Source organism: Chenopodium album, chromosome 22 (genome assembly GCF_948465745.1).
Source record: "Chenopodium album chromosome 22, dcCheAlbu1.1, whole genome shotgun sequence".
NCBI lineage: Eukaryota > Viridiplantae > Streptophyta > Magnoliopsida > Caryophyllales > Amaranthaceae > Chenopodium > Chenopodium album.
Window position 1 is genome coordinate 30,194,419 of NC_137855.1, and position 72,089 is coordinate 30,266,507.

General features: G+C 36.8%; 5 protein-coding genes across 5 annotated transcripts in view; 2 read left to right on the forward strand and 3 right to left on the reverse strand.

Moving 5' to 3' along the window:
* Window positions 1-14,683: 14,683 nt before the first annotated feature.
* LOC145604156 (uncharacterized) lies at window positions 14,684-16,107 on the forward strand. Its single transcript, XM_081660105.1, has one exon. The coding sequence runs from the start codon at window positions 14,684-14,686 to the stop codon at window positions 15,890-15,892; it is 1,209 nt and encodes a 402-aa protein (XP_081516231.1). The 3' UTR covers window positions 15,893-16,107.
* Window positions 16,108-16,369: 262 nt separating this feature from the next.
* On the reverse strand, window positions 16,370-27,632 carry LOC145604771 (C2 domain-containing protein At1g53590-like). Its single transcript, XM_081660722.1, has 12 exons — window positions 27,182-27,632; window positions 26,631-26,705; window positions 26,280-26,423; window positions 25,447-25,542; window positions 25,179-25,310; window positions 20,822-20,974; window positions 20,681-20,722; window positions 20,314-20,362; window positions 19,214-19,306; window positions 18,950-19,136; window positions 17,569-17,692; window positions 16,370-17,452 (listed from the first exon to the last, which is right to left on the reverse strand). The coding sequence occupies exons 1-12, from the start codon at window positions 27,305-27,307 to the stop codon at window positions 16,421-16,423; spliced, it is 2,253 nt and encodes a 750-aa protein (XP_081516848.1). The 5' UTR covers window positions 27,308-27,632; the 3' UTR covers window positions 16,370-16,420.
* Window positions 27,633-44,265: 16,633 nt separating this feature from the next.
* LOC145604157 (uncharacterized) lies at window positions 44,266-45,990 on the reverse strand. Its single transcript, XM_081660106.1, has 4 exons — window positions 45,821-45,990; window positions 45,570-45,644; window positions 44,953-45,232; window positions 44,266-44,847 (listed from the first exon to the last, which is right to left on the reverse strand). The coding sequence occupies exons 1-4, from the start codon at window positions 45,988-45,990 to the stop codon at window positions 44,266-44,268; spliced, it is 1,107 nt and encodes a 368-aa protein (XP_081516232.1).
* A 10,948-nt stretch (window positions 45,991-56,938) lies between these two features.
* LOC145605545 (persulfide dioxygenase ETHE1 homolog, mitochondrial-like) lies at window positions 56,939-64,312 on the forward strand. Its single transcript, XM_081661614.1, has 9 exons — window positions 56,939-57,363; window positions 59,389-59,517; window positions 60,998-61,105; window positions 62,117-62,251; window positions 63,025-63,066; window positions 63,187-63,246; window positions 63,351-63,404; window positions 63,857-63,881; window positions 63,980-64,312. The coding sequence occupies exons 1-9, from the start codon at window positions 57,106-57,108 to the stop codon at window positions 64,069-64,071; spliced, it is 903 nt and encodes a 300-aa protein (XP_081517740.1). The 5' UTR covers window positions 56,939-57,105; the 3' UTR covers window positions 64,072-64,312.
* Window positions 64,313-65,767: 1,455 nt separating this feature from the next.
* The window catches only part of LOC145605651 (uncharacterized), an 8,488-nt gene continuing 2,166 nt past the window's right edge, over window positions 65,768-72,089 (reverse strand). The window contains exons 4-5 of the mRNA XM_081661723.1: window positions 71,032-71,114; window positions 65,768-66,194 (exon numbers count right to left, since the gene is read on the reverse strand). Of these exons, the coding sequence (XP_081517849.1) occupies window positions 66,102-66,194; window positions 71,032-71,114 (176 nt within the window). The 3' untranslated portion in view covers window positions 65,768-66,101. The remainder of the gene's footprint in view (window positions 66,195-71,031; window positions 71,115-72,089) is intronic.

A 72,089-nucleotide genomic window follows, 5' to 3' on the forward strand; every position in this document is an offset into this window, starting at 1 on the left:
TTAAAACTACTCCAGCCACCACCGCAGCAACACCCCCGCGCCACCGCCGCCTTCCCCCCAACTCACCGCACCCCTCCCCGAAACCACCACCTGCGTCGCACCATCAGCCCCAACCCACCTGAATCCTCCCCCTCCCTTCCCCGCAACCGTATCACCTCCAAAAACCACCAAACCCAAAACTCGTCCCCCCCAAAAGCGACCACGAATTTGGCCTTAAAAGGCCGAAATCGGCCGATCAAGGCCACTGAGCCCCAAAACCGGCCGATTTCGGCCATTTGTGGCCAGATTCGTGGCCGTGGTGAGGATCTAGGGTTTTGGGTTTGGTGGTTTTTGGGGGCGACGCGGTTGCGGGAAAGGGAGGGGGAGGGTTCAGGTGGGTTGGGGCTGGTGGTGCGACGCGGGTGGTGGTTTCGGGGAGGGCTGTGGTGAGTTGGGGGGAAGGGGGTGGTGGTGGCAGGGTAGTTTTAGGTTTTTCTTTTTTTTTTTTTTTTTCTTTTTTTTTCTTTTTTTGGCCAATAATAACACGACACGTGGCTTTATGGGCCCACTTAACGGATTCCTAAACGGAATTAGTTAAGTGGTGGTAAAACCTATTTTCTTGTTTTTTATGAGGTGGTAAAGTAAAATACTTCTTTTGGGAGGTGGTAAAAGAGATTTTCGTGTTTTTGTGAGGTGGTAAAAAACAAAATTTCCTTTGTTTAATTATGCTTTCCTTTTTCTTATTGTGCATTTTTAATTATAATTTCATCCCTACTAAATTCCTATTTGAAATATAGAATGAATATTTAAATTCTTTATTTTATTGTTATTTTCATTGCTTTTAATCTTTTTCAATATTTCCCAAAGTTTATTAATATTGTATGTCAAATTAGTAACAAATTATGCTATTGGATTAGTATCAAACATGACTTTATTTGTAATCCAGGGAACGTTTGTGTTCCAACTAATATACTTCATATGATAATATAGATAAAAAAAATAAGAAAAAAGAGAAAGAAAGTACAAAGTGTATTAGTATTGTATGAACGAGCTAAAAACTCAAGGACTTTGTCAAAAAAAAAAAAATCTCAAGGACATATGTGCGTAATAAGGAGTAAAAGTTATTTGCATCCTTTGGTAAGTAACATATTTGAATAGTAATATTACTAATTTAAATAGTATTGAAAACATATATGTTGGTTTGCAAAACACCGATGACATATAGAATAATTACTTAAAGTTTCCAACGTTTAGTTACAAAAGAAACATTGAAAGCAGATATCTGGCTATTTAGTTTCGAGTTCAAGCCCCATGTTCTTATTAGAGCGACATTTTTGCCCCCCATTAAAATGATTTTTAAAATAAAATTGTAATAACGCTATAGTTTTACAGAAACAAGTTATAAAGACATTTGCATAATTTTAGTTTAGAGATAATAGTTGTTTGTATTTCAAATGGATGTACGGTTAATTATCCACTATTTGTTTAAAACCTTTTGAAGTTATGATTCCAAATGAATATTTTTGTAAACACAATAACGGAAGACATATGTACAATAGCTCAAAATGATGAATAGAAGAGTACTTTGAAAATAATATAATATAAGAAATAGTTCCTAACTCTATATTACAATTAAATGATTAATTGAAGTGCCTAATAATAATCGATTACCTAATATTAATACTTCCTCTTTTCCTAAATAATTAACACGGTCAAACTAGACACATATGTCAATGTACTAGTTTATTTGACCATAAATATACATGATTAAATACTAGTAAAAAATAATTAAAATATTTATATTATGAAACTGCATATTAATATCTACGAATATTTAACAATATATTTCATGATAAAATTTAATTTTTTACTACATTATTTTAAAAAATGGTAGTCAAAGTTAGTATGTGAATAGTGAAAAGTGTCAAACGTATTTATTCAAACGTATCAATTATTTAGGTTCAAGGACTATTAGGGAATGAGATTACAGTAGTAATGATACCAAAATGAAAAAAGGTAGGTTTGTTAGAATTCTCCTTATTAGTAGATCACAAGATTTAAATAAAGTATCAAAACTTATACTTTGTATGCTTTATTATATGTATGTTATTTAAAAAAAAAAACTTTTAATTTTTAAGTATGTTTTTTGTACAAAATACTATATTTATCAACAAATAACGATTGATATTTATTTTTAGTATTGAATTTAAATTATTGTTATTATTCTTACCCTTCACTATTTGATTTTTAACCTACACTAATTGATTTTAACCCTCTAACTTATGAATTCCCCCTTTTTCCACAAAACCTGGCCAGTAACGAATTATTAAACCATGGTATGCATTGTTGTAATTATGAGCAACTTTTTTTATTTAATGTTCATCTACCTCCGTTGTCTTTCCATTTTCTTCAACGCCTTCTTCAACCTCCCTTCTTTCATACTCATCATCAATGGAAGACAAACACCAAAAACCATAGCATACACTATGCCTAACACCACCAACACCACAACAAACCTCAACCCCAATACTACCATTTTGAGTGCCTTCAACATCGAATTTAACGAAAATTCCAAAGAAAATTATATAATTTTAGGGCATGCTTAAACCTAAATGGTAGGTGTTTGTCTTCCTGCATTGATTTCGTCTACCTCCATTGAAGCATTCAAGCTCCATTGTTGAATAATTCAAGCTCCATTATATTGGTGAAGAGAGAGATAATGTTCGGTGGCTTCCTACTACTATTTTTCGACCATAAATCCCCAAATTCTCAAAAAACTTTTGCTCCAAAGTTAATAATAGTTAAAATGATCCCGCTTTTACCCCAACTTAAACTAGTAACAGTCGATAGTGCCCCATGAGAAACTTCTGTTCTTATCATATTGAGTACGTCCTATTCTTTTGAGTTGTTCTGCTCTAATAAGCCCTGCTGAAATATGCTATGCTCTGCGGTGTTGGAAGCTCTGCTCGGCTGAAATATGCTATGCTCTGCGGTGTTGGAAGCTCTGCTCGGCTGAAATATGCTCTGTTTGGCTAAAATCTACTCTACTTTACTAACCCCTGCTCTTCATAGCAGCTTAAAGGAACCAATCCTAACTTGGATTTTCTTGGTTTAGAGTACTCTAAGAATGTTGCAATAAAAAAAAAGAAAATGTTAAATATAGAGAGATATATATGAGGGAATTTGTTGTGTATATTATTCCATCTAGGTTGGGATATATAGACATGTATATTATCTAGGGTTTCCCCATATAGGGATCAAATACCCAACTATAGAATAGATATTACATGGATAATAGTCATCCACTCATTATTTCATAACACTCCATCTTGGATGACTATTATATAAAACAATATAATACCCAAAAATTTACTAGAAAACTCATACAGACTAGAATACATTTTTACATAATGTGCATAAGATCTTGCCTCGTTAAAAACCTTACCAGGAAAGCCCAGTAGAAAAATTATGGCTAAGGAAAAATGGGTGTAGTGCACATTAACTCCCCCTTATCATGACTACATCACTTGAGATCTTTAAGATGACGCAAATTAAACCAATGATGTTAGTTAACTTTTTGAATATGGCTGTTGGGAGCGCCTTAGTAAACAAATTTGCCAAGTTTTCACTTGAGCGAATGTGTAGGACTTTTGTATCACCATTCTTTTAGTGATCATGAGTGTAGAAGAATTTTGGTAAAATGTGCATAGTTCTATCACCTTTTCTATACCCTTCCTTAAGCAATTGGGCAAGCATGCTGCATTATCCTCATATAAAATTGTCATAACTTCATTCTCGGAGTATATACCACAATCAGTTTGTATATGCTGAATTACAGACCTTAACCATACACATTGACTAGCTTCATAGATTGCCAAAACTTCTGGTTAGAAGAAGTAGCTACAACTATTTGTTTCATAGCGCCAAAAAATGGAAGTACCTCCACAAATGAACAAAATATCAAGTTTGTGATCTAGCATAATGAGGGTTAGACATGTACCCTGCATTTGCAAAACCGATCAAACCTTCTTTGTACAGGTTAGAGAAAAACAAACCCATATCTTTCATACTTTGAAGGTAACGAAGTACATGCTTAACCCCATTCCAATGCCTTCGGGTAGGGCATGAGCTAAATCATGCTAACAAATGTACTGAAAATGATATGTCAGGTCGTTCACGACTAGCAAGATACATTAATGCCCCTATTGTACTTAGATATGGTACTTTTTTTTATAATCGCAACTAAACAAAAACACTAGTTTGAAAAGCTATCTAAATTAACCCTACACATATTAGCAATATCATGGGCTTGTGTGGCCTGGTCCCTTCCTACTTTCCAAATGATACAGTTCTTCAATAGCTTCCCTATCTGTATCATATCTTGAATATATAGTCCAAAGAAGCCTGACTTCTCTTCGTTTCGGATGTTGAATCAGATGAATAATAGCTAGCGAGTCTGTAAACAAAATAAGCCGTTGATACCCTTTCTGTCTTGCTCGCTGAATAGCTTTTAAGCAAGCCAAAAGTTCCGCATGAAGAGTTGAAGTTCTTTTCTAAAGGTGCCTCCACCTTCCAAATAGGTTGTCTGGTCAAAAGAGTAAGCCTAACTCATGCCTACATTTCTCGAACTTTCACTACTAGAAAACTGCTGTTTTCCGACGGAAAAAATCCCTCGAAAACACCTTGTTTTCCGTCAGAAAACCCGTTTCCGATGGAATTTCGTCGGAAACCGTCGTCGGAACACCCTTCGTAGGAAAATCGACCTTTTCCGACGAAATTTCCGTCGGAAACACTTTTCCGACGGAATCTTTTTGTAGCAAGTGATTTTCAGGCACTAGAAAAGTCCGTCGGAAATTTCCGATGGACACAAATCCGCCGGAAAATTCCGACGGAAAACTGATTTATAGAATTTTAAAAAAAAACGCCGCGCCACCACCGGTGCGGCGCATCACCACCTCAAAACACCACAAGCCCTTAACTAACCCTAATCCCAGACCGTCACTCCCCAAACTAACCAAGATCCAGCCACCACCAGTCCACCACCACCGAACCCTAACCCAGAACCACCCAAATCAGCCACCGTCACCGAACCCTAGCCCAGAACCACCCAAATTAGCCACTACCACCGAACCCTAACCTAGAACCACCCAAATCAGCCACCATCACCGAACCCTAGCCCAGAACCACCCAAATTAGCCACTATCACCGAACCCTAACCCAGAACCACCCAAATCACCCACCACCTTAACCGACCCCTCAACCCAAAAAAAAAACTGAAAAATTAAGATACTATACAGAAAAAAAAAAAACTAAAAACAAAAGATTAAAACTTTGTAGATCTACTACACTTACCACAACAATTCGACCACAATCAACCAAATTTAGTCTTGAATTTGGGTATATAAGGTCAAGTTCGACCATTAAAACGCTAGATCTAGCATTTTCATGGTCGAACTTGACCTTAAAACCATGAATTTCCTCCTTAAACCATGAATTTGCTCCTTAAAACCACGAATTTGCTCCTTAAAACCACGAATTTGTTCCTTAAAACCATTAATTTGCTCAGAGAAGAGGAGGACGAAGCGAGAAGAGAGGACTGAGAAAAGAGGATCAGAGTAGAAAGAGAAGACGAGGAGAAGAGGAGATAGAGAACACCGAGAAAAGAGGAGAGAGAAAGAGAAGAAGATGAGGAGAGGAGAGAGAATGAAAAGGAGTAGGAGAAAGATAAAGGGGGCGGAACGAGCTTAAATGAAGTGGGGTGTTTTAGGGTTTTTTTTTTTTTAATTAGACTCCGACGGAATTTCCGTCGTTAATCACCGACAGAAATTAATTCCGTGGGAAACTTAAAGTTCGGACGGAATATTCTGTCGGAAAATATGTACTTTCCGACGAAATTAGGTGTCCGTCGGAACAATTCCGTTGGAAATGGCCCTATTTCTAGTAGTGTTTTTTGCCAAGAGCCATCCACCATTACGGTCACCTCTAATCTCTCATCTTGAGAATTAGTGATAAGATCTTCTTCACTCTAGCAAACCCTAGCGGTGCACTATTATCCCCTAAGTCCTTAGCTATAACTCCTGTAAGAGAGCTTTTTTTCATCCTTTCTTTGCCAAATAGATAAATTCCTCATTGCAGAGTTGTTGTGTTAGAATAAGTCCACCAGATACCCTCCTCATTGTTAAAACCCCTTCCATTCCTTGTTAGCCAAAGGCTCCAAAGCACACCAACTAACGTATTAATCCGTTCGCTTTTCAATTCTTTCCATCCTCGCTATTGAAAAGCATGATATATTTCTAAATCTAGTGTCGCACAAGAGTAGATTTATCAATTTCATACGAAATATGAAGTGGACAATTATGCCAAGCATACCTCGCAAAAGAGTACATCCTAAATAATTTTTGTAGATCTTGCGTTGACATGCCACAAGAATCACACCTAACCTCTACATCCACCCCTCTACGGGCCAAGTTTGACTTAACTGCCAAACCATTCATAACAAGCTTCCACAGGATTAAGCTCCATTTGGGCGGTATGTTGAGCCTCCAAATGAGCCTGTAAAAATTAAAATCACATAAAACCCCCTGTTGCAAAGAAAAAGCACGCATTAGAAAAGCATACCCTAACTTCACAGTGTACATTCCTGAGAAATGCTCTCCCCAATAAAGAACATCCTTCTTCTCAAATGATAGTAACTCCATTTCCAGAATTTTCTGGGCCGTATCCTATTCAAATATGTCCTTAATGATTGCCACATTCCATGATCTAGAATTATGTGAGATCAGATCTTTAACCGACCCGTACCAACCCCACTTAGGAATTGGTTAGATTTAAATTTTGGAATGGAGCCCTACACCAACCTGATATTGGCAATCTTAATATCCCCATTCCCTATCTTCCAGTAAAAACCCTTTACCATCTTATTTTCCACATTGTACAAACCGCTCCTTCCCGAAGAAGGATTCCCACGAATACCATGAATTGTATCCCCTACACACAAAGTGCACGAATGATTTGGTAAATATGGTACTTGAGGACCAAGAATTTCTTCTTCATTCTCCCGAGGAGGAAAGCGATCTTTTTCTACATCAAGTGCTCTAACAACCATAGGGCTACTCAATGATTATAGTGTATCCACAGATTTTTGCACCCTTCTTTCAACAAATACTCACTAAGGCGATTATACCACATGCGCCTTCATTGTTTCAACACATTAAGCACTTCTATTCTTACTCATATTAAGTAACTTGGATTTCCTCGATTTAGAGTACTCTAAGTAAATGTTGCAATTAAAAAAACAACGAAAATGTTAATATAGAGAGAAATATGAGGGAATTTTGTTGTGTATATTATTTCATCTAGTACGTGATAAATATACATGTATATTATCTAGGGTTTCCTCGGATAAGATCAAATTCTAAAATATTCAAGATAGTACATTAATAATAGTCATCCTCATCCACTGATTATTTCATAATAGAATAGAATAATTCATTACAGTTTTGGTGATTTTTCATTAAGAAAAAATATTGTAAAATATCTCGATTTGCGTGTCATTATTTTATAATCGGGAAAATTGCTCGGGTAAGGTTTTGGGGGTCCTTTATCCTTTAAATTATCCAAATGCAGCTCAGAAATGGAAAAAAAAATGTAATTCCTCGTTTTACAATTTTCACGATAAAAAATAACAATCTGAACACACAAAATGAGGCATTTATGTCTTTTTTGTTTTTTGCCAATTTTGAGCTTTATTTGGACCATAAAGGCCCCAAATGTCCCCGAAAACCTTACTTAAACAAATTTCATAGTTAAAAACGACACATAGATTGAAATTTTCTTAACATGCAAAACAATTTTTTTTTTGTCATTTTCGAGCTTAATTTGGACCCATATATAAAGAGTGAAACTGATCCTCAAAACTTTAGCGTAATATTTTTCGGTATGCAAATTCAGAAAAAAATATTATTTTTTAATCATCAAAATTATTAATTAAAAGAAAAAAAATCATAACATAACAAGTGATTAATTAATTGAGGTGAAACGCCCAGTTTTTTCATACAACCATACGGTTGTACGCCGAACTAGGCGTTTCACCCATGGTTTTTTCATACAACCATACGGTTGTACGCCTGGGTTTTTTTATATATTTTTTAAATTTTTCGGTATTGCCTTTAATTGCTTGCAATCATCTGGTTTTAATTGCGTTTAATTGCTTGAAAATGTCTGGTTTTAATTGTTTTCCTTTCAATTTGTCATTGAATTATATTATTGCAACAAATCTGCCAGGTCTAGATCCAATTTTCGTTCAATTATTGCAACAAATTTGATCATTATTCATTCTCATACTACTATATGATTATTTTAAAAGTGGGATGAGAATATTAGGAAAAATTAGATTATCGGAAGCAATGCATCTAGATAGAAAAGAATATGAAGAATAATCTAATTAGTAATTCATAAGTTATATAGGAACTCGGCCACTGAGATTGTTTTCTCTCAAATCGCTGAAAAGATGGGATTACAAAATACTATCACAAAGGTATACAATTTTAAAAGTGGGATGAGAATTTGGCTGTCATATATTAATGCTAGATCACGTGGCATTAATGCGTCGATTAGGAGAGATAGGGGGCTGAGGATTAGTATACGGGAAGGTAGTTCTTTACCAGAGCGCGACAGAGAAGTGGGTAGTTTTGGGACTTATTTGGATGAGCAGGAGGGAGCCGGTCCTAATCCTTTGTTGAGGACTACTAGCTCGGTTTTGGGTTCGGGTTCGAGATACGATGATGATGGACCTGAGGACGATGATGCTGATGCTGAGGAGCAGCAGACTGTCGTGACGAGAGGTCCTGATGGGAGATTTACGAGTTCACGACCACCTCGATATGTAGCGTCTTGGCTTGTTCAGGGGCCGATGGACGGTGGACCCGATGTTGGGACCGTTATTCCTAGTTTTGGGGCCCATGTTGCTCGATATATTTGGGACGGGCATGATCGACGGTTTTTGCGGTGTCATACTAGAGCTAGTGTGTGTAGATCGTTGAGTGAATGGATAGAGGGATTTACGGCAGACAATGCTACGCGGATACGACAGATTGGATTGTCGCACCTGCCGAGCATTATGCACGACCACCTTGATTTTCCGCTGATTTCTGCTTTTGTGGAGAGATGGCAGCCAGACACAAACACATTCCACCTACCTTTTGGTGAGATGACCATCATGTTGCACGACGTCCACCACATACTTGGTATTCGAGTTGATGGTGATATGGTTGCCGAGGATCTATCTAGTGACCAGTATAGGACTATTGCAGCTGAGTTGTTACAGTTGACTACGGAGGAGCTACAGGTCAAGACTCAGACTTCCATCTACAAGAATTGTGGCGTCCATACTGACCAGATTATTGATGGGTGTCGTACGGTAGAGCAAATTGAGGAGGTTCAGGTCATTGGTTACATGTGGGTCCTTTTGGGTAACACGCTCTTTACTGACAAGAGCGGTTCTCGTACCCATCCTTCTTTTCTCACTGAGTTGTTTGTGGAGCATAACTTGGAGAGGTTGACGAGATACTCTTGGGGTTCAGCCACACTAGCGTACTTGTATTGTCAGCTCGAGCATGCCACCCGAAATGGATGTGATTCTATTGCGGGTTGTCTAACTCTTCTTCAGTCTTGGATATACGAGTATTTTCCATGTTTTCGGCCTCGCCAGGGGGTGTTGACGTGAGACGTTCCATATGCACGAGCAGGGTTATGGGATGTTGGTATGGCGCGGAAGCATCAATTGTGTCTGGTGTCCTTTTGTACTCGACTTGACCAGCTAGGTGACCATCAGGTATAAATAGATACGTAATACTATTTGTTTTACAATGCTTTTATTTACAGTTGATTTACACTTGTATTAATTTGTAGGTATGCTGGTTGCCGTACGGAGCTTTTCCTGCATTACAGGTGCCTAGAACTGCGTTTACTGGATGTATTGGATATCGAGGCATCATAGAGCCATATATGCCCGGTCGAGTTGTTCGACAATTGGGGTTTATACAGGAGGTTCCCGGTGACATGATTAGGCCTGATGATGCTCATAGACCAGTTAGTGTTAAGTCATATAGGGTCAGTTTTTCAGCTCAGATGACTACTCGCATGTGGAATGGATTTGTTCCCGGTGCTGCGTTCAGTCTTCTGCTTGGTGGATATACTAGAGTTCCACCTGGCGGACATACTTGTGCACCTAACTACCTATCATGGTTTAGGAGAGTTAGCCATCCTATCGTCACTCCTAATGTTGAGGATGATCACGGTCTTCCTGAGAGGACCAACGTTGATTACGTAAGTTTTTTATTAGTTGTTTTATTATTTATTTAATTTTTTTTCCTATTATTATTAATACAATTATAATTTTTTATGCAGTGGGTAGGATGATTCATGGTTACAGCACATCGATCACTTAGTGATTACCCTACACTATCAAGAGACACCAGAGCAATGTTGGCGCAAGTGATTGCTGATTGGAATGCAATAAATGGACTTGCTGATTAGTTGTAATATTTAATTGTAGCTTGGACTTTATTTTTTATTAAACTATGTTTTGGATGTTGTTAGTGGCCATTTAAGTTTTACACATTTGTTGGAAATAATCAAGTTGACATTTATGTTTGAGTTTTTTTTTTATTTTCTAATAGACTATGTACTTGCTTAGTATACTTTAAAAGAGAAATGCTTAAAATAAATTAAAAAAAAACCATGTTTATTAATAAAGTTAAAATAAAGTTTAATCAAAATCCACAACAATATTCAACGGTACTCAAGAGTTGATTAATGTCTGCCACAATTGAATCCTTCTATCGTACCTTCTCTCCCACCCGTCTACACTTGCCTGACGAGCGTTAAACCACATTGGTGAAATTGGAGGTAGTGGGTGGTCACGTTCCATATGCAACCGAATGAAATGCGTTCCTCCAACAGTTCCAATCACAAACTCACCAGAAGGCCTATCTAAACGTCCACGATTGTTCAACGCAAAACAGTAGTAGATGGATAGTAGCTCGACGGTCTATTTCCTACTCCATAACAAATCACCACCACATTCCATATTGTGGCAATAGCAAAAAAATCCTGTTGTGCTACCATCCAGTGCTCCTCTCCACACGCATCACCATCCCATCTAATCCGGTCTATCTCCCTTTGCAGTCCTGAACCAACCCCTTGGCCCCATATGTCGTAGTAAATCATGCTGTACAACCAAGGGTGAGAACCAACCTCATTTGCCATTTGATGCCGAACCAATCGCCACTCCTCCTGAGTTCCGTACAATAAATCTGCTACGCAACGAAATCTGCAGTTCCCATCACCAATTACATCCTTAACACCTACGACGTAAGGCCAAATGATGTTGGGAATAGCATAGCTGTATTTGCATTGGCGCATGTCGAACCCAGTACCTACAAAATTAAAAACATAATATGACATATAGTTAAATTAAAATTTACGATGAATAATCATATTATTTAAATTGATAATCACCTGTATCAGATGGGGGTGGTCTACTTCTAGATCGATTCTCTCGCCCACTACGTTCAACATGCTCGAAAAACGAAGGATCCCGCTTATTACGATTCTCGGGTGGTCGTCCCCTTACACGGGGGTTGACTCTAGGCTCCTGAAAGTCATCGTAGTTAGGATCCATCTCACCCTCAATAACTCGTGACACGTGCCTAAGCATCACAGGATCACTGACAATAACCTGATCAACAAGGGTGCGGAAATGACCTCGATCCTCATCATTTTCATCAACTATATTAGGAATGTCAACACCATCTCCGATGACAAGGGTCCTCCAAAATGGATTCTTAGAATACAACCCCTTCCCTACAGCAATCGAGTCGTATATTTGGCACGCACAAGGTAAGCCATGGGTAGTACGTAGAGCACACCCACAACGTCGATGGATATCCGTACTCAACCCTCGCATTCTGTTTGTCTCACCGAGAAGAATAGACAGACAATAGTGGGATACCTTTCCGTTCAGCTGATGTAAAGGCTTATGCTTGTACTTCTGACAATGACTTGTTCTACATGCCTCTAATCCATTACGAATGGCTATGATCTTATTCTCAATCGAGCAGTGCACTTGAGCCTAAATCGTGTCTAAAGAGCCTGTTAAACTGTCAATCCAACCCTTCAATGCTAAATGTTGGCTCTCAACCCTGCAGTTGTTAACATTGCTTAAGTGTAGTACCTGGTTTGTCCAAAACAATACAAACTTCTCCTTGTGTACGAGCCAAGTGTCCATAACATATTCAATTACTTTCGGCCATCAACTCCACTTGGTTTTCAACACTACAAGTTCTTTGTTATATGCCTCTTCAGATGTAGCATTAATCACAAGCCTCCACCTCCCATTTTTGAACTTGGCACCAATCTCCTTTTTTTTCAAACATGGAAGTAACCTTCGCCTCAACATCTTTGTTAATATGCCACACACACAACATGTGTCTTGTGTTTGGAAACACGCTCTTCAACGCTGCACAAAGGCCAAGCTCCCTATCTATCAGTAGTACCGATGGCTCTCTATGATGACCGATCAACAACCTCAAGCACTGAAGCACCCACCGATAACTTTCCTGGGACTCTGACCTCATGAATGCGTATGCAACAAGAAAGTTCTGATTAGTCGGTGTAACCTTAACAATCTCAAAGAATGGCATGCCTTATCGATTCGTTTTGTAAGTGGAATCCATACCTATCACGTACGGGTATGTGCGAAGCAAATTTGTCATGATCGGGTGTGCCATGAAAGCATGTTGCAACACATTGTTGGAATCAGTAAAAACCCAAGTGAGGTATTTGCTCTGTCTGGCCAAATGAAGCACCTGGTGAACTTCTTCTCTTCCTTCAAATTTCTCCATTCTTATTTTACTTCTGCAGTTGTAGACATGCATGATATTTGGACGGTCTCCGGGACACTTTTCTACAAGAGTTCTCATGATATGTCGAGGTGGCACCTGTGCCTGAGTCATGTCACGCACTACCTGCTTAGCAGCAATACTAAGACCGCTGTCGATGTCCCTCGGGATAAACAACCAAAGAATGATTGTGAGTTCCGTTCAAGCAACTAAGCTTCCAACCATTTACTACTCTGACATACTCAACCTTGAGTTTGGAGGGACAATTGTTTGCCTTGGTTTTGGTGTCTTTGCGTATCGCGTTCATCATGTGTCTTATCATGCCCTTTTTTCCACGATCACAACTCACATATCGATACGGTCAACCACTCTGATCGATCTTGTAAGAAGCCTTCACTAACATAAATCCGAGCGGTCGACAAACATTTTGTGCCCATAGAACAACATCCTCAAAACTCGGAAACACTTCGTTTGTCAAAAAATGTCCGCTATAGTCCACACCGTCACCATCCTCGGACTCAGAATCCTATATGAATATTAATAAAAGTTAAGAACCAAAGAACACGACTAATAATAATAACAACAACAATAATAGTAATAACAATTCTAACAATACAACTAATTATAAAAAAACTTATTATATTCATTGATATAAATAATAATTTAAACCTTATAATCATTCTAATAACAATATTATAATATAATTTTAATAACAATAATAATTTCGAAAGTGTAAAATCCAATGACAATTAACCTATACGTGAAATAAAAAATAAACAAAAAAAAATCGAAACCCAGGAAACGCCTAGGATTTTCGAATGACCTAGGCTGAAACGCCTAGGATGTTTTGAAAAAACTAGGTGTTTCAGCCTAGGTCATTCGAAAATCCTAGGCGTTTCCTGGATTTCGAATTTTTTTAAAAAAAATTAACGCAACGTACCGATTCTAATCGGTTCGACGACCCTCCAGCAAGCGTCAAAGGTTGTGTTTCTGGAATTTCGTCGTTGTCCATAAGATCTAACGAAATTGATTTTGCAAAATATATAAAATTTGTTTAATTTCACGGTGGTTGGGGGTGGTTGTCCGATGAACGTCGGTGACCGTTGACCACTAGAGAGAACGGTAAAAAGTTTTGTGTCCAGTAAAAGTATGAAATTAAGGTAAAATTAATTATTTTTATAATCGTTATAATAAGGTTAAATACATAATTTTATTTTATTTTGCGGGCGTTAGTTAGAAAATCGAGGGCGATATTAAACAACCCCCTAAGGTATATTATGCATTAATTTACAGAAATCATGACATTAAGAATGACATCAATGAAGAACTAATGTCATTAATTATAGTTTAAGCTAGTGACATTTGGTGAATTTTAGAATGGCATTCGGTAAATTTTTTACTACCTCCGTCCCCTTTTGATAGTCCCTTATGGGAAAATTTTAGTCCCAAAATGTTCACCCCATTTGCCTTTTTCAACAACCATAAATATTAATTTTTTTACTAAACTTCCCTCCAATTTGCAATAATACTTGTGCAAATTTATATTTCGCATGTAAATTTTGTTTTCCCATGTACTTTTATTACTTTCTCTCTCTACTTTTTTGCATACCCAATATCAAATTACTTTTTCAATGTACTTTAATTATTCTTATTTGTGTTTATTAATTCCCGTGAAAAAATGCCCATAAAGGACTATCACAAGGGGACGGAGAGAGTAATTACTTAGTGGCATTTAGTGAATTCGCCAAAAATAAATTGTTTATTAAAGTATTTGGTCATTTTCGAGTTCCCAACAAGTAGAAATGATAGTCTTTCGCAGAATCAGAACGTCCCAAAATCTAATTCCATTAACAATTTTTAGCTCACTATTCAACCAAAGATTAATCAGTAAAGATGCTTCATCAACCCCATTATCATCTTTGTGTTCATCTAATCAATCTTCCAGCATACAAAAACTGTTTCACAAAGATTGGTTATCTCCAAATGAAGTTGTTAAAATCTTCACTTCATTAGAACCCAATTCAGTTCTTCCTATGTTAGATCACATTTCAAAGCGCAAAGATTACAAACCTAATGAATCCTTTTTCAATGTGATCATCAACAAGCTTGGTGAAGCAAAAAATTTTGATGCAATTGATGATATTTTGAAGAAGATTAAAACCCAGAAAAATTTCCGCATTTCTGATGAGTTTTTCTACAATGTGATGAAGATTTATGGTGATTTGGGTGGTTTAGATAAAAGGGTAATCGAAGTTCTTTTTGATATGCCTGAGTATAATTGTTGGCCTTCGACGAAAACCTTCAATTTTGTGCTGAATTTTTTGGTGTCGTCGAAGAAATTTGATGTGATTTATAAGGTATTTCTGGGTGCTACTAAGCTTGGGGTTGAGATTGATGCTTGTACTCTTAACATTTTGATTAAGGGGTTGTGTAAATGTGGGAAGTTAGAGGATGCCTACCAAGTGCTCGACGAATTTCCCAAACAAGGGTGTAAACCAAATAAGATGACTTATTCTACTATAATGCATTGTATGTGTGAAAAGGGTATGGTGGATGAGGCATTTGGGTTGATTAATAGGATGAAGAAAGAAGGGGTTTCGCCGGATGCTGTAACGTTTAACGTAATGGTTTCGGGTTTGCAGAAACAAGGGAGGATTGAGGAAGCAATGGAGCTGTTAGATAGAATGAGGCTCATGGGTTGTGATCCTAATAAAGGGACTTATCAGGAGGTATTGTATGGACTGCTCAAATCTAAGAAATTTGTTGATGCTAAAACCTTTGTGTATAAGATGAGGTCTAAGAGCTTGATTCCTAGCTTTTTGTCTTACAAGTTGTTGGTGTTGGGACTTTGTGAAGAGAATTTGCTTGGAGATGTGGAAAGTGTGTTGAAGAGTATGGTTTCGGTCGGATTCGTGCCCAGGATGGGAATGTGGAGAACTGTTCTTGGAAAGATTTTCCCTAGGCATGATGCTCCTGTGGCTGTATCCTTCAGTGAAATTGTAAAGGATTAGCAATTTGAATTCGAAATTTGGAAACCGTATTTTTAAACTGTTTTCGCAGAGCCATAGAACTAGCCAGGCATAAGTGACAGTTTGAACCACTATCAGTTGTGAGAATTAGGAATGTAATAGTCTGGTTAATGATCAAGAATTAATGGTTATCAACCATATTGTGAATGTTGGAAATCTTGGACTTCTTTTTGTTATGCCATCATGCATTAGATCGTTATAAATTGTAACATATGCTAACATAAATTTATTTCTATCATGAACCTGAAGATTGTTTAACACAACAAATTACATTACTTAAAGATTAACATTCTCATTTGCTAAACAGTCCAAGATTAAAAAGCACAAAGTAGTACAAATGTACATGGTTTGTAATGAACACTGATTCTATAATTTTTTTACAACCTGTATCGGGGTATACATTGCCCCCCCCCCCCCCCCCCCCCCCCAAAAAAAAAAAAAAAAAAAAAAAAAACCTTTGATATTTTTTCATTCTCTGATGCTTAAATGAAATGCAACAGAGATTAATAATCAAGGTGCCAATGAAAGGTCTGGTTTGGTTTCAAGTGCTGGTATAACGTTATCTCCTTCAGAACCACTGATATTACTGTCAGTACTTTTCCGAACAGGCTCATCAAGGATAGGCTTAATTATAACATTTTTCTGAACATGCTCCAAATGATCAACATGTTCCAAATGATCTGCATCGTCAATACCACTTCTTGTAATAATGTTTGAAGTAATAGGAATTCCTTTGAGCGATTGATCGTAAATAGAGGACGATATTGAGTCTTCATCAGACGAATCAGAATCAAAAGGAATCTCCTGTTTTGAAATATCTTCCATTTTCTTGGAATCAGAGTCCAAAGGAGACTCCTGTTCTGAAGCATGTTCCTTTTTCTTGGAACCTTTCCTTGAAAAAGACTGCTTCAAATGGCGTGCTGAATTTTTTGCGCTATTTAAAATTTTCTTCGCCCTGTCTTTCACATCATGCTTGCCTGAATTCTCAGCTCCACTTCCCTCATTACTTGACCCTCCAAGTTTTCCGTCAGCAGAAAGAGGTCCAGAATGGTCTTTATCCACTACAAGATTGACCCCGACCTTTTTAAGGTGAGCAGCTTTAACATTAGAATGCAACGATGGATCAGCAACCTCAGAGCTCTTCATTTGATCATCTTCACTCTCATGATGCCTGTTGAATACCTTGTCAAAACCCCTTTGAATTATGTTACCTCGCTTGGTTTTGTGGTCTTCCTTACTTTCATCACCACTACTACTACTGTCAACTAGCAGAGATGATTTTGGTGAGTCTACTGAGTGGATCTCAGTATCACCCTGTCTGCTCTTTCCTTTCCTTGGTTCCCATGTCTGAGAAACTTCGCCTCCAGGATGATGGACCCACATTCCAGTTTCCTTCTGGCCTTCAATATCAATTGGTTCAAATGTATCAGCAAATGGTTGTGGGTTAGCAGTTGAGATAGGTCCTTGCTCAGCCTTTTCACTTTGAACTGATTCTGATTTCTCCGACACTGACCTCAATTCTCCAGATGTCTGCTCCTTGCCCTGTTAGCATTCTTAATAGGTGTGAACACTAAATAATTCCAGCACTTTCTATACATGCAAAATATGACTTCATACACTAAAAACCAATAAACCCAATAAACGCATTTTAAAATAACCTTTCCAATTGCCTCAACAACAGTAATAGCCAGATGCAATCTTCCAATTTTGACATTTTGAAGAGGCAGCCACATGTCATGCCTATGTCCATCTCTAAGCTCATTGATGTTTACTGAACAATTCCTGTTACAATAGAAGGTTCAATTAGCACACTCAAGACAAAGTCATACTGATTTTGGAATTATAACTCAAATGCATGGGCATATTCAAAACCTTGTTTCATAGGCATACATTACTTGATTACCAATGCTTTTAAAGGCATGAAATTGGGTCAAGAGAGAGTGGAGAGGGGTTGGATTTGAGAAAACTTGCCCCAGAATGTTAAGGTATAAATGTATAATTCACCCTTAATCCTATGTGTGAATGTGGTAACTCGATCTGTGCCATAATACAATTGACAAGAAGAAGCACACACTTATGTGAGCACTTTCACTTAGTCAATCATCATCAGAAAGCCAAAAGAATAATATGTCCCCTTTGGAAAAGCACAGAAGTAGCCGATTCATGCATGAGAAGAAAATGCAATTGCTTTTTCTTTGTTCACATCTTCAGTTCACCAACAGTACACAAGGAATCATTGCTAACCTGGGTGACTGGGTGTACAAAGAGTGAAGGCTTAAAAAGAAGAAATCACAAACTACAAATCTAGAACTGCTCCTCTAGCCATTAATGAAAACAATAAAATAAAAAACTATACTCAAAAGCCATAACCCACTAATTTCTACCTTGTACTTTCTAATCCACCACTTAACCATTGTCACACTAATTTCTGACCAATCCTCTTAAACTTTATGTTACCCTTAATCAGTGGGGCAGACAAAATAAATTAAGCAATAAAACATGAGACAGCAGAGATAATAGTGATATTCAAATCTGGCAGACCATAATATGAGCCAAAATGTCAAATAAGCATTTTAGCTCTCATATCTTTTATTTATTTTTAAATCTCATATTTTCTCAAGTAAATAATAGTAATAAACTGGATAAATGACATGACAAGGCTAGTCAAACTGGGTATACTGCAACGATACACATGGAATACCAACCAATATACATCTTTTTTTATTTTTTTTTCTAATTGCAATGCTGGGGGTTTTACGCTTGCCCATGCACATTTTATACCATCGATATCTTTAATTACACTTTAGCAGTTCCCACATGATCTGAAAGTACATATAACGACAAATCTAACAAGACCCCACATAACTATGTTTTTCCTAATGCATAAATCACAAAAGACGGTCAAAGGAGTTTGTCAAAATAGTGTGAATATTCTAATGTTGCGATTAAATTAGAATGGAGTAAGTATGAATCAATTATTATATTAGTTGGATCATCAATATAACCATAAAGTGAGAGCATAAGAGATTGAGGACCAACCCAAGAACATCATCCACAGAAAATCGGTCCTTGTCAAGAACTTCTATTGCTAGAACATTTTGTCCTTCCCATGAACAAATAGGGACCTTAAATTCCTCTTGCCATTTAGGAGTCAATGTCTTCTTCTGTACTTGAGTCCTAAATCTGTACTGACCAAGTTGCCCTTTCACATAAGGATCAGAAAAACCTGAAGAGTAACCAGCAATTACAAGTTATAACCAATTAACAAAAACTATGAGCAAGAAAGAAAAAATGGGCACTGACCATTGAGGTCTGAAGCCTTCAGCTCCACTGCTTCAACAACTTCCACGTTTGCATAAGCAAGAGGTTCCTTCACATCCACAGAGAACCATTCTTCTGTTCCATCATAGCCAATAAACTTCATAAGTATATAAAGATTACGCACCAGCACATATATAGTGTCTTACTTTAATCAACATAGCTTCAAAGTCAACAACCAACAATGACTACACTTTTTTTTTTTTTTTTTTTTTTTATCAAGTCTTTTCTCTTTTCCTGCACTGTTTAGCCACACCCCTTAATTCTTGATTAGTAACTCAGTAATCAACTACTCATGTGATCTTTCTATGTTATCCCCACACCCAAAAAAAAATAAATAAATAAATAAATTCATCAGCAAATTTATTTGAGTAGAAGGGCGATTATCCCCATATTGCTTACTTCATATTCCTCTTGCTTATGTCCTATGCCATTTCCAAATCCTTACCAACCCAAATGGTAAAATTGAAAAGCTCACAAAATTCAAGCAATGGATTTATTACAGTCAAACTTTAAGTTGTTAAATTTATACAATAATTTTGAAGTCCAAACAAAAATAAATAAATAAATAAAAAAAAATCAGCTTCTAAACACAAATCACTAAAATCACACCATCCTTCTTGTCAAGGTAAGACTTGGGACCCAGCAAAGTAAACAGGCCCAACAGTAAATATCCCGCACCACCCCAACCCCCCCCCCCCCCCCAAAAAAAAAAAAAAAAAAAAAAAAAAAAAAAAAAAAAAGAAGAAGAAGAAAAGAAAAAACGTATCCTCACCCAGCTACCCCTATCAAGTCTTGAAGCTTGAATTAAACCAATAACCTTGAAATTCGAAAAGGTGCTAGTCTAAGCATCAACAGGAACTTCTTTATGACCTTAGGTCTATATCCTTATGGCCTAGGTCTCCACATATATATCAACTGATCACACAATCCTTTTCTCCATGCCTGGTCCATATTCGCAGTAAATTTCTAACAAACTCACTGATTTGTACAGATGTACACTATTGCATTACCTCATTAGCCTGGTGAGTATATACACGCTAGGCTAATGAGGTACTGCACAGACAGTATGCTGAATAACTTACCAGGTTCAGGTGATACAAATTTCTCCATGTCAACAACTAGCATATTGGGCTGCCAAATTGTACACATCGATTTTAGAACAAATACATAATATATATACATACATATATATATATATACATACATATATATATATTTATACATACATATATATATACATACATACATACATATATATATATATATATATATATATATATATATATATATATATAAATATATATATATATATTTATATACATACATATATATATATATATATATATATTAACACATATTTATATACATACATATATATATATATATATTAACACAAATTTATAGCCAATATAAGCGCTGGCAAAGAAGAGCAGAAATTAACAAAATTACCTCAACAAGCGTCTCCTCAAAAGCAACAGCCAACAGATTATCCTAAGACACAATCATTAATTATAACAAAGAGTTAATATGAGACAGTGATGATAATAGAAAAAATAAAACTGATTGGAACATGACATTGAAATATTTTACCAGCCACCCAGCGATTCCAGGTAATTCTGTTACATCAAGACCATGGTTAAAGAGTGGTTTGACAGTCATCTGAAAGTATGGAGGTTCAGCAAAACACACACGCAATCGTCCTATGAATGGCCAAGAGCGTAGAAATTTCACGCCTATAAGCACCTAAAACAATCAACAGTGCACAAGGACATTTGTAACTGTCAACTGTGGATTCAAATTCCAAAATCCTCATGTTAGATTATCCAACAAAAGTCAAAATTAAATTTCATCCATGACAAACATGAACTAAGTTCAAGCCTAGAGGCCCTAGACACAGATTTACAAATTCAAAAGACCCTGAAAAATCCCTTAAAGTCCCAGACCCTGTTCAGAATCAAGTTTTTTATTGGATAAAAAATTTTAACCAGATCAAAATGTGGCAATTATAAAAGAATGGAAGAAAAAATGCTTATTCCATTGCTAGAAGTCATTCAAAGGAAATAATTTAGGCACCCTAATAACTTAAAACCACTAATGTTCTTAACTTGCAATCAATAGCCAAAATAAAATTACTTGTTAAGCTACCTACACTTCTAAGGAAAAAACATACTTCAATTTTGGTTCAAATCATGGTTCCAAGGGAAACACCTAGTCGCCTACCCTTAATTATTGTAGGGGTAAACCTACTTACATCTAAATTTGACATTAACCTCTGGTCAATCAAAGATGGCACTGCCAATTAACCAATGGTATTGGTATGATACGACAAGACGTATTACTGAGATGTGTGACAATGCATACTAAAATAAGTGAAATTCGGCATAAACACACAAGCACAACATAGTGGCACGTGGACTTGAATTGTGCCTGGGTCTCCCTAATGAAAATTTTTAGCACCATACGGCATGACACATAAATAGCATGACTAGTGGGCTTGCCCATGGACTTGACTAGGCATGACATGGCACATAACCTAGATTGTTTATACAACGTAAGTTTGCTTACCGTAGATCCCTTATTACATCTTAGATCAAAGAACTTGATCTAACTCCGATGACTCCAATGACACGTTGACCACCTTTTAAAAATCTGAAATTACCCGACCCACCAGGTAAAAAGGTCAAAGGGTCACAAGCTAGAAATTTTAGTTGATGTGGCCATGTGGGTAATTGAAAACCATTTACACTTTTTCATTATTTTACTTTGGGCAATTTTGTTATTTTAACTATGTTTGGCACATACAAGATAGATTGATTGTTCCCAATTTTGCACTTTCCTCTTTTAAAGCCCTTCGTCATAGAAAACAAGCACTCTCTTTCTCTCTCACTAATTAAACTCACACTCCACCCAGTGGCAGATCTAAGGGGGCCTACTAGTAGAATAGCCACCCCTTAATAATCCTTTAAATTTTAAGATTCTAAAATATTTTAACTAGCAAAGTTGGTTTTGCTCAATCATTCCTAACTTTATATACCCACGTCTTGGACTCTAGTCATTAATAATTTCTGCCTATTTGCGCTTTGGCCTTGGCTTGCTTTTATGTCTCCAACTTATTTTCCCTACTTCTCATCTTATACTTTTGCTTCAAAAATAATGCTGAAGTACAAAAATTACATAACCTAAAAGTACGTATAATTACAGCCTATTTCTATATCTTATATACTAAACACTTTATCACATAAGACTGGTGTATGCTATTGTATCTCTTAAAATGTACAAGTACAAATTAATAAAAAGCTAGTTGTGACCCACCAAATCGCAAATCCTAGATTAGTGTATAAAAATCACAAGGTTCACTAAAACTATGGGTCCCAATTGCACCAAGGGTGCGTGAGCGGCATTATACAAAAATATAAAAAAGAAAAAGACCACTTTACCAGTCTAACCCATTCGCATAGAGCTGCAGTTTTTCACACACAAATCCAGTCCTCCAATAAGCCACTAAGTGCACCATCTAAGTGTCAATCCCTTCGAATTCTTTTGCTAATGATGTATTTCAGACTTACATTAGCACTAACTCATCAAACAAATGAACAAGATCCTCCTTAGCCTGACACAACTGGCCAGGTGGCCACCAAGTTTCTTGGGTGTTAGTTTCTCGATTCTTGATCTATGTTTGATGCAATGTTTTTATAGTAATGGTTAGATGATTTTTAAATTTTAGTTGGTTGTGGTCAGTTAAAATCGGGCATATACAGAATAAGAAGACATTGAGATGAAAAATTGCCTTAATTATCATTGTAAATTTACTGAAATTTTGGCAAAAGGTTTTATTATAATATACACAAACTTGTTTTTAAAAGTTCTTGGCATAGAGCTCAGGAAAATCAATATTAAATTCAAAAATCCGTGACCCTGAAAACTTGGGTACCCGAATGGCCAATAACTCATGGACCAATATCGTACAATGTACATAATATGTACATTATTCAATAATGAGAACTTTTAGGACAAGTACTAAGGGGAAAACGTAGGTGAGCTCTAACAGAAGCCTAGCTTTGATGAACTATAAATATTGCCAATATATTAACATAACTATGCACAAGAATGTGAGAGCAAGTATAATATAGGCAGGAATATTTGAGAAGATTTCCCCATTACAATTGGGCAACATCGAAGGATCTCTATAAATTCCTTTTCCTATTGCATAAGCTATCAGCTACTTTGTAGTTGACAATGTCAACATAAGAAGATATAATAGGGTGTATGTTGATATGATACCTTGAAATATTGGTCCAAACCATGTGGATGATAAACAAGAAGCATAAGAGGATCTCAATAAGAGATCATGAAACTAGATGGGAGAAAAGTACCTAAGAGTGAATGCTTTATGTATTTTAGGTCTATCTTTCATTAGAAAAAACAAAATGGAAATGCTGTGCACAGGTTTTAGCCTCCATGCCCAAACGAAAGAATTATTTAAACAATGTTTGACAGCAGTGATCCAGGCAATTAATTGGGACCATCGTTCACACAACATTTTATACAGAAGAAAGACATACCAGCTGGAATGTCAGGCACTCAGGCTTACAACAAAATCATGTTCAAAAGATGAATATGGTAGGTATGTGTATTTTGAGGTACATAGTTCACATTTGCTGATGTGAAATCCTCAACAAAATAAATAAATAAATTCATTAAAAAAAAAAAAACTTTATATAATGTTGCCACCTTTCAAGATACGCTACTTTTTCATGGGATTTTGTGTTATAGGAATCATCAGAAACAAAAAATATAAGCAAAAAGTTAAAAGACTTTATTTAATATCACAGAGTTTATTGAAACAAGTTTCTGAGTCTAAATCTTACACAAATTTAGTTCAAGGTTATATAATTACAAAAATAAAAATAATCACAAAGATGCTAGTTTGAGAAAAAAAATCTCATAAATGAAATGATAGGCAAACAGTTCCTCTTAAAGTCTTAAAAGTGTTTTTCTCCCCCTTTTTATACTTTGCTACTACTCTATTTGACTTCTACAAATAGCCCTTGGATTACAATTGAACGGTTAAGATCAAATTCATTACGTAGATGAAAAGGTTGATATATTCGTAATCAGGCTGCCGACCAACCCCATCGAGTGAATTCATCCGACCAGGCGCGCCAAAGTTCCAAAATCTTCGAGGAAAACACGCCAAGAAAATAGCTTCGCCCCATCCCCCAAAGGCAATCACTTCCAATCAGGCAGATAAGGTAATAAATGCTCCTTCATATACTACTATGCGGATCAGGTTGGACAGGGTGGGAAATTCTCCTTTACAACTATTCTTTAGGCCTAAATAAAATTATTCCTTATGCTTCAACCACTTTTTATTAACCTTCCAAAGAACCCTCGGTTATTGTATGAAATCATAAGACCACTCCCTCCCTCATCATTACACCATTAGTATCTCATTTTGAGAGATGTGTCACAATTCGCGATCAAAGAACCCACCACACTAGAATAATTACCCCAAAATGAGGGTAATAGTTTCCCCTCTCCCTTATCATTACACTATCAGTATCTCTTTTTCCATGCAATCGCACCATCACTACCTCTTTTTTCCTCACAACTACCTAAATCCATATTCATTTTCCTTGGGTCGACGTTTTTACCCCATTAATATACTACCCTCAATCCAAGCATGCCCTAAATAAATCACCAAAAATTGAAAATGCAAAGTATCTAAATAAAAACTCAAATTGTAATATATTTGTATACGACTAGACAGAGGCCCTAAAATATACCAAGCATGTCTAAGTTATGTTAGACAGATCTCACAAAGGGCTGTCACGTAACGACAATTCTTTTTACAAAGGCAGGATACTTTTTGGGAGGGGAGAGTGATGTATATGAATGGCTCATTAAAGATAGAAGGTCACTAAATAAAAAGCTATCCGATGCATACCTTCCCTTCAACATGCAAGCCAGTCAAGTGCATCTTTGCCACAATTCCAAATCCAAGTCTCTTCCTCAGTTTTGCAGCAAGTATTGCACTCATATCATCACCTGTCAAAAAATTCAGGCCGAGCTCCAAAACCTAAATACACAGAACAGTCAAGTCTTCTTGGTACCAAAAAACAATGATACAAGTCTTCTCGCCGGTAAAAAAATGATAACCACAGATTTTCCATTGAAAAATTACTCTAATTCATAGGCAAGGCTAATAAAATTACCAAATGGTCATCCTCAGTAGAATCGCGAAGTACTCGAATGTCAGTGAACAAAGGTGGGGTCCTTCCCAAGTAAAGATGTTGAACGGCTGCTCGTTTCTAATATCAATAATATAAAAACTTCAGTATATTGAAAACTAGCTATAAACATTTAACCTTTACATTAGCAGAAACAATTTGATGTACTAGCATATGTTTACCAGACTTACTAAACCTCATTACAATGATTACATTCCCATCAAGACAAGAACAAAGAGATATTCCACCCTCTCCCATTTCTCTTATGCTGAAAAAAAAAATCAATAACACTAATTTTGTACTTTATATAATTTCTACATAAACAAACCAAGCATATTAAGAGATCCAAGATGCTCGGAAGTGACCTAAATTTAAATTATGCATACAAGCCATATCAAAAAATGAGAATTGATTTAACTAACTTATCAGAGCATAAGTGAAGCTTCAGTGCAAAATCACTACAGTAGTGCGTAAAAACAATTAATATGCAATCAAAGATCAAGCCTAATCCTAGAATTTACCACAGTAAGATCCTAGTCTCAAGATAATTACTACACATTGCACAAATATTTTCCTAAATACCCATCAAAAAAGGCCACAATTTATTAATGTGATTCTGTCTCCTAAATAAACCCCGAAAATCAGATTCCTCCTGTATCCAGAATGAATCAATAGTGATCCATGGCCCTGATCCCACCATTGGGCAGGATAATCAGGGTTAATATGTATGCAACATAACTATGAACAAGTCAAATATCATAAATTGGCGCTTGTACAGAATATTGTCAATAAGATTCAAACAAAAAATGGAATCATACTACAGTCCATGGTTTGTACTTCTGTAGGAACCAAGGTATAATGGGAAGGAAAATCCTCTGCGAAATAATTGGCTCCAGACATATCGGCCACATTTTTTCAACGGCATGATTCAACCACCTTACTGTCTCAGAATCTGTTAGTATCTGCAGGAAGAAAAAAAAAACAGATTCCCAATTAGAATCTGTTAGTATTCACATTTTTTCATCAAAAGCATGATTCTAAACAACTACAAATGACAGCCAAATTCAAAAAGTAACACCAAAGATGCTTTAATATAAATCAAAAATCTATCAAATATAACCTTAATAAACAAAAAATAAAGTAAACATTCACAGAAAACAAATTCATACCCTTCTTTGATTGGCTGCTTTTCTTTCATCAAATTGCAACTTTCTCCTTAATCTCATAGCATACCTTTCATGAATCTAATCCCACAACAAAAAGGCAATAATCAATAAAATTCCATCCATCATCTTCTTTACTTAAAAGCAAAAGTATATTCTCAACATGTAAAGAATTGTGAAATACATGATCATAGAAAAATCTAAATATAATAAAACAGAACCTCAATTAGAAAAATGTAAAGAACATAATCCCAAAAAAATTATAAATAAATTAATAAATAAATTACAATAAAATCACATTCAAAAACTTCTAAAATAAAATTCCCTAAATAAGGTCCCAAATTCCCCAAAACAAAAACTACTTACAACACAATTAGAAAGAACACGATCCCCAAATCATAATCATAAACAATTAAACACCCAACAACTCCAACAAGTAAACAATTGGGAAGAAAATGATAGAAATTAAATTAAAATAAAGTATACCCAATTAAAAAAAATTAATCATAGATTTAATAAACAAAAAAAAATATCAAAAGGGAAGAAAGTATTCAAACCTGGTACAAATAAATTAAAGAGATGAGATAAACAACTGGGTGACAAAAATTGTAGGAATTAAGCAGCCAAAGCAAAACCAGCACAATGCAAACATGATGCATCATTGAAATCTCTGTTATCACCATTTTATTTTTATTTTTTTGGGCAATTTTTTTTAAAAAAATCTAGTAAAATTCACTAGTAACTAAAATCAAAGTGCAAAATCATTTAAATTGAAAAAACAAAATCCAAATTGATTTGAGTAAAGGAATGTTTCAAAGCTGAGTGTTGTTGGGATTATATTGGGGTGGAGAAATTCAACGAAATGGAAGATTAAATCGAGAAGAAAAGTGATTAATTAAGAAAGGAAAAAAATTATGGAAAATGATTTTCGAAACTTCGTATATTGTACAAATACTCTGTTCAATTTATCAGTGGCAGTTTTTAATTGAGGAGACTACTTTTGTGTAGGATAGAGTTAAATTCTTACAGGTAGGTTTGCTTGAATTCTGGGCTCTAGACACGTGATCAGGTGAGTGACTACGACGTGGTATTACACACATTTAAAACTTATCCTTTATTCAACAACGGCGGTCTTCAGTGTACATATCGTGTGGCCGTGTGTGATCGTATTTGGTCGATAATCATTGTGTCAAAAACTGATTCGACTCAATAATGCTGACTTAACTACCCAATAATAACCTTAATAATTATTGGATGTTAGACTTGAGACCCTTGTCTTGCTAGACCTATATATTGTATGTGCCTAAAGATCATGGATTGGAGCGACGGTTTGTCCTTCCATCTCCTCCAAGAGTGACCTGAGTTCGATCCTCACCCCTCATGTGATAGGAGGGGTACCCCCTAAATCTTACCATGTAAAAAGAAAAAATTTAAAAATAAAAATATTGTATGTGTCTAGTGTTTTGGGTGTTTTTGTCCCTCGGGAGAGTTACAACTCAAAAACTGGTCCGGTGTGGCCTGTACCTGCAAAATAAACGGAGACACCGGTTGGGTGGTGTTCCGCCTCCAACGATCAAGTTAGTAACTTGAAGGGAGAGAAAAAGGTGCGGAAATTTAGGTGGGTATCTGCTCGGATTCCAAGCTCAGATGTCTCTATCAAAGGGATAGTGTGTAATAAAATGGTAAAACGTGCCTCCAAAAGAGGGGAATCTCCCTATTTATAGGGTTCTTGGGATTTGTACCCCTGATTAGGTCAGTGAACCCTAATCATTGGTGGGCTGCGCCGCATTACGGCTTTCTCGGGATTTGGGCCTGAAGGCCGCCTTTTCCCCCATGTTTCTGGAGTGCCACGTGTCAAGCAGGGATAGGTCCACTTCGGGCCATCCTGCTTAACACGTGTCATTCTCTGGTTGGACCACGTTGCGGGATAAAATTACCCTAAACACCTAGTATAAAGCCAATGTCTGAATTTGTCTCCCATTGATCCGATTTTGTAGGAACTAAACTTTTTAGGGTTTCACTTTTTGGAAACGAAAACCAACCAAATTTGATATTAATCAACTTTGAAATTGAACCGAATTGAAAAATATTGACTCGTATAATGATATAAAACCCCTGCTCGATATCAAACAGACTACTGATGATGCAACCCGAATTGTACTGGGTATCATTAAGCTAGTTAGTGTCTCGACCCATTTCAAACCAAAACTATTTTAATTCAAACAATAAATAACTTTTTGAAATTGATTGGTTTCAACTTGTTACCCATTTAACCTGAATCATTTACGACCCATATTGTAACACCCCAATAATTCTCCCTTTTTCAAACCACTTACTTTAAACAAAATAGTAGAGAACCATTGACGTGTTACCGCCACGTTTTTAAACGTTAAGGCTTTATTAAAGTATCGCAGCGGAAAAACAAACTTAAGTATTTAAAATAACATAGTTTAGAAAATCAATAAGTCAAAGCTTACAAATTGGAACCTTAAAGGCCCTTGTTTAAAACCAAACCAATATTCAAAATCCCAAAACATAAATTAATAGCAAGGCATAGATAAGTTCGACACAAAGAACGAATACTCTCAATCACACCAATCCCTTGACAATGCGTTTGTCAAATCCCCGAACTTCACATCATCAAGCTAACCTGTGCAATACTGCTCCCCAATAATACAAGTGTAATAATTGGATCATCACAGGGTCATTGAAAGGCGAAGGCCATGACCAAAAGAAAACACACGCACGCAATCAGCAAAGCTGAGTACATACAAGCTTCAACGCACAAAACTTAGCATGCTCAACTAACTAAAGTAAATAAACATACAACTCGAATTCATTAATCAAGACTCCACACTTAAACAATTTAACTGACTCAACATAATTTCTGACCAATTCTAAACACTTGACTCTTTATATTTAATTCATTAATTTAATTTGGAGTAAGCAATAGACGAGGTTGTCCAATCCACCAAATGATTTTGGTCCCAAATGACCATTTGAAATAAAAGTTTAGCGCGATGCAAGAATGGGCGCGACTCCATTCTCACAAAGTTAGTCTAGGATCCCATCTAACTTTCATTATAAAATAAAATGTAAATACCAAAAGAGAAGAGGACATGTTGATCAAACAAGCCTCGAAAAGCCACGGGCTACCACCGTGTACCCCAACCCATAATTGTCAATACTCTAGAAGTGCACGCTTTCCAGAGTTTTATTGCTCATCCATGTTTCACTTTACGTGATTACAATTTTAATTAATAGCCGACTCAATCAAGAAGACCATACATAACAATCATACATCAATTCATTTTTAATCTTATTTAGGACAATGGTGATCACATCACAAATTGACCTTTAATTCCATTAAACTTCCAAATTATCCAAAATTGTTGAACATAGTCAACCCACCTAGCCATTTCAGCTTAATCCACCTTTACTCAACATACTAATAAGTCATGATTGAGTAATAAATAAATAAATAATAACCTTGTGGAATAATTAATAAATTCATTCCACTTAAACCATTCAATTCCAATCCTTTAATAATCCAAATGTGGTTAACAAACCAATCCAATAAAAATATGCTTGTATCGACATTCCATACAAACAATTAATCCAATATAATTCAACATGTTTGCATCCATAATTCCATACAAACATAATCAATTCACCAAAACATGTCTCATTAACATAAGCACATGAATTAAATCAATGTGTAACCAAACAATTTCCATCCAAGTGTCCCCTAATCATGAAACTAAGTTCTTTCCTTTTGGTACCTAAACATGATACTACTTGCAACGAAGTAGACATGTACGTACCTCGTATAAACAATCCTTTGCGCCACTTTTAATTAATTAAAAGTCTCCTAGAGAAAAATCACTTCCTAAAAAAACAACCAATAATCACAAATTAATACCTACAAAAATTTCCAGCAATATAATCTAGATTAAAAGTCCTTAAAACTTCATTAAAAACATGTTTTTATGGTTAATTATGCATTAGAAATCCAATAGGAACAAAAGCCCCAAATTAATTACTCATTAGAACCCTAAAATCCCAATTTGATTAAATTAAAACCCTAGGTTTATAAAATTATAAAATCTGAAAATTATAACATAAACAAAATCTGAAATTTATAAGTTTAAGCTATCAAAAACATGATTTTAATACTAAAAATATAATCTTTACACTAAGAAATCAAAACCCAAAACTGATTATATGAAGATTAAACAAAATAAGAAAATAAAGGAGGAGGAAAGGGGGCAGCAAGGTGGGCCACGGTTGGGCCCACGGTGGGTCGCCGGCGGCGGCGAAGGGCGGCAGTCCGGCCAGCAGCAGGCGGCAGTTGGAGGTGGGTGTGAGTGAGGAATTCCTCACGTAGGAGAGGAGGAAAAAAGAAAGAAAGAAAAGAAAGAAAAAAAAAAGAGAAAAAGAAAAAGGAAAGGAAAAGAAAAATAAAAATAAAAGAAATAAAATAAAGGAGAAAGAAAATTAGACTAACCTTTTGTGTGGGGAAAAATTTGGGGATGTATGGGGTATTTATAGGAGAGAGAGTGGTGTAGGGTTAGTTTTAAGATTGGGCCTCATAAAAAAAATAATGGGTCAATTAGATAAATGAAATGGGCTAGCTTTGTTTAATATGTATGGCATAAATTGTAGAATGGACAATTAAAAATCATTTTAGAACAAAATCAATTATCAACCCAAAAATAATTTGAAACTTTAAAACTTAAATCTCGAAAAAACACACATAAATATTATAAATAAAATAAAAATTCATTTATAATATATTTATAAATATGGGGGATTACACATATCCCGTTAAAGAAAAATCATAGCTCATTTAATTAACATGAACCAATAATAACTTGTAACCCTCTTCAAACAACTCATTTTTCGATTTGTGAACCATTTGCATGATAAAAGGATATGGGCTATACAACCAAATATAAACTAAAGAATCAAGTATTTTAAAAATAAAAATATATTAGGTATTTGCACTGTAAACACAGATATTTTGTTTTGTAAAATGGATATGATGCAACAATTGTGAAACTTGTTTAGAAGACAAGTGGTGTATTAATTAAAAAACGGATGAGGTATTATGTTTAAGATGTTAAACTTACATGTATAAATATCTTATTATGTTTAGGATTTAAAAACCGTTAAAATTTACTCGGTTGAAACATAAGAAGTATCATAAATGTATCCTGCTTTAAAGTGTTTTTAAGAACGGATTTCATGATTTAAAAAGACAAATGTGTCAGTTACAAGTGGTAATAGTATCAATTTTGAGGGTTACAAGCATCAAAGTTATATTTTCAAATTACAAAAAAGTCACCAAACATTTTAAACTACATCCAAAATTCGATTTTTGAACATATTCACCAGAATATGACGTCATTGATCATTTATTGATACAAAAAATAACCTCGAACCAATACTAGTTTGGGATCATGTATTGATATAATGACGTCATATTCTGGTAAAAGTTGTTGATGAAAATCGAATTTTGGCTGTAGTTTAAATGTTCAATGACTTTATTGGTTATAATTTGTAAAAATAAACTTTGATGGTTATTAACCCGCAAAATGAGTACATTTAGCGATTGTAATTGGTAAATTTTTCATTCAAATATTATAATTTTTTTTTTTTTTTGAATAATTCAAAAATTACAATTTTATAAAAAATGTATTCAATCAATCAAGGCCTTAATCCCATAAGTGGGGTCGCCTTACATGAACCAAATTTGATTATTCCGTATAGTCATCGACATAAATTTTCCTCCTCCATCCCTTATGATCCAATGCTTCATCCTCATCCATATACTTCATATCCTTCCAACCAAGTCATTTTCAGTCTCCCTCTCCCTCGTTTCACCCCTCCATAGTCCCACTCTTCCACTCTTCAAACTGGTGCACCCTCAGGTCTCCGTCTTACATGCCCAAACCAACGCAAGCCATTTTCCTTAGTTTATCCGCATTGTCTGCCACACCTACTTTCTTGAGAATAACCTCATTTCTGATTCTATCTCTTAGAGTGTTCCCACACATCCACCTTAACATGCGCATTCCCGTAACTTCCATCTTTTTAATGTGCTCCTTCTTAGAAGCCCAACATTCTATACCATAAAGCAACACGGGTCTTATGACAATCCTGTAGAATTTTCCCTTCAACTGTAAAGGAATGCTTCGGTCACATAACACTCATGTGGCCGCTCTCCATTTAAGCTACCCCGATTTAATCCTATGTGCCACGTCATGATCAATGTCACCATACTTCTGGATGATCGACCCAAGATACTTAAAACATTCACTCATGGTCAAATCCTTTCCATCCAAACTCACCACTTCATTGCTTGCCCCCCCTCTAAGTACCAAAGTGACAAACCTAATATTCTGTCTTACGGTACCAAAGCGACAAACCAGATATTCCGTCTTACTCTGACTTAGCTTAAACCCTCTAGATTCCGACCTTTGTTTCCATTGCTCCAACTTGGCATTAACTTCATCCTTAGTGTCATCCACCAAAATGATATCATCCGCGAACAACATACACCATTGAACCTCATCTTGAATTGGTCTAGTTACTTCATCTAGAACGTTGCAAAAAGAAAAGATCTTAATGCAGACCCTTGATGCAATCAGATTGGAATGGGAAAATCTTTTGTCAACCCTCCACATGTCCTCAAATTGTTGACATATCCCGATACATATCCTTCACCAGGTCCACGTACCTTCATGGGATACCTTTCTTCAACATTGCCCACCAAAGTACCTCTCTTGGCACCTTGTCATATGCCTTCTCTTAATCAATAAACACCATGTGAAGATCCTTCTTCTTTACCCTATAAAACTCCATCATTTGTCTTATCAAATGGATTACTTCCATAGTAGATCTCCCACGCATAAAACCAAATTGGTTATTCGAAATGCTTGTGCATTCCCTCTACCTATGTTCAATCACTCTTTCCCACAACTTCATAGTGTGGCCCATAAACTTGATCCCTCGATAGTTAGAACAATCTTGAGCATCTCTCTGTTTTTATAAACCGGGACCAGGGTGCTCTTCTTCCAATCTTGCGGGATCCTAGTAGCCCTCCATATCTTGTTAAAAAGATCTGTTAACCAATCAATACCAATCTTACCCAAACACCTCCACATCTTTATAGGTACACCATTAGGGCCAATCGCCTTCTTAGGCTTCATCTTCTTAAGTGCAATCTCCACCTCTACTCTCCTAATCCTCCGCACATAAACCTTATTGATTTCTTCATCACTTATAGAGGTATCTCCTGTCATAAGTCCATTACTTCCATTAAACAATTCATCGAAGTAACTGTTTATGCTAATTTTTGTTAAGTGGGATTGAATATCAAAATCTAGGCTATGGATCAACTAAATAAAATCAAAGGCGAATTAAAATAAAAGCGATAAAGTGACACAAGAAATTGTTGACGCGGAAAACCCAATGAAGGTAAAAACCGCGGGTAGAATGAGGATCTACCAAACTTTCACTATGGCAAAAATGTAGTAAAATGTTTACAATAGGTATCTTTTGTTCGTGAGTAACTAGGATGCAATGTGTTAGTGTTCGTAGGTGCCTTCCCCTTTTATACAAATGCTGCTAAGTCGAATTATAGCCGTTGTTAGGAGATAGAGTTTTGGTTCCTTGATTCTCGGAATGCAGTTGGCGAAATATCCTTTCTGTTTTGATCTTTAACGGACTGAAGAAGACTGGGCTGGACTGAGTCTTCAAGCTTATCTCTTGCTGGAAAATAGGGAGCTTGTTAGCTGACTTTGTCTTCCATCAATGACGAAGAGTCATCGTCACTTTTCTCCTTCGTCAACACAGGTCTTCGTCGCTTGACTAATCTTGACTATCGTTGACTTACATCTATAGATTTTTACCCATAACAATTTGCCCCTAATTGCTAAATGTGGATTGCCACATACACGTTTAGCAATTAATAAATAAACAAACAACAATAAAAAATAAAAAGGACAAGAAAAATAAAAAAATTCAAACAAAAGTGGGTTTACTTGGGGGCGTTTCCGTCATTTCGTGTGGAAGCACGTTCTCCCAAGAGTAGTTACTCCACTCTCCCACTTTCTCACTCTAAACGTCATTTCTCTACCTTGATTACTGTAGCATGCTTCCTCCTTCCCCAAGTTTCTACACCATTTCTTCTTCTTTCTTTGCTTTTCTTTTTCCTCTGCACAGATTTCTCTCCGGTGGTAGCGTGCGGCAGCGATTTAGAGCTTTAAGTGTCTTCGTTTGACAGGTAATTTCTTCAATTCACTTTCTTTGTTTATTAATTTCTTGGGCGGAATGTCGAGCAAAATTCCCAAAACTAGAACTAGGTTTTCTCTTCGCATTGTTGAAAAAAAAGGGACAGTTCCTCTGCAGAAAAAATCAATGACTCAATCAAGGTCATCAATGGCGCCGGAGATGAGAAGTGACTTCATTAAGATGGCGGGTTTTCCTGATACTACTTTTGCGCACATTCCGGGTCCTGGTCAGACGGGGATTACATTTCCTTTTCCACCCTTAGTGAGGTCGTTCTTTGAAGTCTTGGGCATCAGCCCTGGACAGTTAATGCCTTCAGGTTTGAGAATTCTTTCTCTGATCTCGGAGAAAACCAAGGACTGGGAGGAACCTTTTACACTGTCGGACTTAGCTATAGGGTACGAGATGAAAATGGGGGACAATGGGTTTGTTAGCTTGATTAAGAAAGGGAGTAGGCTAGTTTTAAATACGGATGTGAATGATAGGGGTTGGAAGAAGTGGTTTCTTTTTGTAAATGAGTATCTCTGGGTGTCGACGGATCATGGTTGACGGAAGGTTGGCCAACGAAGGGTAAGCGTTTGTTTCTTTAACTGTTCGTCGATTAAACTAGAATTGGCTAAATGGGTTGATCTTGGTTTTACTTTTGCAGAGTTGGATCTTGAATTTCTGGAATCGTCGGAGACATCATCGGCGAACGTAAAGAAGTTCCTCTCCCTCAGTCCTTCAGCCAGGACTTTTGCGAGAAAGAAGAAGACGACAGCTACGCCGTCAGCACAGAAGCAGGAAACACCGACGAACACTTCTCAACAAGTCGAAGATTCAGAGGAAACGATGTCAACTCTTAAGCTTTGCGTTGTCTTTTTTCTTTTGCATATGTTACTCGTGTTTTGGCTCATGTATTCATTTGCTGTGTTCTATAATTTTGGCAGAATCAGCTGCCCCAGGTGCTCGTCGAGGACGAAGCTTGTCTCAACATGAGGCGGATCTGCGTATGAGGAGGAATCGAGGTCTTCCGCTACCAGACTAGCAGCCGTTGCCTGTGGCTGAGAAGGTGGAGGCGGCGTCGACCCCAATTCCCAAGAGGACTGTCGACGACCAGGGGACTATAACTTTGTCGCCGTCTCCTCCTCACAAACACCAGAAGACTGACGACGAGCCTTCAGTGCCCGATATCATGGCGCGTTTTCCTGCCAACTTTTTGGAGATTCGGAAGGGCGATCAGCACTCTCTCTTTCCTACCTTGAATCAGCTACTCTTTCCTAAGTGTAGGGAGCTTCTGGCTGGAACTTCTGCGTTGGACATAGCCTCTGAAGCTGCGTCGGCTCATCTCTACGTAAGTATCCTGTGTGGTTTCGTCTTTTTCAGTTTATGGAGTTTAATTTTTTGGTTTGTGACTTGGGATATGTTTGGACAGCGCTTGCAAAATTCGTTGGTGTTGAGGGACAGGGTGATTGGCTTGGCTAAGGAGATGAAGAGGCTAGACAGTGCTGCCAAGAATGCTGAGGATCAACGAAGGACTGCTGTCAATGCGTTTCAGATGACGAAAAGGGAGTTGGACGATGCTAACAAGAAGGTGGACGCTCTGGAGAGTCAAGTGTCGAACCTAAAAAAGAAGACAGAGGAGGAAGCTCGGCAATTGAGGGGGCAGTTGAAGGAGCAGGCCAAGCACTTGGAGGATAAGGTCGGGGTTATTGCGGCCAAGGAGGAGGCTTTGACGAAGGTACATGGAGATCTGACGAACACCCAGAAGGAGCTGGAGGACGCCTTGGATGACTATGCGGAGCTGGAGATCAAGCTGAAGGCGAAGCTCATGAAGCAATTTCTAGATGGGAAGGCTTCGGGGTGGCGTCCCCAGGAGGTGATCGATCGTTTTCTGGCTAATGGCGGGGACCTCAAGGAGTTGGAGGATGATGCAGCAGTGGCGTCGACTGCGGATTCAGGCCCAGGCCCTTCCACCGTCGTTCCTTCACCAGTCGTCATGGGCGAAGTTCAGCTCCCCATCGTCGAGGGTCAACCTGCTACTGACGGGGGTCAGCCTTTGGAGGATGCCGAGGAGTTGCAGGTCGAAGGTGTCGACGACAACGCTTCGATTGATGATGTTGTCAAGGAGGTCGTCAGTGATCTTCCCGTCGACGGAGTTGATGCTTGAAGGCCATCGCTTGTGGTGGTTTTATTTTCTGCTTTGTATGCTTTGAATGGATTTCTGTCTTTTTTGCTTGAAAACAATGTTTCTTTGTTGTCGTTGTGTTTTGTTCCACTTGAGGGCAAGTGGTCTTTTGGATATTTCTGTGTGCAAGACGTTTGATACATTTTGCTTTTGCATGCTAAGTATTTCCTTGTTTTCTGTGACTTTGCTCTTTGTCCATCTTGTGTTCTGTAAAACAAGACAATTTGACTGACATTGTAATCCCCTGTATTTTTAAATATTTTATAAATGAAAATTTATTTTATTTATAATATTTATTTGTTTTTTTATAATTTAATTTCAAAAGTTTCAAATTATTAATCTGGGTCGAAAATTATTTGAACAAATTATTTTATGCACCTTTATTCTACAATTTATGTCCAATCACACAAGCCTAACCCATTTGTTTACTTAATCGACCCATTATTTTTATGAGGCCCAATCTTTCTTTTTACCCTACAATAATTCTCTCCTATAAATACCCCATGAATCTCCAAAAATTTCCCACACAAAAAGGTTAGTCTTATTTTCATCCTCCTTTGTTTCATTATTTTGCTTAATGTTAATTTAATTGTTTTGGGTTTTGATTTTAGTATAAAGATTATATTTTTAGTATCAAATTATATTTTAATGGTATAAAGATTATAAATTTCAGATTATATTTATGTTATAAATTTCATATTTTATGAATTATAAACCTAGGGTTTCAATTTATTGAAAATCATGATTTTAGGGTTTTTATGAACAATTGATTTAGGGCTTTTATAGTAATGATGTTTTGAAATTTTGGTGATTATAACTACTGATTAGTTTAACTTAGTTCCAGATTATTTTGAACACATAGATTCGTGTTTTAATTTTTAGATTTTCGTTCGTTAATATTAATCCCGTTTTAATCCCGATCAGGTTCTAAACTCATCCGATTTTGACTAAAAAGTAGTGTTTTCCATGTGGAAACAACGTTTTAAGAAAATGCTGTAATTTTCGGGTAGTTTTTGGTTTTTAACGAAGTTTTTTTTAAATTTTATCCTTGAGTTTAAAGGGTAAGAGATAATTTAATTTTTCTATGGATAACTTAAGTATAAAGATGTATTTTGATGAAGTTTTGAAGTGGTTTTCGATTAGTTTAAAATGCTGGAATTTTATTTAAACTAGTATAATTGTGATTTTAATAAAAGGGTGTGATTACCTATTAAAAGGGAGATTTTTAGGGGTTTTTATATAATTTTTAGATTTTTATTAGACTTTGAACTTGCTGTAATTTCATGTATAAGAGTGTATTTTAAGGTTTTTATGAAGAAAAATTTAAAGAACTATATATAAGCCTTTAATTTTAACAAAAGGGAAGGTTTTAAAGTGTTGTTTGATTTGGATTTTGAAGGTTTTAAAGTAAGTTAGTATTGCTGTAAATTTGATTGATTGGGTATTGATTGAGATGTTATTATTTGGCTTAGGAGAGGAGTTTATTGAAGGTGATTCCTAGTTAGTAAAGTGGCATACCAATTCGTTTGCTCAAGGTACGTAAAAGTTACGAAACCTTTCTTTTAGGTGCATGTTTAAGGACGACGGATCGAGAACTTAGTATCATGTATAGGGATGACTGAGTTAAATTGTTTGGTTATACATTGTGAATTTTGTATGACGTGCACTATTTTATATTGCAAGTATTATTTGTGCTCTAATTATGCAAGGTGCGCTTAGAGGCAAAGGTATATGATTGGTGTAATGATTAATTTATTACTCATTCATGATTATGCAAGCAGGATGAGTAAAGGAAGAATTTAAGTCTTCTAAGACGAGGTTGAGGTTTTGGGGTGCCTTATGCACTCAAGGTGTTTATACACCGAGGTAGTAAAGGAATAAATAATAAATGTTGCTTGCCACTAATAAATCAAGAATTGAAATTGAAAAGTTGTTTTACTTGATTGAATTGATATTGGATTGATTGTATTGTTATGCATATGAGTCATCACCAAGTCAAAACCTGTAAATCACGTAAAGTGCAAGATGGATGAGCAATAAAACTCTGGATTGGTGCACTTCTGGAGTAATGACAATCAGGGGTTGGGGTACATGGGGTATTATCCGTGTACTTTTCTCGAGGTCGTCTGATCTACGAGTCTCTTATTTCAAATATTTTTCAAAACTAGGAGTTAGGTGAGATCTCATACTAACTACGGTCACGGAGTCGCGCCCGTGGTCGTTGGATGTTTATTGATGTTTCCGAAAGGAGGCATGGGGTTTTTCTTTTATTGATGTTCCAAATGGAGCATGGGTTGGACAACCTTGTCTATTGCGTAATCCAATGAATTAAAATAATGATTTACCTATTATTAATTAATGAAGTCTTAGTAATTTAATGATGCATGATGATTGATTATTAGTAGCATGTTATGGATTTCTTAATTTATTTTGCAGCTTGTATGTACTCAGCTTTGCTGATTGCGTGCTTTGTGTGTCTTTCTTTGGTCATGGCCTTCGCCTTTCAATGACCCTGTGACGATCCAATTTTTACACTTGTAATATTGGGGAGCAGAATTACCACAGGTTCTTACACATGCAGCATTCATCAGGGTTGTGGGATCTTGAGTAGAGAGTTGGTTGTTTGCATTTTATTTCTTTTGCAAGTTTGAATTTATTTTAAACTCGGTTTTATTTTGTTCTAATTCTACTAGTTTGGATTTTGAATAAGGGCCTGAACGGTTCCAAGTTGTATGACTTAATTTTGTTTCATTCGTTGGTTTTGAAATTTATTTATAACTGATTTAGTTTTTCCGCTGCTATTTTCTGATAAAGCCTTAACGTTTGAACACGTGGCGGTAGCACACCAGTAATTCTCTTGAATATTGTTCAGGGTCCTCACAGGTTTAAAGAGAGAATTATTGGGGTGTTACAGACAATTTTTCAAAACATAAGTGCGTGAAAGAGCGTTTAAAATATTGACATGTCAGGGATTTGCGAAAAACTTTTGGAAAAATTTAACTTTTATTAATATCATAGTAATATTCTGAACAAATCGAGATACTGAAAATCAAAAAATATTTTACAACTGTTAGATGTGCTTTGTCGAGGGCGTTGTATATTTCAGGCCTTTCGTTGCGTTGTTTGCCAATGCCCCTTGCGTCCCAGCGTCGACGCTGAACACTAAAGTCTAGTTCGTTTGTTCAGGTATCGGGTGTTTGGCGTCGGACGCTATGGTTAGATTTGTCCCGGGCTTTCGTCATGCTACGATTGTCGTTTGAACGACAGCTTTCTTCACCTTAGTTGGAGGATGTCGACGCAGCCGTCGTCTGTCGCTTTGTTTTTGCTTTGCTTTGTCGTTGTTCTGCAAAACCAACATGGTTAGAGTACCGTTGGCCGTTGGCGCGGCCAACGGCCCTCCGATGCTTAAGTCAGTACACTTAGTCATAGATAGAAAGTTTAAATGGACGAAATGAACTTGGAATTTTATTAGAGCGTTACCTTTTTGTCGATGAAAGATTTCGATGACTATTAAAAGTAGTACTTTCTGAGATGAGTTGCGTTCTTACTTCTTGGAACGGGGTTACCTTGCTGGTCCGTCAGTCGATAAGCACCATTGCCAATGATCTGTGTGATCTCATATGGTCCTTCCCACGGAGGAGTAAAATTACCATCTGCTGGGTTTTTTGTATTTTGGAATGCTTTTCTAAGTACCCAGTCACCTAACTGGAACGTCTTAGCCTTGACATTTTTGTTAAAGCTTCTTGCGACGATTTGCTGTTGCGCTGCCATTCTGATTAAGGCTGTCTCTCTTAATTCTTCGGTTGTGTCCAGGCTGTCTTCCATTTCTTCCTAGTTTCTCTCTTCCGTCATGAGGCCAAATCTTGATGTTGGGAACTCGGCTTCTACTGGGAGAACGGCTTCGCACCCATAAACGAGGGAGAAGGGCGTTTGCCCCGTCACCTCTCTTGGCGTCGTTCGATTGGCCCACAGGACTGCTGGAAGTTCGTCGTCCCATTTGCCTTTAGCTGCTTTTAGTCTTTTCTTAATGGCTTCCATGACGACCTTGTTGCTGGACTCGGCTTGTCCGTTGGCTTGTGGATACCTAGGCGTGGATGTTCTCAATTCTATGCGAAACTTCTGCAAAAAAGAACGAGTTTTGTCGCTAATAAATTGCGACCCGTTATCACAGACAATTACTGACGGGATTCCAAACCTGCAAATAATGTTAGTCCATATGAACGTGATAACCTCCTTATCTGTCACCTGTTTCAAAGCAACTGCTTCAATCCATTTAGAAAAATAATCAGTTAGTGCTAACATATAGGCCCTTTGCCCTGGTGTTGCAGGTAGCTTTCCGACGATGTCCATCCCCCATCTCATGAAAGGCCACGGAGTCAGTGTTTGGTGCAGAGTCTCCGACGGCTTATGAACGGTGTTGGCGAACCGCTGGCAGCTGTCGCACTTGGTTACGTATTGCATTGCGTCTTCGTGAAGCGTCGGCCAGAAGTATCCTTGTCTTTTTGCAATTTTGGCTAGTCTTCTTCCTCCGACGTGGCTACTGCATACTCCATCGTGCAAGTGGCTGAGGATGGGTTGTTGTTCACGTGTTTGGATACATCTTTGGGATAGCCCTGATGCGGATTTATGGAATAGTACTCCGTCGACAATGTGGTATCTGGAGGCTTTGTGTTTGAGCTTTCGGGATTCTGCTTTGTCAGTGGGGAGGATGTCTTTGGTTAGGTAGTCTATGATGTGTTTAGTCCAATCGTCGTCCTTACTGACGGCATCGACCGGTAAGATTTCTTGGGGGGTGACAGACGGCTTTTGCAGGTGGACTAGGGGAATGTTTGTGAAGGTCGTCTTTTTGAGGGCAGAGGCTAGGTTTGCCAGTGCGTCTGCTTGGGCGTTTTGGTCTCTTGGGATTTGTGAGATGGTGAATGGATCGAAGTTTTTGGCTTTTTCCTTGGCTATGTCGAGGTATGCTGTCATTTTGGAATCTTTTGCTGCGAAGTCTCCTATCATCTGGCTGACGATTAGAAGGGATTCGCTGTACACATCCAAGGCTGTTGCTCCTAGGTCCTTAGCGACAATCATTCCTGCAATCAAAGCTTCGTATTCTGCTTCATTGTTAGTTGCTTTAAAATCACAAGATACAGACCTTACTATCATGTCCCCTTGTGGCGACTTTAGCACCAATCCCAGGCCAGCTCCTCGTTAGTTGGACAACCCGTCGACAAATAGAATCCATTTGCTCTCTCTTTGGACATTGTTGATTTCTTCTACTTCCTTATCGGCGACAGCCTGTAAGTCGGGGCTGAAATCAGCCACAAAATCTGCTAGGGCCTGTGACTTTATTGCTTTCCTGGGTTGGTACTCGATGTCCATTGTACTCAGGTTGATGCTCCATTTGCCTAATCACCCTGTCAAATTTGGCTTTCTCAAAACAGACTTAAGTGGATAGTTAGTCATCACCATTACGTGGTGGGTTTCGAAATAGTGCCTGAGTTTTTTAACAGCGGTAATTAAAGCAAGAGCCAACTTTTCTAGGGATGTGTATCTTACCTCGGCTGGGAGCAGTGTTTTACTTACGTAATAAACTGGGAGCTGCCCAGCCTCGTCGTCTTCCCTTGTTAGGACTGCGCTGACGGCTACAGAGCTGACGACAATGTAAAGCTGCAAAGTTTCGTTAGTTTTGGGCTTCGACAGGAGGGGTGGCGTCATTAAGTATTTCTTTAATTCCTGCAATGCTTTTTCATGATCGTCAGTCCATTCAAAACCTTTATTTTTCCTCAAAACATTATAGAAAAGATGACATTCGTCTGACGATCGTGAAATAAAACGATTCAATGCTGACACTCGTCCTGTCAATTTTTGGGTTTCTTTAACATTTGGGGGGGATTGAATATTTATTAAGGCCCTGACTTGGTCGGGACTGGCTTCAATTCCCCTTTGTGTTACTACATAGCCCAAAAATTTACCAGCATATACTCCAAATGAACATTTAGTAGGGTTCAGTTTCATACCATACTTACGCAATACCTCAAAAGTTTGACGGAGGTGCCCAACATGATCCTCCGACTTCTTGGATTTTACCAGCATGTCGTCGATATATACTTCCATCGTGTCCCCTAGTTGGTCCTTGAACATCCTGTTAACCTGGTACGTCGAACCTACATGTTTTAGTCCAAAAGGCATAACTTTATAACAATATATACCTTTGTCGGTCATGAAGGCCGTCTTTTCTTGATCATCTAGATGCATCAAGATTTGATTGTATCCGGAGTAAGCGTCCATGAATGTTAGGAGTTCGTGACCAGCTGTGGCGTCTACCAGGGCGTCTATGTGCGGGAGTGGGAATGGATCTTTTGGGCAAGCCTTGTTGAGGTCGGTGAAGTCGATGCATACTCTCCACTTGCCGTTCTCTTTGCTGACGAAGACTACATTTGCGAGCCAGTCTGGATATTTGACCTCTCTTATTTTTCCAGTGTCGATCAGCTGCTGCACTTCATCATTGATAATTTTGTTTTGTTCTGGAGCAAACTTTCGACACTTCTGCTTGACAGGCTTGTTATTCGGATCGACGTTCAGCTTGTGTGAGATGATACCTGGGTCTATTCCGGTCATATCTTCATGGGACCAGGCAAAACAATCTTTATTCTCTCGGAGGAAAGCTAGGAGGGTTTCTTTTAGTTTAGGTGCTAGGTTGGCTCCGACACGGATAGTTTGGTCTGGTTTTTCAGGGTCTAATGGTATTTCGTCAATTTCGAGGTCGTTGGGATTGTCTGGTGTCGGCCCATGCTGTAATTGCTATGCGGTTCTCATGGTGGGTTTTAGGGTTGTTTTGTAACAGTGTTTGGCTTCGCGGGGTTCTCCTTTTATTTCTTGGATCCCCCACTGGGTTGGGAATTTGATTGATTGATGGTAGGTTGAGGAGATGGCTTTTAATCGATGGATCCATGGTCTGCCCACTATGGCATTGTAGGCTGAAGGGCAGTCGATGATGTTGAATTTTGTTTGGGGGTTTAGGCCTCCTGCATAGGTTGGCAAGGTTATGTCTCCGAGAGTTGACATGCTTTCACCGCTGAAACCGACCAAAGTTGTCGACCTTCTGGTGATGTCGCTATCTTTCAGCCCCATAACTTCCATAGTGCTCCGGAACAGGACACTTACGGAGCTGCCTCCGTCGACCAGCACCCTTCAAAGCAGACAATTCCCGACGATCAGCGAAATTACTAAAGAGTCTTCATGCTCCCTGTTGATGTTGTTGATGTCGTCGTCGAATGTGATTGCCATTGCCTCCAACTCTTTTTCCAGGGGATCTCTTATTTCTTCCGGAACATCTGCATTATCTATGGTAGACTTTACGATCCTTTTGGCTGCAGAATACGTTAGTCCACAAATATCTGAACCACCAGTAATGACGTTAACTGTTACCTTGGTTTCGGGTGGCTTTGGAGGACCATTCGTCGCATTTTCTGGCTTAGGGCGGCCTGCGTCGGCGCTCTTCTTCCTCCCCAGCAAGTGCTTGAGGTTGCCTCTCTTCAGCTGGAAGGCAAGTTCTCTTCGCAGGGCATAGCAATCCTCTGTCTTGTGGCCATGATCACTGTGGAACTCACACCACTTGCTCATATCCTTCTCCGACTCGGGCTTGTTGCTTTTCATCGGCCAGCGCACCTTGTTGCCTAGGGGCTCCAGCTCTTTGACCACCGCCACGATGTTGACGTCGAATCCATACTCCGATATCTCGGGGTATTGCGGGGCGTCAAGGATCTGTTCTACCTGCACAACATTAACAGAACGTGATCTACCTGATGCCTCGTAAGGCTAGTGTCGCCATTATCCTCTCTGATTGCTTGAAGCTTTACGGTCGGACTGGCCTCTAACATTTGGATAGGAGTTGCGGTTGGCGATATCCTCGTCGAAGCGCATCTGGGCCACGGCTCTTGTCCTGACTTCTTCAAATGTTGAGCAGGGATACTTGACCATATCTTTGTACAGATCTGAATCTGTATGCAGTCCACGGAGGAAGGCTTCGATGGCAGTCCTGTTGTCGACGTTCTTGATAGACACTTTCTCTTTGTTGAATCGGGACCAATAGGTTCTGATACTTTCTCTGGGTCCTTGGACGATCCGGTACAGATCGCTAGTTTGCTTGTCGAACTGCCTGCTACTTTCAAAATGGGAATAGAACTTATTAACTAACATAGCAAAACTGGTTATACTACCTGGTTCGAGTTTGCCGAGCCATTTGAGAGCGGGGCCGGTCAGCGTCGCGCCGAATGACTTGCACATGCATGCCTCCCAACAATCGAACGGGGTTGAAGCCTGCCACATCCGCTACTTGTAATACTCCACATGCTGCTTTGGGCACGTCGTCCCATCATAAAGCGACGTAAACGTCGGGAGCGACACTCTTCTGGGAATCCGGGCCATGGCCAGCTCGTCGCATGGCGTTGCGGCGAATTCATCTGGAGCTTCTCTCTGGACGGGGATCGGGACACCTGGCATCCTCTTCATCATCGACAACACCCTGGAATTCTGCTTCTCTAACGCGACCAACCTCTGGAGTAAGATCTCTGATTGATTTAGCAGCGGGTTGTCTTGATCATTCCCGGGAGTCTGGAGGCTTCCCTGCCCGACGTTCCTGATCGGGGGGTTTCTACCTATCTCTCCGTCGCTGGACTCGGTATCGGTATCGTGCGGAGACTCAAGGATATCTAATGACGGCATCATGGGGACCATACCTTACTACCTTGGATGTCGACGACGGTTGCTGTTAGCTGATTCCAACTGCTGTCGGAGATTGGCTGCGTCGGTCTCTGACACTTCCTTTTCCTTGCTGAGACGCTCGTTAGATTCCCTGGCTGCTTCAAGGTCTGCTTGGGCCTTCTCATAGGCCTCCCTAAACTGTTCTGGGGTCATTTCGTTGGGTGACATTTTGGGAATGAAATAGGATTTTCTGGATCTTATCTAGTTGTAGCCCCACGGTGGGCGCCAAATTGTTTATGCTAATTTTTGTTAAGTGGGATTGAATATCAAAATCTAGGCTACGGATCAACTAAATAAAATCAAAGGCGAATTAAAATAAAAGCGATAAAGTGACACAAGAAATTGTTGACGCTGAAAACCCAATGAAGGTAAAAACCGCGGGTAGAATGAGGATCTACCAAACTTTCACTATGGCAAAAATGTAGTAAAATGTTTACAATAGGTATCTTTTGTTCGTGAGTAACTAGGATGCAATGTGTTAATGTTCGTAGGTGCCTTCCCCTTTTATACAAATGCTGCTAAGTCGAATTATAGCCGTTGCTAGGAGATAGAGTTTTGGTTCCTTGATTCTCGGAATGCAGTTGGCGAAATATCCTTTCTGTTTTGATCTTTAACGGACTAAAGAAGACTGGGCTGGACTGAGTCTTCAAGCTTATCTCTTGCTGGAAAATAGGGAGCTTGTTAGCTGACTTTGTCTTCCATCAATGACAAAGAGTCATCGTCACTTTTCTCCTTCGTCAACACAGGTTTTCGTCGCTTGACTTTTCTTGACTATCGTTGACTTACATCTATAGATTTTTACCCATAACAGTAACCCTCCTTGATGTCCTCCTCTTGTACTAGGACCATTTGGTTCTTATCTTTGATACACTTTTAGGGGTGAAAGTAAATTGGATAATTACCGAAAACCGAACCAAATCGAACCGAATAAGCAATTCGGTTTGGGCTTTTTCAGTTTTCGGTTTGTATTGATTTGAAAAAATGGAAACCGAAATATTTCGGTTTGGATTCGGTTTTGGGATTTGAAAACCGAACACCGAACCAAAATTTATAAGCCCACTAATCCCAGCCCATTTTCCTACATATATATACCCAAAACCCTTGAATTTTCGTCCCCTCTTTTCTCATTTCCCTTTCACACTTTCACTTTCCCTCACCAAAACCCTAGATTTTCCCTCCTCACTCCCTCACCACCTCACTCCGTCCATTCACCACCAGTCCGGTACTTCGGTATCTCACCACCACCAATTCGGTACTCCAGTGTTCCGTTCCAGTGTTCGTTGACTTCGTTCCAGTGTTCGTTCTTCAACGCCGCTCCGTTCCGATGTTCGTTCTCCAGCACTTCACCGCCGCTTAGCGCTCATCATCACGTTCTGATTCAGTCAAAGGTAAGAATACCTTCTCTTTTCAGATTTCACTTCTCTTTTCAGATTTCACTTCTCTTTTCCTGCTTCTCTTTGATTTCGCGAATTTGATGTTTTGTTATGTTCAAAATGGTAATATTCCTTTGTGAATTGGTGAATTTGATGTTTTATAGTTCGAATTGGTGAATTTTCCTTTGTCCAATTGTCCCTAGATTTCCTTTATTCTGTTCGAAAACTTCAAATTGGTGATATTTGATGTTCGAATTGGTGATAGATTGATTGTTTGGTGATATTTAATGTTCGAATTGGTGATAGATTGATTGTTTTAATAGCCTCTGTTTGATGTGTTTTAATAACAATAATTATCGTATGTTATTTTTTTTCATTAAATTATTTCATATATATTATGTAACTTGTTTATTTTTTGAATGTTATACTTGAGGAATATGACAATTGGTGGTTAAAACCCAGACTTGGTTGAGCTTGATTGAGAGTTAGCTGCCAAGAATGAAGCTGCCATGTTGAATGAAGTTTCTTCCTTGTTGATTTTTAGCTGTTGTCAATCTGCCAGATTTTTAGCTACTACTTTGTTGATTTTAGCTTGTCATGTCGACTGTTTTATTATTTTTAATAAGACTATTGTTATGTCTTAGTGTCTGTAATTTAATTCATATGGCTGGACAATTTTTTTATATTAGTCTTAAAGAGTGTTGTTATTCACTAATTCTTGACATTATGGTTGTGAAAGTTTTTTCTTTAAATTTATGCTTTTGTTCAGGAACTAACATGTACAAAATTTAAGCCTTCAAAAGGCCCAAAATTATAAGTCCAATAAAAGCCCAGTTTTTTAGGCCCTATACAACAGCCTAAAAAAATCGATTTGGATTGGATTCGTTTCTCAAAACCAAATTATTTTGGTTTGGATTGGATTGGATTGAATCCAAATTCGGCTTGGATTCGGTTTCAAAAATCCAAAACCGAAAGAATTCGGTTTGGATTCGGTTTGGGGTATAATCCAAACCGAATACCGAACTTTCACCCCTACACACTTCACCATACTAATATCCTTCCTTGCCTCTTGTCTTCTCTTTGCCATCTCATAAATGATCTTTTCTTCGGAGTCAAGCTCTTCATAAACTTCCTGATAAACCTTTTCTTTTGCTTGGCGAACAACTGCCTTTACCTTACTCTTAGCCTCCTTATACGCTACATTTGCCTTACTCTCAACCTCCTAATAAAATATGTATTTAAAATTATAAATTGTTATTGATGTGGATTAAAGCCCTTTAACCTAATAAAAGATCTTAAATCACACAATGAGAATAAAGCTTCGTTCTTGATAAGAACTTCGAACCAAAAACGATGGAATGTAACCGGATATGACCTTGAAAACGACCACTCCTGGAACGAATTTAATGCCTAATCAAACTATCTAGACTACTCCTAGAACTAGATACCTTGATGAACAAAACTTAGAATACTCCTAGACTAAAGAATTGCAAGTTATAATAATCAAGACAACTCCTTGAATTGATAATTAGCAAGAAAGTGTTTAGACAAAGCTAAACAAGTTTATTGAATTAATCTGATTTTCTATATCATGTCATGTCTCTAAGAGCCACGAAATTCCTCTATTTATAGACTAAAAATAACTAATTCTATCCCTACAAGGATTAGGACAAACCCCTAACCTTGCCCCCCAAGTATCCTGAATTTGGGTATTTTTACCCCGCCAACTGGCCCAATCAGAGCTTGACACGTGGCACTAGAAGAGGTGCCACCTTGGACCTTCCAGATGGTGACACGTATCCGGCAGATCCAGCCCCCTAGGAATGGCGGCCTTCAGGGCCCAAATCCCAAGGGGCCCCTGCAAAAAACGGCGTGCCCTTCTCCAGGTCATTAAACCCTAGGAAGGGCACACATCCCAAGGACCCTATAAATAGGGAACATTCCCCTCATTTATGGGGATCTGATCTTTTTTACAACTTTTATGACATAACTTTGATTAAATACCAATCGTTGTCTGATCTCTCACTCTCAAGAAACAGAACACCTGAGCTTGGAATCCGAACAGATAACCTTCTTTCCGCACGTTTTCACTCCGAACCCTTAATAACTTACTCTTCGGAGGCGGACCACCGACCATTCGGTGCTCCGTTGTTTTGCAGGTACAGGCGCCTCTTGCTGAATCTAGTCTTAGTGTTGTAACTTTCCCGAGGGACACAAAAAACCCCGAAACATTTGGCCCCGTCTGTGGGGAGAGTACCTCTAAGATGGCTTCACTAGAACCTGTACCGACTCCTGAGACCAATCGGCCTCCGGAGGACACAGTGGTCCAGACGGACCATGATTCTGGGGACGACGCTGACGTCAAAACCTACATGGGCCGTGATGGGTCCCTCATCTCAAGAAGCATCCGCAATAAACAAAAGCGAGAGCGTCACCCTGACCAGGCGGGTCCAAGCAAGACCCCTAGACAGCCAAGTAAGCCCTCAGGGCAGTCGGCTGATCCTTCCCAAGCAGCAGGGTCAGCCCCCGTCACCCGAGATGAACTCATGAAATTCATGAGCACTTTCAGGGGTTAGATAAAGCAACTTGTCACCAAGAAGTCGTCTACTCCTAGAAAGTCGGTCAGGGATTGTCAGCCGACTCCTCATCCTGCCCCCAAGGAGAAGGCTTGGCCTCAATTTGACCTCTTAAGACTCCTTTTCCCGGAAACGGGTACAAGAAAAGCCATTCGGCAAGTGCAGCCGGATGGCAGCAAGAAAACGTTCTTTGATGCTCGACATTACATCAACCAGAAGAGAACCCAGCTATCAGAGTCGGCCTCAACGTCGACCTATCATGATAGCTTCCTGAATACTTCTGTGATGTATTCTCAATCTGTACATGAGTCCCTAGCAAACGGCCCTCGGGTCCAGCAGGGTCCTCATATGATACAGTCGGCTCAGTACATGGCTTCGCTATCGTACTAGCCGCCTGCTTTACCATACATCCAGCCTGCCTTCTTTGGAGGACAGGCGGCATATGGCTATCAGCCTATGGACTGGAAGCTTAGACTACAACACCTTGGAGATCAACCCTCTGCATTCTCTAGGGAGATAGTCGAAGCCATACAGCGGGCCAAGGTTAAAAATGTGTTGGTAGGGACCTATGATGGGACCTCTAGCCCTTAAGACCACCTGCTAGCATACACCCACCTCATGTATTTATAGGGGTTGGATGATGCCGCATGGTGTCGCTGCTTCCCAGCCACCCTGAAGGGCATATCCCAACAGTGGTTTGGCAATCTGCCGGCTGGTTGCATTAATAGCTTTAAGATGCTTGCGTTCTTGTTTGCTTCGAACTTCTCTATGAACATCCCTGCCAAAAAGACGAGCCTTGATTTAGGCAATGTGCAGTAGGGAGATAGAGAAGGGCTGCGTTCCTATGTCAAGCGGTTCATATAGAGAAGGGCTGCATTCCTATATCTAGATCCATGGGTTGTCTGATGAGGTCGCCTATACAGACTTCTTCAAGGGTCTGAAGGACGGGTCTACGTTCAACCTATCTCACGCGCCGCCCCTACTGACACGCACCCCACCTGAGTGTAACCGGACTCAAGCCGGAGCTAGTGAGCCGGGGGCGTGGCTCCCTGATCGGCACGTGTCGCTGTTGCACTCGTCGAAAAGTAACAGCTCCTTTTCTTTTTCCTTGATAACCAAGCAAGTGACCCATTATCCTTGACTTTTACCTCCTAGTTCGAACCCTATTGGACTCAAAATCAATGTAATTGGCTCTTCAAAAGAATTTCCTTCTTGATTCACATCATTCTCCCCTTCTTCAAAAGAATTTGTCCTCAAATTCACATCATCTAAGTAAGGAGACAAATCACCAACATTGAAAGTAGCACTTACATTCCCATATTCACTTGGTAGGTCAAGCTTATCGGCATTCTCACCATATGCTTCTAACACCTGAAAGGGATTGTCGACTCTAGGCATGATTTTGTTCTTTCTTTTGCTTGGAAATCTTTTCTTTCCTCAAGTGTAACCAAACAAGATCTCCCGGTATGAATGTAGGTTGCTTGCGCTTCTTATTAGATCGAGCCTTGTATAAGTTATTCATCTTCTCAATCCTTGCCTTGACTTGTTCACATGTCATCTTGAAAACCTCAAGTCTCTTCTTAGTATCAACATGAATATCCTCTTTGCTCAAAGGAAACAAATCAATCGGTAAGAAAGGATTAACTCCATAAACTATCTCAAAAGGTGATTGTTGAGTAGTAGATGAAGGAGAATAGTTATAAGCAAACTTTGCATGATAAAGTCGCATATCCCAATCCTTTTGAGTCTTGATAACCAATCCTCTTAGCAAAGTTCCCAAGGTTCAGTTTGTGACCTCGGTTTGTCCATCGGTTTGTGGATGATGAGAAGTACTGAATTAACTTTGTTCCAAGAAGTCTCCACAAACACTTCCAAAAGTGACTGAGGAACTTTGAATCTCGATCTAAAACAATACTTCTAGGAACTCCATGACGATGAACAATCTCTTCGAAGAACAAGTCTGCCACATGTTGAGCATCATCGGTTTTGTGCATTGGCGCCATCTTTGAAAACCTATCAACCACAACCATAATTGCATCGCGTTTCTTCTTTGGGTTCGTGGCAGTCCAATAATGAAATCCATGCTCACACTATCCTAAGGACAATCGGCCACTGGAAGAGGCGTGTATAAACCTTTAGAGAAAAAACTCTTTGCCTTTTGACAAGTAGCACACCTCGAGATCACACTTTGAACATCTTTAATCATCTTCGGCCAATAAAAATACTCACTAAGCATGTCGACCGTTTTGTTAACACCAAAGTGACCAGCAATAGCACCACTATGCACCTCCCTAATGAGTAACTCTCGTACACCACATTGGAATACAAAGTCTATTTCCTCGAAATAAAAATCCATCTTGAAGAACAAAGTTGCGCGAGGGATTCTTGTATTCTTGCGCCAAATCCGGGCAGGTTGCATACAAACCAAGTATGTGATCAAAGCTAATGATTCTAGCATCTACCATGGCTAGCAAATAATCTCTTATTGGCAATGCATCGACAACAATGTTTGCTTTACCCTCCTTGTACTTCGAGGAAAAAGTGAAGGATTGTAGAAACTCAACCTATTTAGCATTTCTATAATTCAACTTTTGTTCCCTATGGATACACTTTAAAGCTTCATGATCCGAATGTAGCACAAAAGTTTTTGATCTTAAGTAGTGAGACCAATGATCCAAAGCACAAATAATAGCATAAATCTCACGATCATAGTTAGAATAATTCAACTTTGCACCACTTAGCTTCTCATTAAATTAAGAAATAGGCCGATTTTCTTGAAGTAAAACCGCACCTATACCTGCTCCACTTGCATCACATTCAACTTCAAACAATTTATCAAAGTCTAGCAAAGCTAAAATCGGAGTATGACAGAATTTCTCTTTGATAGTTTCAAAAGTTTGTTGTGCCGCATTAGTCCACAAAAATTCCCCTTTCTTCATCAATTCCGTGAAAGGTGCCATAATAGTAGAGAAGTTTTTAATGAACCTTCTATAGAATGATGCAAGACCATGAAAACTATGTGCTTCACGAATATTTCTAGGTGCTACCCAAGTAGAAATAACAACTACCTTCTCGGGGTCTACTGCAATACCCTCTCTCGAATATAATATATCCATGGAAAGAAATACTAGTGACCATGAATGAGCATTTTTCAAGTTTACCATATAGTTGTTGTTCTCTCAAAGTGTCAAATAATTTTTCAAGATGAGAAATATGCTCAATTTTTTCTCAACTATAGACCAATATATCATCAAGATAAAAGACAATGAATTTATTTAAGAAGGGTCAAAATACCTCGTTCATGAGCCTCGTAAAAGAGCTAGGTGCATTGCAAAGACCAAAAGGCATGACCATCCACTCATATAGGCCGCCTAGTTTAGTCTTGAAAGCCGTCTTCCACTCATCTCCTTCTCGAATCCTCATTCGATGGTATCCACTTCTAAGATCGATCTTTGAAAATATGGTAGAATCATGTAACTCATCAAGCATGTCTTCTAATCTAGGCATGGGAAAACGATACTTGATAGTAATATTGTTGACCTCTCTTGAGTCAATACACATTCTCCATGTACCATCTTTCTTTGGCACTAGTAAAGCCAGGACCGCACAAGGACTCATGCTTTCACGAGCATAGCCTCTTTCAATCAACTCTTTGATTTGCCTTTGAAGCTCTTGGGAAGCCGTAGAATCACACCTATATGTTGGCTTATTTGGAAGAGGGGCACCGGGAACAAGATCTATGGCATGCTCTATCCCACGCAAAGGAGTTAAACCCTTAGGTAGCTCATCCGAGAAAACATCCTTGAATTCTTCTAGCAATTCCCCTACATATTTATCCATTGAAGAACTAGTAGTCTTCCTCTCTTTCACTACCAAAGCAAAAAATTGTAGCTCCCTCCTCAACTTCTCTTTCAAATTCCTTAGCACTCACAAACAAAGTTGAGACTTGATCCCCTTTTCTTTTTCCTTAGTGCGACTTGGAGTAGGAGATAAAGGAAGAAGTTTGATCCTCTTCTTCTTCATTAGTGTGCTCTTCCTTGGTTTCGGGATCTTCATCTTCACAAACAAAGGATATATGTTCCTCTTCCTCTTCCATTTGTCTATATTGCTTTAATGTAAGAGCCTTCTTTGTAGGAAATTGATCGGATCTATGACCTTTTCCTTGACACTTGAAACACCTCATTCGGCTTTCAAATTCCTCTTTGGACACCTTGACGACCTTCTTGTCTCCATTTTTAAAACTTTCTCCTTTGAACTCACTAGAACTAGTCTTGAAAGGTTTATTGAAATTTTTGTTTGCCTCGAACCCTTGTGAATTCTTGTTACTAGAACTTTTTACGCCAATGTCCTTCTTATCTTCGAGCCACTCACTTTCAATCTTCAAAGCTAGCTTGCACACATCATTGAAAGACTCATAGGCACTTAGCTCAATTTTCCTAGAATTAGGTCGATTAAGACCTTTGAGAAATCTAGCAATCCGCAATTGTTCCTTCTCCAAGAGAGGTTAGTTTATCAAATTCAGCAGTATATTCATTAACACTCTTATTACCTTGTGACAACAAAGTGAGTCGAATGTATAGGGTTTGTTCGAAATGATGTGGAAGGTATTTAGAGCTCATCTTCTTCTTCAAAACCGTCCATGTCTTGATTTTCTCCTTCCCTGCTCTAGCACGTCGAGCCTTTAAATTATCAAACCAAATTCCCGCATTCTTAGTGAGTCGAATATAAGCAATTTTGAAACGTTTAGCATCATCAAAACCCTTATAATCTGAAATTTTCACCAATTGTCTCGCCCACTCAAGAAAATCCTCGGGGCTTCCTAGACCCGTGAATTCATCCAGTTTGATTCCTCTATAACCAATCTTATGTGTATCATGATGGTTATCATCATCACTACCAGAACCATCACTATCACTATCATGTTTTTTCTTCTTTTTCTTTTTATCAAGCAACAATTGTGAAAAAGCAATAAAATGTTCTTCCGTGTGATCTTGTGATCTAGCCAATTCGTCCATAATTTTTTTGAGGGATTCCTCCATTATAAACAGAATTAAAAGACCTTAAAACACACAGAAATAACCCACAAAAATCACAGCACAACTTAGCACAAAATCGCACACAAACAACAAGTATGATGAACTCGGACTAAAACGGACACAGTTGCAGAAAATAGTCCGGTTTAATAGAAAACAAACTATGAAAATTCCAAAATTTTGCAGGCAGAAAGTAGACAAAATTTCACCCAAATTCAAAAGAATTGCACGTTCTAATAATCAAGATAACTCCTTGAATTGACAATTAGCAAGAAAGTGTTTAAACAAAGCTAAACAAGTTTATTGAATTAATCTGATTTTCTATATCATGTCATGTCTCTAAGAGCCACAAAATTCCTCTATTTATAAACTAAAAACAACTAATTCTATCCCTACAAGGATTAGGACAAACCCCTAACCTTGCCCCCCAAGAATCCTATCTAGAATAGAAAACTACTCCAAATTAGAATCGGAAAAATAATCCTAAACAAACTCTAATTAACTAAAACCTTTCCTAACAACCATAGGAAGATTATAGTAGTTAAATAACAGAAAAATATACCTTAACCTAAGTGCTTAAACCAAGAAAAACCCTTTCAATTGAAAGGTAAAATTTTGCAAGCAATAAGTATAAAAAATCATCCATTTCTTATCGCCGCCACCAACCTGTCTCACGCGCCGCCCCTATTGACACGCGTGCCACCTGAGTGTAACCGGACTCAAGCCGGAGCTGGTGAGCCAGCGCGTGGCTCCCTGATCGGCGCGTGGCCGCCGTTGCACTTGTCGGAAAGTAACAACCAAGCAAGTGACCATCCTTGACTTTTTCCTCGAAGTTCGAACCCTATTGGACTCAAAATCAATGTAATTGGCTCTTCAAAAGAATTTTCCTTTTGATTCATATCAGTTACCGAAAAAAAAAATCAAAATAAATTTCTTAACATTAAAATATCTAATCTGATATTGAGGGTTTGTTTGACATTGTTATGTATTTCTGTATTTTGGTTTTTTATTTTTCAAAATCATATGAGTAATTGAGTATAATATATGTCATACAGTAAATATTAAATTTCTAATTTCTAATAACTTTAAAAAGTAGATGGACAACAGAAAAATGAAAATACATTTTTTTTAATTTCTTTTTTAAAAAGAAGATAATGAAAATTGAAAACACAAGTACTAAATGCAGTACAAAATAACCTAAATGCAGAAATTGTTTATTTATATGAAAATAATAAAAGACTAAAATACCCTTAATCAATTTTTAGAACTCAATATCCCATCTTAACTTGAACGTAAAATTCAACATAAAAAATTCTCCATTTTTACGATCTACATTCGCTAATCCTGCGCCACTTGCTGATCCCATAAATTTTTGCTAATCCCAGAAATTTTACATTCAATTTTCCTCCCATCTAAAGTAATTTATATGTGTAATTTCATTCTTATTTTATATATAATGTTTTCGTTCTTTTTTAAAAATATATATAATGTTTCGTTCCTTTTTTTAAAAAAAAAATCCGGAAATTACTGTTGACCCCTAAAAATCTTTTCCGGGGGGTATTGTTGACTCCCGGAAATCTGATCCGGGGGGTACCATTGACCCCCGAAAATCTGATCCGGGGGTTACCATTGACCCCCGCAAATCTGATCCGGGGGGTACTGTTGACCCCCAGAAACACATCCCGACACCCTGACATGCCTCCGAATAAAATCGTGTAACATGGAAATTTTATTTTGTTTGATTGTTTATCTATAAATTCATTTTGTAGAAAAAAAATACAACACATAAATTTCATACCTCAAAAAAAATCGTCGTAATGCATTTCATTATTGTCCATGAATTTCTATAGTATTGAATAATAAAATAGGATGAAAGGTATAGGGATCAGATCATTATATAGTTAAGAGTGTAAAGGATAAGTAAAAAAAGGGCAAAATTAGAATATAATCATTTTAAAAATATTAACTTATTATGCATTTAGGTAAAATTGTCCCTAGTAAAATTGTATGTGATGTGATACGACTATGGAGTACGAAGTATTTTGTATGGGAATACGAAGTACTAGAAACTTTTAACTGTTGAACATCACCAACAAATCAACCGTCATCCAGGCTCCAACAGGCTAACACATCAACGAAGTTTCCTTTTCGCCATTGAAGAAGCAATCACCCGGATCAAACCCACCTCATCCAAACTCCAATTAATAATTTGTATTATTCTCTTTGACTTTAATTCGTTGAAGATTTTACAACCATAAATAACAAAAATTAAATAAAGCAAATTCAATGTTGAAATTACAGCAACTCAGAATTTCATCATCTCTATTTTCTCCCACAAAATTCTGCAATTTCTTCCCTCCCAAAAACCCATTTTCAGTGATCACCATTACCAAAAATCCCATCTTAAATCGAAGCTCTCAAATGGGTTTTCATACGACGCCGTCTCATGCATCGAAGTATCTGTTTCGACAGCTTTTTGAGAAGGATTCTTCTACTTATACTTACCTTCTTGCTGATGTTTCTCACCCTCAAAAACATGCTGTGGTTTGTTTCTATTTCTTGCATTGTTGCGATCTTTGTATTTTGTTGACGATCATGTGTGTTTAATGTGTGAATTAAAATAGATTAGTTGACTTTAATTGGGAAATTTAGGAATTTTGATTTTATATTGTTAGGGTAATTGGGTGGTATACTAGTCAAATTATGTTGTTGACATAGAATTTTGTTATTGTCTGGTGATTGCGAAATCATTTTGGGACTAAGGCTTTTTTTGTTGTTGTTGTTGTTATGGCAATAAAAAGCTAAAGCATTGTCGGCTAATATAAGGCGAATATAAAAATTATATAGTGGGGTTTGATTGATTAAAAATGAATAAAAAAAGTGAAGTGAGAATTTTATTTAGCTACAAATCTCTTAGGTGAAGTGAAATGAGACTTTTATTTGGGATGAAATGAAACTTTTACTTGGGGATGAACAGTACTATTAGTGAGGGTTATACTCATGATTATTAGCAAACATTAAAATTGGATGGAGGAGGAAGATTTTTGTAGATGATTATACAGAATAATCACTTTTGATTCATGTAGACGACCCCACTTATGGGATTAAGGCTTTGATTGATTGATTGATTAAAATCGAATTAGTGGAGTTTGGTGGATTAATATGAAAAAAAGTTATTAGGAAAAAAAGATGCGAAATGAGACTTTTATTAGATATATGGGTGAAAATCATGAAATGAATGGTCTTATGATGATATTTGTTATTTATAGTGGCAAGTTTATGTTAAATTGTTGGAATCCGTAGTTGTTTCCTTACTCATAATTTGAAATATGATTTTAGTTATAAAAGATGTGGAAGCTACTTGATATGAAGAATGTTCATGGTTCCTATAGGAAAAGAGAAATGAAAAGTCATTAAATCTTTTGAGAAGGAAAGAATGAAAGATTATACTAATTTTCTTTTGGGGGTTACCTTTGGATGTGTGGAATAAATACTGTATGAAACAGAGGATATTATGTCATTCTAATTTGGCTTAGGGTTTAAGAATAAGTTTGTGTATATGTGCATTTTCTAGGGTATACATGAACATATTGTGCTGTAGCGAGATATATTGTGCTTGGGCTGCACAAATGTGTTGGTTATCATAGATGTAGAAACTTGTATATCGATTGAGAACTTGATCAATACTGTATTACTTCACAATCTCTTGACTATGAAATTCGTTTTTGCAATGTGAAGAGCCCATTTTATTTTACCTGAATTTTCAAACTTTTATATGATAAAATGAAGAGAAACAATCAGAAAAGAGGGTGACATTCTAGTGGTGAAACTCATACCTGTTACAGATATAACATTGTTGCTTGTTTGGCTTGATAGTTGACACATAATTCTCCTCAAGCAAGACCCTTTAATTTGAGATTAATTTTTATTTACTTGCCCACTATTTATTGTTCTTGAGTGTCAAGCATCAGCTTAATTGAAGCATTCTGATGAATTTTGGGCAAATGCATTTGGAGCTTGTTACTTGTAAGCGGCTTAGAAGTTGTAATTCTCAACACATTCATGTCTAAAAATAAATTATTACGTGTTACTAATCTTTCATGTGTTTTGCCCTTTTGGATTAGTGTTCATGTGAGGTTGTTCTCATCCCTATAAACCGTTTTAATATAACAATCTATAAATTTCTAATTCTTCCTTAGCAAAGCTTGAAATTCCTCCTACTTTTACTTATTGTATTTGATCTAAAAACCTTGCAAAATTTTATAATTGCATAACCTTTGGAGAGAGTGATCTTGTAGGTCAGCAGCCATCAATATAGTTGTGTACTCCATTTGAATATGATCTTGTAGAACTACACTTGTCAATTTAATTCTCTTTAGGCTCATAAGATTGCTTATTCCAAAGTGGAAAGCTTTACAAGTGACTGGTTTTTTTCCATCTTATTCCAGTCCATTTTTATGCTTGTGTGGAAACTTCTCATTTGATCTTGTTTATTCCTCAAAAATTATATTATAACCACTTATCACTAAGTCCTTTAATATATTGCTGACACAAGCTATCTTTATGCAGTTAATCGATCCAGTGGACAAGACAGTAGACAGAGATCTTTCCCTCATCCATGATCTAGGACTGAAACTTATGTATGCTGTGAACACCCATGTACATGCTGATCATGTCACTGGAACTGGGCTGCTCAAGGTATATGCTCTTCATTCTTTTACCCTCTTGAATCACATGTATTTAAGGTTCATTGCTTGGGATAAAAACAAGCTCATCTTGTAACGGATTTAGAACTTGCCTTTCAATGAAAAGTCATCTTTTAAGAATTCTCCCTTATAGACTGTTATTTTATCACATTAGCCATTGTAATCTAATTATAACCATTGAGCACATTAACCCATTTGAATTCGCATACATCCTGAGTTCTACTGAATTATCATACCAACATAGACCAAGGAAAACTGAAGAAGGGGGCCACTCATGTAGGTACTTTAGCTTTTAAGAGGAGAGAGATAGGTTAAACTTATAATTTATAATTGGGTTTCACATAGTGGGATGAGAGATCATAGATTGTATATAAAAAGTTATTAGTATAAAGGAATAAAGTAAAAGTGGGTAGAACTTTTAAAATCAGATGAAAAAGGAAAATTAGAACTTAGGAAATTGAAGGTAGTATAACATGAGATTGTGCTTTATTAAAAATGTTTAGCATATAAATGTTTATCATCTCTAATTTCTATGTAAATAATGAGTTAAAATTCTAAAAACTAAATCTGAAGAATTATTTTGAACATTCTTGTACTAAGCCTATGTTCAGTTCAACTTATTTACTTATTTAACAAATATTTGTTTAGTTCATAAATGATCAAATCAAATCAGACCATATCTATTTTATAATTTGCGTTTACTTATTGCTTAATATCTTTAATTCCATATTTGAAACAAATATGACAATTCCCTAGTTGGGAAGTACACTTTAACACGAATCTAATGACATCTCAATTGATAATTTTTTATATTAAGGATTTATGTAATGTCAAATTTAGTCAAATTTAAAATCAGATCAGATTGGTTAATAAATCATCAAATCAGATCAGGTGAACTAAACATAGCCTAAATGGATAAAGTGGATCTTAACCAATTTGTCAATTCATGTTGCGATGGTTGTGAAGCACACCATGATCAATACTGCAATTGCGACCATGACTACATTTAATTTTTTTAATTTTTTTTATTTTTTATGATTCACTGTTTTTTGGAGACTCAATTCATGATCCAGTTCTTTGTAATAATTTATGGGGCTCCTTTGATTAGTCACCAGAACTTATTCAGAAGCATATATTATTTTATCAAAACACAACAGTTAACTAGATTGATTTTATAAGCTTTCCGATTTCTCATTTGAACCTTTAAAGATAGAACATAAATAGATGGCTAGATTTAAAATAATGGATAAAGCAAGTAGTAAACTTAGTATGTAGTGATCAAACATCTTGGGGGTAATGTTTTGTTGTATACTTCTAATGGTAGTGGGAAGGCACAATAGTAATATAGGGCTCTGCAGCCAATAACATAGCCTAAATTTAGTTAAGCGACTGTTTTAAGGGTACTACAGTTTTATCTATAAGGTCGTCTTTTAAATTGAGGAGATTTTAATATCATTTCTGTTTATTTGCAGAGTAAGGTTCCTGGGGTTATATCTGTCATTTCCAAAGCAAGCAATGCTAAAGCTGATCTTTTGGTTGAATCTGGTGACAGAATTGTTGTTGGTGACCTCGTTCTCGAGGTTAGTGTGCATTTTATTTCAAATTTTATCTCATTTGTTATGCTCAAAATTCTTTGATTTTTTCTTTTGCCATGGGCAAAGAGTGTCTCTGTGTCTGTCGCAGTTATTTATTTCACTGGAGAATGTATTTAATACTGGTGAATTGGGCAGTGGGCTGTCTTTGACAATCTAAGCTTACTGTTATCTATGTTGAAGCTATATAAGTGGATAATGAACTGTTAATCTATATAAGCAATACTAGGAGGAATATGAACTGTTAATCTTGCGTAGAGGGGAATGATGAGAAAGGCTCATTATTGTTAAGATATTTTGTCATAGATAAAGATCGTGCACTTTATCCCTCATCTATGTTCAAACCTAATATGAAGCTATTCTATGAAGACAACCTGAAAACACCAAACTTGAAAGCTGATATCTTGAGACTCTTGTTTTTGTCTTTCTAGACAAGAATAAAACCAAAACTTCTTATTGGATTCTTTTCCTGAACTAGTTCTCTGAAGGAACACTCGTGACTTTAAACTTCAAGACAATGTAGGATGTCCTATAAAATTTTTCTGTACTTAGGCTTATGTCATGATATACAAGAATTGAATACCAAGAATCTAGGTTATTGGAAAAAAAAAAAAAAAAAAAAAAAGAAAAGAAATTTTTTTTGTTCATTTTGATGCTTTTAGTTGAGTTCAAGGAACAGAGTTTGTCTCACATTTTAAATTATTCTGCTCCTATTTAACCCCTATCCAGCATTCCAGCATAAGCTGTATGGTTTTGCTAATAAACTAAAACTTCAATTTTTAATTTGTTTCATCTTGTTTCACATTTAGTGCCTCTATATATTTAATACCTAATACAAGTATTCAGTTTCTTATGCCATATTATGTGAATGCAACAAGCCCTGAAGTTTTGCAATGACAGATTGGCCTATACTTTTGTTGGTTAAGGAATATTATTTTTGTCACATGGATGTGTTGAAAATTTGAACTCATGCTTGTGAATGTGGTACATTCGTCTTAGGTTCGCCCCACTCCAGGTCATACAGTCGGCTGTGTTACATATGTTACAGGAGATGGACCTGATCAACCACAGCCAAGGATGGCATTCACAGGAGATGCTCTGCTGATACGTGGATGTGGAAGAACAGATTTTCAGGTACCCTGTGTGCATGTGAATCTTTGTGCATGTGTGTGACTGCTTGCTTTTGTACCTGCTTAAATATTAGTTGGGTGGTGCATGTAGGATTGTAGGGAAGAAAGGGGAGGGGAAGGGATAGAAAACCTGGAAGCTATATGGGTATAAGAAAAGTAGAAAGAAACTTAGATTGATATTCATATGGCTACTGTATGATAAACCATGCTGTAAGATCATGTTACTTAAGTGACCATCAGATTATCTTGTCTCGTTATCCTGTATATTGCCATGCTTCTCTTTCTCAATCATTGTGAATATCTGTGGTGTCTTTGTGTGCTTATGATGGTGAAAAAAAATGGTTTGGATATAAAATTTGTTTCTGTTTACTCTTTGAATCGTGTATTGATGAAGCAAGGCTTCCAGTAACAATTTTTTTTTTTTTTTAAATGCAAATTTTACTGAGATGGTCTATTTAGAACTTTGAGTCAAATTCTCATTCTTATCAATGCGAAAGAGTAAAATGTCACCAAATAAAAATTATATAATAACTGAAAAACTGTTCTTTAATCCCTTTTTGTTTCATATTTCCATGCTTCCTAGGTTTCAACTTCCAGGTTATTTTGGGTTAATTGTGTGGTACAAACACCAGCAATAGTAATTTAATTTTGTGTTCTTAATCCTCGTGTTAACATGAGGAGAGAGAGAAAATAGAGAGTTGGGGAAGAACATGCTAACAATTGACCAGTGTAGTTTGTCGAATATCTGATCAGCATACAACATTTTTTTCTATACAGGGTGGAAGTTCATCTGAGCTCTATAAGTCAGTGCATTCACAAGTAAGAACCTGTAGTCTAAACCATTTTCTTTAGCTTGCATGGAAAATAAAGAGAATTTCACATCATTCCTGCACTAGACTACATGAAGTTGCACTTATTGTTTTTATTTCATGGATGCAGATATTTAGTTTGCCAGAGGAGACATTGGTTTATCCTGCTCATGATTACAAGGGTTTTACGGTAGGAGACATTGTTGAGCTTTCATATTAATCTTCGTGAAAACCCTCAGAAACTTTGCAGCTTTACAAGTGTTTCCAATAGCTAATAGTTGATTTGACATTCAGGTAAGCACTGTGGCAGAGGAGAAGCAGTATAACCCTCGCTTGACAAAAGACGAGGTGACATAGCTGAACTCATTTATTTTGTTTTGTCTTCAGTATTCTGCTTCATTGTCTGCAAATTTAATTGTTATTTATGAGGATGCTCTATTAGAGATTGAACAAACTTGCAGCATGGAATTTCTTGTTTTTATTTTTCTGTGTGTTGTCATATTACGAAGTCATTTCTTCCACTAGTTAATGCTAAATGCTTCTCTAGAAAGCAAAATTTCGATGGATCTCTACCTGGATACTCCGTATAAGATAAATAGGGTTGTAAACATTTCTCTATGATTTTTTATTAGAAAATCTATGGCTTGTATGTCATCTACATCCTCTTTTATAAGCTACATTAAGGTTCTGGTTATAATGGATGTTACTACATCGCTGCATGTGTTGCATACTGCTATTTTTCTATGAGATTTGTGTGCTTTTGTGATAGCTAAATAATTAGTTTCTGGATCATTTTGCAGGAAACATTCAAAAGCATTATGGAAAGTAAGTACATATTCCTCACATCGCATCTTTTCTAACGTTTATTTTTTTCATGATGCTTGTTAAATATTGACAGTGATCTTCCTAACTTATGATTATAGACTTAAACCTGGCATATCCAAAGATGATAGATGTCGCAGTTCCAGCAAATATGGTTTGTGGCTTGCAAGATCCAGTTCCAACTACACACTGATTTCCCTAAATGAATCGGTGCGAATTGAAGTACTTTCTCATCTTTAAATCCATCAACAACAATGTGGAATCTCCTCAGCATATGGAGTAATAAATATCAGCATTGGGGGTAGAGAAAACATGTATAGATTAAATAGTTTTATTGCAGCCAAGTTCAGCAGAAGAACAATGTTTGCAGTCGTGCAAGTTTGTAAATATGAACAATAGTAACTACATAAAAGTATTGGTCCGTTTGGTATTGCTGTGGTTTTCTGTTTTTTGGTTTTTTTTATTTTTAAAACTATATTACATGTCATATAATGGATCAAAAAATGTTTAGACTTATTAAAATCATGATAATTTTGAAAACTGACAACAAAAAACATGATAATCAAATTAATAATGCCACGACACCATTGTTGATGAAATAACTTAACTTTCGTTAACGGATATGGCTGTCAAAGGGTATTGTTGATAAAATATCGTGAGGTGGAGGGCACAACTTATAAACATGGGTACAGCTTAGAAATTCAATAACTTGGGGGGCATAGCTTAGAAAAACCCTAATTTTATTTTTCTCTCTCTAAAATTATTTTCTACTAAAAATAATTCAAGATTTTATTTTCAAATTAAATTTCAAAATTCAAAATAACAAATATTAAAAGAACATAAGTTAAAGAACATACGTTAAAGAACTCATTACCTTAAAAAACATACGAGTCATCTATGAGTCAAATTAAAAGAACATATTTTGTATTATTGAAACCCAAAAAACATGTTTAATCAACATGTGCTAAAGATAAGTGTAGAAAAACATATAATCAAACATATAGGTATGTTCTTTGTTAAACAGAAACATGTTGTTTTGTTAAACACAGGTATGTTTTTTATCAAACACTAGTATGCATGTTCTTTTTCAAACACTAGTATGTTCTTTTTTTTTTCCCCTGATTTTCAAAGTATGCCTAATATTCTATCCAGGTGCACCATGCGCTTGGTATACCTGCGTGCACTATATTATTTTCATGAATTGAATTGCTTGAAAAAAAAAATAAAAAAATATAAATCAAGGTGCTACAAATGGAGTTTATTGTTTATCTTTTCACTGCATTCTCTTTAGAAAACTAGGCTTAGATCTCTAATCAGGTCTAAATCTGGATAATAAGGCTAATTACATCAGTTTTGGGTATATATACCCCTCCAATCCCCCAAAATTAGCCTTAGCTCCTTAGGTTGGCCTCCTGCCTTGCTGTGTTGGATACTTGGATGTTATGTTTGTTAATATTAGTTGCTTTAGTTGGTTGATTTATGTATTTATGATAATTCATTTCAATTTCTGTAATGAACAATGCTACTTAGTTAATATGCTTATAAGCAAACAACTCTTGGCTTATAAGCAAACAACTCTGGGCACTGCATTTTCCACCTGTTTGGGGGTCAGGCGTATTGCTACTGCTAGCTCATGCAAGGATTTTCTAAACTTAAGCCTTCAATATGCTTTCCATCGTCGTCGCACAATAGCCGTAACCTCACTCAAACCACTTTTAAAATTTTTGTAACAAACTACCATAAATACATAACCATATTTCAGAATATGTGCTACTGAAAATAAAATAGATGAAATAGAATAAGTGGGACGGTAAGTAGGAGAGAGGGTTCGATGAACCATATTTCAGATTTGATACAATTGTTCTTGCAAGTGATATGGAGGAAGGAGGTAGGATAAAGGAGAAAGGAATGCTCACCAATCTTTCTTCTCTTGAAAATTAACATGTATGTTAGGTCAAAACCTTAGATCTTTTGTGTTGCAAATGACAATTATTTCAAACGATGCCAGATTACAAGGATGGCTAAACAGTTTTACTTTTTAACATTTTAAGGGGAAAAAAAAAAGGGCAATACATCATTACACCATAGCAGGACCTGGTATAAACAACCTAAATTTCAAACTGAAAAGTCAGTTAAAGAGAGCTTGAGAAGAAATCTCCTGAGAAGAAAGCTGTTTGTATCATCCGAAAACAGCATCTGCTAATTTTGCATTCAACTTCCGCTTCACAGATATTTTCTGGCTAGGGCTCGGACTTTTGTATCAAAATGTGATGATGCAATGCGTGAGCCAGGAAGATAAAGGGGGTTGAGAAGAATCTGAACATTAAAAGTCATCAGGTCAACAAAATCAGAAATGAGTAAAGCCATACATCAATCACTAACTACTGAGCCATGATAACTCTCTATAATCACATTTAACATAATTTAAAGAACAATTATGATAACAAAGAGATTATGTGTTTAGAACCATAAGAACAGAACTTTGATTGTTTCTGCTGTATAATTGAAATTTTTTAAAAAAAATATCAGATGTGGTGATAGAAAGTTATAACTGAAAATGAAACTAGCAGATGAAAATAATTGAAATTTTTTTAAAAAAATTATAGAAGTGCTACTAGAATAGGGAACTACTATGTGGTAACAACACAAAGTTGCATGTAGCATAAAGCAGCTTGATCTTTTTCTATTTTTATTTTATTATTTTTATTTTTTTTCTCAGATTGCATGACAAGGTAAATCAAAGACTAATACTATAGCAAAGAAGTTATAAAACAAACCAGGAAATCTGATTTGTGCCTTACTGCCTTCCCCAAGGCCTCATCATCTAACAAACTAAGAATTTAACTACATGCTTGAGTCTTGAGAACATACCCACCAGCAATCACACAATAAATTTGTCAAAACTATTCCATAAAAAAGGATACACTTAAACAGAGTACAAAAGATTGCACTCATCTCTCTCTTGAGCCAAACATGGTACAGATATATATAGATTGAGCCTTTATTTTTTCTTTTTTAAATTTTTTATTTATATTTTATTTTGCACTCGTAGGCAAAAATACTTATGACAAAAAAGGCTTCTCAGAAATTCTAAACAGCCTTTTTTTTTTCCAAGGATCTGTTCCACAAATAGGTAAGCATATGTTTCCAGCTTTTTATCACATAAAACACACATTTGCAGGACCCAGTCCAATGTGTTGAGAAAAGGGATTGAAGTCTGCACATTAAACCCCCTTTTGGCCTCAAGAGCACATGTTTTAAGATGAAAACTGCTAGTGAAAGCCACTATGCTGTAGTAAAACTATAAGAGAACCAAACAAGGATGTATGGAAAAGATATTACTTTCTTGTCCATGGTCTTTCAAAAACAAAAAATTAACTGTGCCAACTCCAAAATTTTTACCATAGAAGATTGTGGAGGGGAAGGACTTGTGAAACTAAGGGGGCGTTAGGTATGAATATTGGAAATGGAGAGGAAAGGAAACAAATAAGAGAGAAAAGAATCATTTAACACTTACCTTTTCATTTGTTTGGTTTAACCATGGAAAGAAATTAATTAAACATAACTCCCTTTCTTTTAGTTTGAGGGAAAGGGTAATTGATACCTTGGTTTTCTAGAGGTAACAAATAGGAGGAAACCATTACCCTATGTAACAGTAATTGTTACCCAAATCTTCTAACCAAACACTTGGTAACGGTATAGATTTAATTGAATCCGTTTCTAACCCAAAACACGATCTTACCAAACATGCTCTGAGTGGCTAGCACAAGAAGCATTTCCCAAAGTAAGTATCCAGGTTATCTTCTATCAAATGTACTTCTCAACAGGTAATAGGCTACAAACAGAAGTGTCACTAGCTCACCCATATAAGAGGTCAATTTAAACACCAATTTTCCAGAAGCCTTGCATTTAAGTCTTAACCATACAATCTCAATCGAAAATTATCATGTAAGCTTTCTTGTATCCATAGTATTAGAATCCAACCTTATACTTGGACTGTGTGACACAGAGGCTACTTACCCAAAATCCAGAGAAACCACCACCATCTACTATAGCTTCTCCAGTATACCTACTTCAAGAAAATAATCCTTCTACAGTTACTTTTAACAACTGGGAAAACAATATGTTGACTATAGCAAATGAATCACACAGGAACATACAGAAAGGAATCACACCTATAGGATCTTTAAAGAGTATAAGACTTAAGTCATACAGAACCTAACATTCAGATTCCAGACTGTGACACAGGCAAATTCCCCAATATCCAAAGAAAATTAAGCAGACTACTGCAAATAAACCACATAGGATCATAAGGAAAGAAAAAGCACCCAAAAGAAGTAAGCTAGGATTCACACCTAAAAGAGCTTTGAATCAGCAATAGCAGAACACTTAACCAATTAACCAAAGAGGAAGCTTGTGGCTGATTCTAGAATCTATACTAATCCCAATGACATTAGAGCTATTTATATTAAATTAAGAACTGCTTTAAAAAGAGCGCACATGCTAAAACATACATGTAAACCACAACACTCTCATTGATATTCCCTCCACCCTATCCACTTTAGATGTCCAAAATCAAACAAAGGCATCCTCCATTTTCTTTACACTTGGAACACATTTGACTTATACACTAGTTACATACTCTACTTTGATTAGATTTGATGATTTAAATTTAAGGAAAAACATAGTCATGTTAAATCTTGTTAGGTTCACCTTGATTTCTGATTTCATATTTTCAAAAATTTATAATTTTTACTTTATTGGAAAATAAAGATATTTGTGATTGAAATAGAGAATTGGGAATTGGACTGTTGCAAGTAAAAAGAAATGGAAGAAGTATTGCTTGGGAGCTGAACAAAAGTTCTGCATATCCAACTTGTTCATCTTTTTATTTTTCATTTATTTATTTGCACTTTCTAAGAGTTACCAACTTTTAAATGATGGGGGAGTAATAAATCACAAAGGATGGTTTCAAAAATAATAAAAAAAATAAATAACAAAGGATTATCAAGATTCCTCAAACAACATTCAGTTAAAGGAGATATTAGATGGCAATTTCATTGGATTTATATTCTTAGTAAACATGATTCATAAGGGAAAAAAAAAAAACTGTCATACTTTAATGCCTCATGAAGCAAAGAACCATATTAATGTCAGGAAAATATTATTTCTAGATGATTCTACTATCACAATTTCACAACATACTATCCCACAAAGCAAATTAAGAGTTACTATATAAAATTATTAAAACAAAGAAAATGGTAAAAAAGATTATCAACAGCTTAAATCTCTTGGAATTCTAAACCAACTTAGGTTTTGTTCACTTGGCATTATTACCTGTTGTCTCCAAAGGTTGTTTTAGCAAGGTGGTTAACATACAAAGATGCCAGGTAAGTTAGATATTGTTATTAGCCGCTAGTATACAAAATTTCTAGACTTTGGACATAACGGTCATATACATGAAGAAAAAACCAAATGCCAAAAAAAGTTGCTCCAATTTGAAATTTCTTTTTTTTTTTTTTGGCCAATAAACAGCAAGTTATCAAACATATTTTTTGTTGTCTGACCACATTAACAAGGTAAAGACAAATTTTAATAGGAATAAGTTGGCTTAAAGTTATTTGCTAAACAAAGACATTAGTCAAGCATTACGATAAACCTTAATCCAGTAACATCAATCACTCCGAAAATCTTACATAAGAAACATTAATAACTCCTACTAAGGACCTATACAAAAGTTCAATTTTAGTTGCTAGAACTCCAAATTTTAATACCACCATAATGTCTAATTGATAATGTAATCAAGAATAAGGCTTTTTTACTTTTGTTTTCACGGGAGCAGTAGTCTGGCTTTCAGGTCAACAGTCTAATAGAATAGTTTTTGTAGTAAATGTAAGGACAGGGTATACAAGTCCCACTACAATTGATAAGGTATGGCAGCAAACATAGACCCATTTTGTACCTACTGTAGATAGAAGCCTTGTAAGAGGATTGAATTGATGATATGGTAATAGTAGAGCATGGTATGGTGGTATGGTAACACAACTTCTGCATAAAAAATTTACTTTCGATTCAAAAACACTCTTTCAACCATTGACCTGGCATCAAACAGAGACCTTGCCTTTTAAAAAGCATCTTAGATGAAATATTATACATGTACACCCTCTCATCACAGACTACAAGGCCCTTCAGGCATTCACCTCGTAGTACGGATTCATAGAAAATAAAATAATGAAGTGTCATCGATTGTAGTAATACCTCAATAACGCATCATAATAGCTCTAAGAATTCATTATAGTTCTATGGAGAAGATAGTAGTAAAACCATAAGCATCAAAGTCATCCTAAATTTTTACCACTTCAGCTGTTTCAAAATTTATATCTAGCAAAGTTGTTTGATAGCTACAATTTTTGGGAACCATTTTTGTAAATTAAAAAAAAAAATTAATATACAACGTACTATGCCTTTTCTCCTCAAAAAAAATCCATGTACATCAGTACATCTTTCTTTCAATAACTCGATGTAGATCATAGTATTCTCTGTTAACAGGAAGATAAAGCACTGATAGCATAACCCTTAACCTCAGACAAGCAGGTGTACTGAAAAATCTTCTGTACTAAAACAAGTGTCCAACATAATTCAATGACCATTAAAATTCTTGTGTCTCTTAAACCAACTGAGAAAACCTCAACAGCAGCATAAACATGGTAAACAAAATTACTATATGGCAATAATATTACAAAACTTCTGCCACATTGCAAACACTTTTTCAGAGCTCTTCTTCCCTAAGAGTCAACATTTATCCTCTTTACAAGATAGGAACTTTTATCAACTACAATATTTATTCAGAATCATGTCTTGATATTCTAAGGAAACAAACAGAATACATATTTCATGAAGATAGAGAACCAATATATTGGAGTGATACAAGGTACCAGCAATTTTGAGAGCTGATTTATAGATTGTCTTCCCCTCCTCCCCCCCCCCCCCCCCCCCCCTCCCTAACTTGCTAGTTCTTTGAGGTTTCATTTCAGTTAAAGACTTCGTATCTTCCGGTACTGTACATTTTCACTCATTTAATAAAACTACCATCCATTTATTAACAGCAATTTAAGCAAGCAGTATAATTTGTAGAAGTAGAAGCGTTGCAAACCTTAATATACAACTCGTGCACATCCTGAAAGAAACATTTCACTCCATCCTCATTACGGGAGTCATGAAGAAGCATAAATCTTGTATGTGATATCAGGTCAAGGAATGTCAAAAACTTAGATGCAATACAATAAAACAACAGAAAAAAGTGAAATACAAACCAACAAAAAGTACGTATCAATATAAATATATAGAAAATGTCCTTAGTGGACATAGTAACTTGACAAAATCATGTCTTAGATCAGCAACAAAATCCGCAGTATTCCATTCAACACTCACACACACACACCAAAAAAAGTAAAAAGAAAAATGAAATCCAAAAATCTTGTCCCTAAATAAACTATCATTTCAACTAAAGCTAATTTTCTAATTAATTTTCATAAATCAAACCACACTAACTTCTTTTTTATTCACTTTTAGTCAAACAGACCTCACAATCTTGGTTTTGATATTCACCTTTCATCAATCAACCCCACTATCTTTTTTTTTACCTTCCTGAAACTTTGCTAAAGGCAAATGATACTTTTTTTATGGGACGGAGGGAGTATTTGCATGAATCCAAAGCTAACGAAAACCACTGGAAACATCCACATATTTCTCTGTACATAATGAATGACAACATTTTGAATTTCATTCTTCAAAACAAACAAATGGTAACACATGAGAATTTTTTTTTTTTTTTTTTTAAAAAAAAAAAAAAAAAAAAGAGAGAAAAATCCATTCTGTCTCTTCTAATTTAGCCATATAGGTCATGTGAGAGTGTTAATTTCTCAATGAAGAACTTATATCGATACATGAGAGAAGAAGATGAGAAATATAGCACCTCGATTGTGCTTTCCTTGAAAAAACAAATCAATAGATAATTTTTAAAATTTAAGACATACTGAATTGTAAAATTAGGAATTGATGTAGCTTAGAGCATTTTAATGAACTGAACTTCCATTTACTTAATAGGGTAATAGTTGTAATAACACTATATTTCATACAAAGTGAAGATACTAATCAGCTCATAACAGGATAACTACATTAAAGCTCGAATACATGCTAACAAGAAGAGAA

Coding starts and splice junctions, on each gene's coding strand:
- LOC145604156 (XM_081660105.1), top strand. CDS start 14,684: ATGATAGTCTTTCGCAGAATCAGAACGTCCCAAAATCTAATTCCATTA.
- LOC145604771 (XM_081660722.1), bottom strand. CDS start 27,307: ATGGTGATAACAGAGATTTCAATGATGCATCATGTTTGCATTGTGCTG. Junction 26,706..27,181: donor CTTTAATTTATTTGTACCAG/GTTTGAATACTT, acceptor TTGTGGGATTAG/ATTCATGAAAGGTATGCTAT. Junction 25,543..26,279: donor AGTACAAACCATGGACTGTA/GTATGATTCCAT, acceptor TATTGATATTAG/AAACGAGCAGCCGTTCAACA.
- LOC145605545 (XM_081661614.1), top strand. CDS start 57,106: ATGTTGAAATTACAGCAACTCAGAATTTCATCATCTCTATTTTCTCCC. Junction 57,364..59,388: donor ACCCTCAAAAACATGCTGTG/GTTTGTTTCTAT, acceptor ATCTTTATGCAG/TTAATCGATCCAGTGGACAA. Junction 63,882..63,979: donor ATTCAAAAGCATTATGGAAA/GTAAGTACATAT, acceptor TTATGATTATAG/ACTTAAACCTGGCATATCCA.
- LOC145604157 (XM_081660106.1), bottom strand. CDS start 45,990: ATGACCCCAGAACAGTTTAGGGAGGCCTATGAGAAGGCCCAAGCAGAC. Junction 45,645..45,820: donor AACCGTCGTCGACATCCAAG/GTAGTAAGGTAT, acceptor TAAATCAATCAG/AGATCTTACTCCAGAGGTTG. Junction 44,848..44,952: donor ACCGCAACTCCTATCCAAAT/GTTAGAGGCCAG, acceptor AATGTTGTGCAG/GTAGAACAGATCCTTGACGC.